Consider the following 63,750-nt stretch of genomic DNA (forward strand, 5'->3'; position numbering starts at 1 on the left):
TAAAAATAATTTTCATGTTTTTAATTCTTTTTTATTGTCTTATGTTTACATCTGTTCAACTGACATGGTATTCAGGAATGCTAAAGGAAATCAAAACACCAATTGAATACCATAGCCATTCAGAAGCACAGAATACTGCACTGCACTCTAAACAAAATGGACATGTTTATAATATTCATAATTAATACATATTAGGCTTCATTAACATGAATAAAAGTGCCAAGTGAGTGACTGATATTGATTATTAGATATTTCACATTTGTTTTTCACTTTTCAGTAAAAAGTCAACTGCTGATGGCTACAAATGTCTTACATATTCTTCAAACTCACATTAGAAGCATTTAACAATAAACATCATTATAATAGTAGTTTATGCCAATTGGTTCAGACAAAAACTCTGTGTGTGTTAGTGTGCATGTTTTAGATTGAATCTGGATTGAATAATTTCACTATCCCTATCAACTGTAATTTTCAGGCATTGTCCATTGTCCTAAAATAGTCAATACATTATTAAAGGTGTGAAGAGATTTCGTGCAACGAAATCTTGCAATATTAAAATGTGATGATAATTCTCTTTTAGGTGAAAAGCTGTCTCATTATATCAGCGTGACAGAGTGTTGGAGTTAAATTAGGATTAAATTTAAATTATAAATTGCAACAGAGCCTAAGCATCTGACAAATGTTTTATAGAGCACTTGCTCAGCACTGGTGCTGCCTATTCATGTAGTACACTTCACTAAAATTTCAAAAGCGAAAGTAAAACTCGCATTCAAAAATGTTTTAACCTGTTAGCCAGCACTCAATTTTGGGGATTTACACCTAGCTAACTTTAAAAAATAACAGTTCCTGACTCCAGTAAGCTACAAACATGAATTAGGTATCATTGGAAAGAAGACACTTTGAGCTTTACATCGATAAAAGGAGAAGTTACAAGTTAAAAAATTCTAAAAAGTTATACATTATGAAGTCATGAGAAAAAAAAAGTATTGTTTTCAATATTAGTTTTCCATATACAACCACAGGAAAACATTAATGTAATGTCTTACAAAAATATGACTTGAAAGCCAAGTATTTCATGAGTATATAATTTAAAATTGATGAAGATTGCATGCAAAATGAGATGTCTGTAAAAAGTTTTCGATGTCCTTCTCTAGCTCACCATCAGAGGTGCTTTCTCAAAAATGACCTTCCCAAGCTAAAACATTAACAGTTTCTGAATAATTTGATCTACATTCACAGTTCATATATCTTTAGAAATAAGACAATCTGGGCTTTATTATCCATCATCTAATGTTTATAATGCTCAAAATGAAAAAAGTTATAGATGCTTAAGTAAAGTAAAAAAAAAATTGAACCGCACTAAACATTTTATTATTTCATAAACACATATGTGAAATCAGTCCTGGACAGGGCCGGAGTGGGACTCCTTTTTACCCCTGGAGTTTCCTCAGACCGGCCCACCTCAGTTCAAGACTGACTATATTAAAATAACGACATTACAAATTCAGTTTCTAATGACACCATCACATCCTTTTCAAGGACACAGCTGCTTTAGAACTTCAAATGTTTTTCATAAATATAAGAACATTAAAGGGTAGCTAAATCACCAACACTATTATTTAAAACATCACAATGTCCTTTTTTTCTGCAATATCTGAATATAGATTCTGTGCAAACTTCTTTAGAGATATCCAGTCCTTTGTAATGGTGGTCACACAAAAAAATATATATATATGTACACCTATATAAGTAACCCAAACAGTATTATATGTCTTAACTCTAAAAATGAGAAGCAAAAAAAACCACTCATGTAAGATTCGAACCCTGGTCGGCGGCGTCATAACGCAACATGCTGACCACTGGACCACTGTTATGAATTAGTGTCGATCCAGTGCGTGTGGAACAAAGAATAAAACAAGTATTGCACTGTTTTAAATTCTTACATTCTTTTAACCATACTTTCCATTGATGGCTTAATCTTTTTCTCCCCTTTTTAGATTTCTGATCAAGTTATGTCAGATTTATTAATGTAGTGAATCATCTGATTTTCAGTGAGCAGGCATAATATCCTTTAATTCAGGGCTTAATTTGTGCCGGAACACGCCAGATCCGGTACCCCTGAAATCTGATCCGGCACCTCATTTTACTGATCCCCTTCCTCAACCGTCTTCCTCCCCGTCCGCTGTTCACTTTCACAATCTGGGCTCTGGGCTCAATCTGGTCACTTCCGCGACTCCCCAACCCTCTTCACTTTCGTCCACGACAACCAATAACGTTATATTTGCTCACGGGGCTGCGAGAAAATAAATAAAAAGAGCGGAGCTGCGGTAAAACATTTAATGAAAAGAGTGAGGCTATGGTAAAATAAATAAATAAATGAAAAAAGTGTGACTGCTGAAAGTGCAAGCAGCTAGGGACACCGGCCCTCGTGGACAAAAAAAAAGGACCTGTCCTCCCGATTAGCCAATCCGGGCCCAGTCCTGGAGCAACAAAGAAAAGTAATAGGTCAAAAGCCACACATCTCCTGAGTATATGTTTGTTGTATATGTATTGTTGTATATGTTCTCCCTCTCCTTGTTTGTGGAGAAGCAGTCTGATGACCACACGTACTGAAGGTTTCACATATCACTCATTAATTGTAAAATAATAAGCAGAAACATATAGTTTGAATGATTTATTTGAGCACAAGAAGTACATTGTGTGAAATAAGTCCAGTGCATATGCAACAAAAAAGTCTTACAAGAGTTGTTGGAAGTGCCCACCCCCCCCCCCCCCCCCCCCCCCCCCCCCCCCCCCCCCCGAGTAGCAAACGCGATTTACTCTGATGCCCATATATACATACTGTATGTTAATTTATACTACACATATTGGTAGTTGCTCACTGATGCATGCAAATTAGTGTAATATCTTAAACTATCAAACCTCTATGTGACCATGACCACATCGTAGTTCTAGATCATGCTCGAATTTGTTTTCTTTTTTGTACTTGAGATTAGTAAGAGAGTACTTTGAGTACTGTTGTTTTTTGCTAGATGAAAAAGCTCATATAATTCATAGTTCTAAGATCCGAAGAGTCTCGTGAAATTATACAGGAGAAAAACTGCAAACTTTGTATGAATCTCTTGCTGCCGTAGAGGTTTGTTCCATTTGAGCATACAGTAAAGGCACTGCGTGGGATATTCTGTCATGATTCCAGTTCAAATGAAATGTTTTTAATTCAGTGGGTATAAAGCTGTGAAAAGTGACGACTGCATGTGAAATTAGCCTTTACACTTTTTACACAAGTTTTGTCTGATGACACTGCAAACAGTGCACCGCAAATCTTTTTTTTAAGATTTATTTTTGTCATTTTTACCTTAATTATGATGTTACAATAGATATATTGACAGGACGTCAAGTGTGAGAGAAAGCGGGGGTGGGATTGGAAAAGGTTAACGAGCCGGGACTTGAACTCGGGACAACCACAGCACTGTTGTGCTATATGTCGCAGAGGGTAGTGCTGTCGCCTCACAGCAAGAAAGTCGCTGGGTCGCTGGTTCGAGCCTCGGCTCAGTTGGCATTTCTGTGTGGAGTTTGCATGTTCTCCCTGCGTTCGTGTAGGTTTCTTCTGGGTGCTCCCGTTTCCCCCACAGTCCAAAGACATGTGGTACAGGCTAAATTGTCTGTAGTGTATGTGTGAATGAGTGTGTGTGGATGTTTCCCAGAGATGGGTTGCGGCTGAAAGGGCATCCGCTGTGTAAAAACGTGCTGGATAAGTTGGCGGTTAATTACGCTTTGGCGACCCCGAATTAATAAAGGGACTAAGCCAAGAAGAAAATGAATGAATAAAATAAATATACAAATTCATAAATAAATATATATATAATTAATAGTGCGGTCAGGTAAATAATTAAATAAATTACATGAATGTTGGGCATAAGAAATGCTAAAGTGAAAGTTTATTTTTCCCCCCTTTGAAACATTTATTCATTCTTGAATGTAGTTGCGTAATTTACTTTTCCTCAGGTCAACATGCTAATGAGTGGGTGTCTGTCAATCTTCAGAAGGCAGTCTTTATCCCATCATCGGTTAGAAAAATTTGCATTCAATTTTTTTGACTGGCTTCTCATGATCGACAGACACCCTCTCATTAGCATGTTGACCTGAGAAAAACAAAGGAAATATGCAACTACATTCAAGAATGAATAAACGTTTAAAAGGAGAACCCCCCCCCCCCCCCCAATTTCTGTTTAATGGAGAGAAGATTTTTTTCAGCATATTTCTAAACATAATAGATTTAATAACTCATTTCTAATAACTGATTAATTGTATATTTGCCATGATGACAGTAAATAATATTTTACTAGATATATTCAAGACACTTCTATACAGCTTAAAGTGACATTTAAAGGCTTAACTAGGTTAATTAGGTTAACTAGGCAGGTTAGGGTAATTAGGGAAGTTATTGTATGGCTTGTTCTGTAGACTATCGAAAAAATATATAGCTTAAAGGGGCTAATAATACTGACCTTAAAATGGTTTTTAAAAAATTAAAAACTGCTTTTATTCCAGCCGAAATAAAATAAATAATACTTTCTCCTGAAGAAAAAATATTATCAGACATACTGTGAAAATTTCCTTTCTCTGTTAAACATAATTTGGGAAATATTTAAAAAAGAAAAAAAATTCAAAGGGGCTAGAAATTCTGACTTCAACTGTACATTCATTTATTTATTTATTTATTTATTTATTTATTTATTTATTTATTTATTTATTTATTTATTTATGCCCTAATTTGTGGATTTATCTTCTCATTTTTATATTTATATATTTATATTATGGATGCATATTTATTTACTTATTGTTTTTGCAGGTTTCGTCCTCCATACACATCACTATTATGTGAAAAAATAACATTTACATTTAGCCATTTAGCAGACGCTTTTGTCCAAGGTGGCTTACAATTGAGGAGGCATTCAGCAATTCAACAAGTAGAGGCAATACACACAAGAAGTGCTAATTATATAAAGGAACTGTTTGTGCTCAGAGAAATCAGGTGGATTGGTCATGGAAATTCAGCGTTTTAACCAGTGAATATCAGGGAAAAATTACGGAATTTGATTTCTGGCTGATGTGGTTAAAAATGAAGTAACTTTCACTTGTCATAGCATGTATATACGGTTTGTCTTTGATGGTTTGAAGTGCGTCTTTTATTTTTGCTTGTACAGTAAGTTGCTTTGAATAATAGTGTCTGCTAAATGAGTAAATGTAAATGTCAAGGGCTGTGTCCAGTTAGACTACATTAAATCCAAGGTCCTGAATTATCTGAGTCCTGAAGCAGAATTAGTGTCGATCCACTCCTGTACAACATCTATTTGCCAAATCAGTCTTTGTCAATCAGTAGACATCCTTCTGTGCAGGTGAAGAGACTCCCGCGGGGCAGCACCAGGGTGCCAGAGCACAGCTTCACCCTGCAGATCCCCTCTCACCCCCAGCTGAGCTCCAGCCAGGGGCTTCCTCCCCACCTGGACACATCCACCCGCTCCTCTGCCTCTTTGCCAGGTAGGACTTCTGCACCCCCCTTAAAGGAAGAAATGCCAGTGAATGTCATGGCCCACCACAAACTCCCACACAGAGGCAGAATGGCAGCTGCCAGTTAGAATCTAGTGGGGCATTCATGCAGAGAAAATGAACCTTCTGTGTTCAGACTAAAGCACGTCCAATTTGTGCAGCACAATATGTGCAATTTAGGCCAAATTGTTTTCACTGTAAATGAAGCTCACTAACACTCAGCTTTACACATGATTGACAATTCTCACTGAACGCTATCATCATCATAATCCAGCACTGCATACGAGAATTGTACATATTTTCTCTAATCAAAACTCTCAGCCGGATCTTGGCTCACATGGCTTTGTAGAACCATGTGCAGCCAATGTAAAACGGATGGGGTAATAGTGAGATCTCTAATGGAGCTCGTTCACGTGTGTCCACCTCCATTAGCTTATTGAAATTTTCAGTGTGTTCATTGTTTGCCATTTAATCAGATAGCAGATTAGTCTGAAACGGAACACGTAGAGATTAAAGCTTTCAGACCGCACCGCATAGAGTAAGAGCTGCACACAGTATTGAATATCTTCACAGTCACCTTAGCAATGTTTCCATACATTTTTTTTGTTTGTTTTTTGCATTTTAGAATATATTGCATAAGGTCACTGGTTCGAGCCCCGGCTGCTATTTCTGTTGGTATTTCTATGTGGAGTTTGCATGTTCTCCCTGCGTTTCTGTGGGTTTTCTCCGATTTCCCCACATTACAAATGCGATACAGGTGAATTAAATACGCTAAATTGACCAGAGTGTATGTGTATGTGTAAATGCAAGAGTGTATGGGTGTTTCCCAGTGCTGGGTTGTGACTGGAAGGGCATCCGATGTGTTAAACATATGCTGGATAAGTTGGCGGTGCATTCCACTGTGGCGACCCCTGATTAATAAAGGGACTAAGCCGAAAATAAAATGAATGAATGAATATTGTATAAAAATGCTTAATCGCGAAAAGATGCATACAATTTAATAACACGCATATAAAAAACTCATAACCAAAACTCTAGTAGGATAAACTTTTTATTCTATAAGAAAATATATGCATAAATATGAAAAATTTTTAATCATGTAATCACATAAAACATCTTAAATATTGTTTAGGTGATTTTAAAATCCCTTAGACAAAATCCGTCATCAAAGTGGTTTGGTATTATTATGTTCCAGAACTATTTTGAGTTTCTGTGCGCCCAAAAAGGGTCTCACTCCACCAAAAGCCCCCATCGGTTCAATGCATTTTGTCTTTTCTTTTTTGTCTTTTAGTCATTTTCTTTATAAGAAAAAGTCTGACAGTGGCTTCTCCAAACAACATTCATTCATTCATTCATTCATTCATTATAGCTTAGTCCCTTTATTAATCTGGGGTCGCCACAGCGGAATGAACCGCCAACTTATCCAGCACACGTTTTAAGCAGTGGATGCCCTTCCAGCATCTCTGGGAAACATCCATACACACCCATTCACACTCATACACTACGGACAATTTAGCCTACCCAATTCACCTGTACTGCATGTCTTTTGACTGTGGGGAAACCGGAGCACCCGGAGAAAACCCATGCAAACGCAGGGAGAACATGCAAACTCCACACAGAAATGCCAAATGACCAAGCCAAGGCTCGAACCAGTGACCTTCTTGCTGTGAGGCAAAAGCACTACCTACTGCGCCACTGCGTCGCCACACAGCAAATTCCTTTTTTTTTATTTGCCACCAGTTTATCAAGAAGTAACAGGTTTTTATTGGAAATTACGCTTTATTCGCAGATGTTTTGTGCGACAGTCAAATTTTGTGCATAAGTCACATCTGTGGTTGGACATATAGTGAAGGAAACAAGTGAAACCACTTACATAGTTTTCTTAGAATTCTGTTACTTTCTTATTTTATTATAATTCAGTTAACCAACACACAAGAAAGCTTTTTTATTATGTTAAAATGTAACTAGCATGCATGTCACTATACAAAGTGTATAAATCGAGTTCAATCAATCACCTATTTCCTCTACGATGTAATTGACCTGATGATGCTGTTACAGCGCAATGCCATGTAATGATCATGACATCTGAGAACTATTTCAGAAACATTTTTTGTTGTGCTTAAATTAATGATCTAAATGGATTTATATGTATTTTATATTCTAGGTAAGGCATAAGACTAAAAAATGTTCATCCAATTAAAATTTGTTAGGGCCATAGTTCTGATAAGTATAGCCCAAACTGTCTGTCAACAAATGTAGATTTGTAAATCTGCACACCTGTTCACGCAGATCCGCCATTTGCGCGTGCACGCGAAACACGTTCATCTGCACACAGTGATAAAAACAAATGCCGTATCAAAACTTTTTAAAATCCTAAATCAATATTAGAGTTACTTTTGCACGTTGGAGGAAGGATGACACCATGACTGAAGTATTTGTTTTAGATAGGTAATGTTATGTTTTAAAACTATTTTAGTCACGCAATGCTTAAGTAGATTTTGTTGTTTTATGAATGGGTTATATGCACAGAAGTGTTGTTCAGCCACTGAAATCTTCCAGCTAAAGATTGATGTGACTTTTTTCCAATTTCATAAGGGGCCTTTTACAGCATCAATAATGTAGATTTTTATTTAGTTCAACAACAAAACATCAGTAAAAAGCACTATTCCACCTAGCCTGCTTTACTGAGGTGAAGTTGGTTTTATATTCACATTGGTTCATTTTTGAACAATGACAGCCTGTCACGCGCTTCCTATATTGTTTACCATGCTATTTTGAATACTCTGTCTGAAATAGCTTGGAAGTGTGGATTAGTAATAAGTGTAATTCCTGCATGCCACCGGCCAACCACTAAGCATGCAGCAGTCGGCTAGTCGCTATAGGACAAAGCATGCGAGAGAGTGATACTAGCTATCCTTGCATGCATATTATGAAATATGAATATGAAATATTGCACATTATGACAAGTTTTGCTTGCTACACAACTGAAAACATGCTACATATAATACAATTTTTTGATCGGAATTATAGGTTAATAAAGTACTATGAAGTTTTCTAACTGGCGAATGACATGATCTAGTGGATTGTCTACTGACATCTTTAATGTGCGCGTTCATGATTTCAGGAGGCATGGCTTTGGACGGCAGGGGAGGGACTGTGTTTCAAAGATATTATGCTAATGAATAACATTTAGAAATCACCTACTGCTCCTTTAAGAGAGTGTTTGCAAGGCATTTTATTAAATAGTGTGTCCCCAAATACAGTTGTTGTTGGTAGCACCATGCTTAACCAGTTTTTCTGCTACACACAACACCATCATTGACATAGCAACATTCTCAGGACACCTTAGCCACCATGAACTCACCAGCAAGGACCACTTCTGAAAAAAAAACTATATATATATTTTTTAATGTAATTTATGCTCTAAAATATGGCGGCATGGTGGTTAAATGGTTAGCACTGTCGAGTTCTAGCTGGGCCAGTTAGGCTTCCTCCAGGTGCTCCGGTTTCCCCTCACAGTCCAAAGACATGCACTTATAGGTGAATTGGGTAAACTAAAGTGTATGAGTGCGTGTGTGAGTGAGAGAGTGTATGGGTGTTTTCCAGTACTGGGTTGCAGCTGGAAGGACATCCGCTGCATAAAACATATGCCAGAATAGTTGGTGGTTCATTCTGCTGTGTCAACCTCTGAGCCTAGGTAAAATGAATGAATGAATGTTCTAAATAGCGAGCACTGCCATTGCATAAGGATAAGTTCGGACCGGAACATGGCACATAAGCAGCTTCCTTTCGCTCAAGCCCATGTGTAGAGCAGTTTTAACTTCATTAAGCATGTCTCTCCTGGGCACACCTTCCTGTCTCCAAGCATTCTGCTTTCACTCGGCACACAGAACATCTTGACGCCACTGGACCAACCCAGCACAACCTCATTTGTTATTGATCTTGCACAAAGACCATTGTTCTGTTCTAAATCTTTTTTTTTCCCCGTCTTTTTCTTTTTTGGCAGTACTCATCTTTATTTAACAGAGCAGAGCTAGAAAAAAGTTTCTGGGGTGCTCAGCTTTAAACATCACATAGGCTTTTTAATTACAAATGAGTTGTGACAGGTCTGCTGGGTAGCAACCTGTCCCATTTTAAGCGTGATGCTAGCTGACAGCTCGGCGCTGTTCTCAGAGCGCCGCAACATGTGGAAGAAATTGGTCTTTTACATTTCACAGCTTGTCACTTCCTCTCTGCTGTGAACTTTGACCTCCCACTGTGCTCCTAACACCCCACATGGGAAGTGTCCCCATGCTACGGCACTCTGGGAGAGTTGTGTTCCACTTACTATATATGCTAAAAAAGGGAGGAAGAAAAGAATACGGTGTAAAAGAAGCAGGTTCTCAGACAAGCAGAGGTAAACTCGATCTGACTCAAATAAGTGATCAAAAGGTGTCCTTCACCGGACATCACAGCATCAGAGCGCTGAGCAGAGATGACGTTAGCATAAGGATCAGTTCAGGTTGCATTACTGCTACACACTCTTATGATATTCAGATGGAAGCTTCCCATCAAGCGAAACAGGCGGATTGGACTGACAACCTCTCATTACTCTGAAATCAAAATCAAATTCGGTGAGGAAAACCTGCAACAAAAGAGAACACCAGACTTTGGCTTCATCGTTGTCCAATATTTTTAATAGTATTGTGATTATAACTTAAAATACTTTTAAAATGGCCTGACTGTAGTATGATTAGTTTAAATTTCCTTCACGTTTTTAGAATTTAAATTTAATTAGTTTGTTTGTTACTTGGTAAATAATTTTTTTTTAGCTGCAGTCTAGCCTACATCTTCCTGTTGCATGCGAGAGAGGTCAAGTGTACGCATGAGAGACCTAATGCGCGCAAGGTAGACTAAATGTGCGCGTGAGAGAGACCGAGAGACTTTTAACGCTACTATTATTAATTACTATTACTAATACTACAATGTTTGTTGTTTCAAGAACATCAGACTTTGGCTTCATTGTTGTCCAATATTATTAGTTGTATTGTTAGTATTATCATGGATCTTTTATGCTGTATTAGTAGTGTCACCAAAACCAAATCAAGTGATTGGTTAGAACTTCAAAATACTTTAGAAAAGCCTGACTGTAGTATGTGTGGGAAAGTTTCCTTCATGCTTTTTAGAATTTCAAGTATAGATGTGAAACTGATGCTTGTTCACAAGAATTCATAAGGGAGAACACAATGCTTTTGCACACAAAGGTTTCGGTTTTGGTTGACAAGCAGCGTTGGGCAATAACGCGTTGCTAGTAATTTGTTACTGTAACTGCATTACTTTTGACAGTAACTAATACTGTAACACATTACTTTTAAAATACATTAACTAAGTTATCTTTACAATATGATGCGTTTGTCCGTTACTTGGTGAATTAATTAATTTTGGCTGTAGTGTAGCCTACATCTTCTTGTTTACTTCGGCAACGCATTGTGCGATTGATGGATGCCTACCAACCACTGTAAAGAAGAGGCGTTTTGTATCCACCTGACTGGATAAAAGTCAAGCAAAAGCAGAAAGACAAAATGAGCATGAGGTACAGTACACCAAGTGTGGACACAAGAGAGACCGAGTGTACACGAGATAGACCGGGTGCACGCGAGAGAGGTCAAGTGTACGCATGAGAGTCCTAATGCACTCAAGGTAGACTAAATGTGTGCGTGAGAGAGACCGAGAGACTTTTAACGTTACTATTATTAATTACTATTACTAATACTACAATGTTTGTTGTTTCAAGAACATCAGACTTTGGCTTCATTGTTATCCAATATTATTAATAGTATTGTTAGTATTATCATGGATCTTTTATGCTGTATTATTAGTGTCACCAAAACCAAATCAAGTGATGTGGTTAGAACTTCGAAATACTTTAGAAATAGCCTGACTGTAGTATGTTTGGGAAAGTTTCCTTCATGTTTTTTTAGATTTTCAAGTATAGATGTGAAACTGATGCTTGCTCACAAGAATTCATAAGGGAGAACACAATGCTTTTGCCCACAAAGGTTTTCGGTTTTGGTTGACGAGCAGCGTTAGGCAATAACGCGTTGCTAGTAATTTGTTACTGTAACAGCATTACTTTTGACAGTAACTAATACTGTAACACATTACTTTTAAAATATATTAACTCGGTTATCTTTACAGTATGATGCGTTTGTCCGTTACTTGGTGAATTAATTAATTTTGGCTGTAGTGTAGCCTACATCTTCTTGTTTACTTCGGCAACGCATTGTGCGATTGATGGATGCCAACCAACCACTGTAAAGAAGAGGCGTTTTGTATCCACCTGACTGGATAAAAGCCAAGCAAAAGCAGAAAGACAAAATGAGCATGAGGTACAGTACACTAAGTGTGGACACAAGAGAGACCGAGTGTACACGAGATAGACCGGGTGCACGCGAGAGAGGTCAAGTGTACGCATGAGAGTCCTAATGTGCGCAAGGTAGACTAAATGTGTTCGTGAGAGAGACCGAGAGACTTTTAATGCTACTATTATTAATTACTATTATTAATACTACAATGTTTGTTGTTTTAAGAACATCAGACTTTGGCTTCATTGTTGTCCAATATTATTAGTTGTATTGTTAGTATTATCATGGATCTTTTATGCTGTATTATTAGTGTCACCAAAACCAAATCAAGTGATGTGGTTAGAACTTCAAAATACTTTAGAAATTGCCTGACTGTAGAATGGTTGGGAAAGTTTCCTTCATGCTTTTTAGAATTTCAAGTATAGATGTGAAACTGATGCTTGTTCACAAGAATTCATAAGGGAGAACACAATGCTTTTGCACACAAAGGTTTTCGGTTTTGGTTGACAAGCAGCGTTGGGCAATAACGCAGTACTAGTAATTTGTTACTGTAACAGCATTACTTTTGACAGTAACTAATACTGTAACACATTACTTTAAAAATATATTAACTCCGTTATGATTACAATGTGATGCGTTTGTTTGTTAGTTTGTAAATTTATTAATTTTGGCTGCAGTCTAGCCTACATCTTCCTGTTTACTTCGGCAACGCATTGTGGGATTGGTCGATGTCAACCAACCAGAGAGACTGAGAAATTATTAACGTTACTGTTATTTATTACTATTAGTAATACTAATATTTTTGTAGTTTCAATTAAATAAGCACACATTTATTATCTGTATAACAAAATTGATTATTTAGTGACACATTTTTGTTATATTTCAGAACACGTTATTTAAAATGTATAGTGTTGTATTGCTCAGAAAAATGCTGTGATTTATTTTTTATTGTTTTACACATTTTAAAGCTGTTATACAACAGCAGATTTAGCACTTTGAATATACACAGCTTTTCATAAGTTGATAAGTTTAATTTGTGGTTAGTTTAAAAAACTGTTCATAGATTTAATTTTTGAGCAGCTGTTATGTTTTTGTTTTGTTAAAAATGCATACAATTTATGGTTGTCTATAACAGCAGTTTTTTTGGTGGTGAGTTTTACTAAATGTATTCTGAATGATAATTCCGTTTACCTTCATTGATTTATTTCATAAAATTGTGTTTGTTGTGTATTGTTACTAGTTTTCATACTCAAGCCGTGAAGGAACACGTTTAAGGGTTGATTACAACAACTTTTATGATGCTGAAGCAACTTTAGTTTTTGCTTTTTTCTGAATATATTATTCAGCTGGTTTATCACCTTGTGATATTTTTTATTTATTTTTGTGCTGCTGGTCTGACTAACATAAATTAGTGTTTAAAGATTACTTTTTGTTTAAGTCTGTCTTGTGTTTTAGTTGTGAGAATGCAAATTATTTAAACTGTCAAGTTAATCAACAGTATTTTCAATGCAGCACTGAGTGACGTTATAAGGGCATTAATGAGAGCATTAAAAATGTTCTTTGAAAAAATAACTCAAAAATGACAGTAATGCATTACTTTTTGGTGTAAGTAATCGATGAAGTAGTTGAATTACTTTTTGATTTGAACTAGTAACTGTAACTTGTTGCTATTTTTCAGTAACTAGCACAACACTGTTGACAAGTACTTATGCATATCTATAGACTAAACAAATACACATGTGCATCAAATCAATGTCTTTTTTTGTATTTTAAATGGAGACTCTTTTTAAAAACTAGCACTTTGAAACATGTTTTCAAAAATTCACTAATGTTGCCTAATGAAAGAGCAAGCATGCAAATTTTAATGTATCCTTAGTTTCAAAGAACCTTCCCCAACAATGCTTTTTAAAATGGTGTCCTTATGTCTTGAGACACTTATGATGATAATTATAACAATGAAATCAATTATAAGTCAAATAATAAACACAACAGTATTGTCGTTGCATCCGGCATGTTTTTCTTCAAAAATCCAGCAAGGACACGGACACATTCCTTGTCATCCTTGGGTATTTTTGCAATGCTTAGACATGTCAAATAGCAGCAGTGACAGCTAATATTATTTCCCTCATTTAAAATTATGAAGAATACTATGTTCATTGCAACATATGACGTAGCTGCAGGCGTTATGAGTTAACTGACCTTTCACATTAAGTGAACGATCCGGTTACACTAGGTTTGTTTGAATTCAAATGACTAATTAAATTAGGTCTTTCTGCTCTGATCACCCTTAGTGGATCTGTAACCGCATGCAATGGGTTGTGCTTTGGAAGCTGTATTTGATTGCATCCTGCCCCTTAAGTAAATGCATCATAGTACGTTTGGCCCTTCAGCACGATGACAATTTCCAATATATATATTTTTATTTTTCTGAGAGTGTTTCTGGAACATAGCCATGCTCTTTTATGTCACTGTCCCTCAGGGGCCAGTCCTGGTCACAGTGGATAACCCTAATACAGGATCATTCTCACTAAATCACACTGCATTCTTACTCCAATTAATTTACAACTTTCGTCTTTAAATGGATGAATTAACCTTGCTTACATCAGACTCAGTTTTTTGAGAAAATGTAGCCCCATGTGGTGAGTGTGATGAAGTTGGACAGACATTCCCAAAGGCTGCTTAGCTTATTTGAATTAAAACGAACTACTCTGAAGTGACAAGCCTTGCATAATGCAGATTTTTCAAACATGATATCATTGCAATTGTGTAGTTTTGAATAGTTGGGAAAGCTGACATGGATTCTAATGGTAATGCATTCAGTGTAATATAATATAATATAATATAATATAATATAATATAATATAATATAATATAATATAATATAATATAATATAATATAATATAATATAATATAATATAATATAATATAATATAATGAAATACAATACAATATAAAATAATATAATAAAAAAATTATATAATATATAATATAATATAATATAATATAATATGATATGATATGATATAATATGATATAATATGATATAATATAATATAATATAATATAATATAATATAATATAATATAATATAATATAATATAATATAATATAATATAATATAATATATATAATGAGCATTTTGTAAGCTTTTAAACTCATCTCATCTTTACAAATAATAAATCATCCACAAGCCCCTCCTTCTTAGTGCAGTAATTTCATACAGCTTTCAACAATATAATTGTTGATAATTTACTTTAAAATGTGCTCTAATACATTCCTATCGCTGTTTCTATTACATTGGATAATTACAAGAATCATGGATTATGCTCACGGGTAATCAATAATTCACTGACCTTTGATTTTCGGCAACTCTGGAACTGACACCAGGGCAATTAGAAACCTAGGTGAGCGCACAGGTCCCCGTTGGTCACCCAACCCTTCAGGCCCGGTTTCTACTCTCTTTGCGTTCATGGAAAGCAGAGGATAACAAGCTTCTCTTGTTCACCCTGGGAGAATGTGGGTTGTGGCTGCAGCACTCCAAGTTCATGGACATAGCCTACAGCGGTCAACGCTGCGCTAATTCAGACCCGACACCATCTGAGCATCAGGCTGGAGGAAGGATAATTAAAGGCAAAGTTGCAAAGTTGTGTTGGCTGGCCCATTAAAACATGCATGATAGTGGCGTAAAGGCAGGCAGAATGCTCTGCTGACAGGGATTACAGTCTCTGGACACAGAACAGAGGTGGAGGCCAGGCTTTTGCTCCACTTTGCTGCAGGCCATAGATCGGAACAAGCAAAAGCTTCGAAAAAAGAAAAAACCGTGGACTGCACATGGCGTAGACAGGGGTCTTCGGTTTATTTAAGGCTAATGTCTTTATTATTGTGTCAGTATCTTTTTTTTTTGTTTAATTCCTGTGTTGAATATCTAAAATATCATCGCTGAATCACAACACACTTTTGTTTGATTGCAAATTGTTGCACTTTGTGCAAAATGTTCTGTGATATACCAACACAATCTCACGGCAATTCGTAACTTTTTGATTTAGTGGCTAATTCATATGAATTCGGACGATCTAATTTGTACAATTTAGTACGATTTGCTCATCACCCAATGACGGTTGGGGTTAGGGGTGGTGTTAGGTGCCACGCCTCCTTTTTAAAATTGTACATTTTCGTACGACTGAACTCGTACGAATTCGTACCAATTAGCCACTAAACTGACAAAACGTAAAATACTTACGTTTCCTCGTGAGATCAGGCTGGATATACAGTTGAAGTCAGAATTTTTAGCCTTCTTGAATTAATGGCCACCCTGTATATTATTTCCTGAATTTTTGTTTAACAGGAAGATTTTTTCAACACATTTCTAAACACAATAGTTTTAATAACTCATATCTAATAACTGATTTATTTTATCTTTGCCATGATGACAGTACATGATATTTTACTATATATTAGCATTCAGCATACAGTGACACTTAAAGGTTTAACTAGGTTAATTAGGCAAAGTAGGGTAATTAGGCAAGTCACTGTATTTCATTGGTTTGTTCTGTAGACAATCGAAAAAATTTATTTGGCTTGAGGGGGCTAATAATATCAACCTTAAAATAGTTTTATAAAAATTAATTACTGCTTTTATTCTAGCCTAAACAAAACAAATAAGACTTTCTCCAGAAGAAAAAATATGATAGAAAATACTGTTAAAAATGTCTTGCTCTGTTAAACATTATATAGGAAATATTTAAAAAAGAAAAAATCACAGGAGGGCTAATAACTTTGACGGCAACTGTATTTGCCGTACAAGCTAAATGTTTTATGGTGCGAAAGTGTTGTGTTAGCCTTTTGATTGAACCTTGGGAATGCAACATCATTGTCAAAGATAATGCATCACTGCTGTCCGGACTCTTTAATGAGCAACATGTTGGAACAAAAATAATAATATAGTGCAGAAAGTTTAAACATTGAACAGAAAATAGAGTTTTTACTCCCTTGGTACGTTGGAGCAACCATGTGAAAAAATGATTACAAAATCATTATGAACCAAACACACCGATGTTGAAATGCAGACATTGGGGTCGGTCTCATAACATGAAGGTTTTGAATGAACTTTTGTTTTTAAATATAACTCCATATGGTTTCATGGGCCATTAACTCTGTATCTTCCATGAGAGAAAAAAAAAAAAAAGACTGACACATCTTCTTTAGAAGACACTTTTTAAAAGCTTTTCAAGCTTCAGCAGCAGAAAACGCCTGTGATTTATTTCGATTTCATATGGCATTTCTGAAAAGAGAGCACGTCAGAGGTAAGCCACGTAATTGAACATGATTATGCATTCATTACAATAAAATAAGCACACATATTTGTGTTAAGATAGGGCAGATTACCTGTAGGCACCTCAAATGTTTACTAGAAAAACTTAAATATGTAATTAAAGCCTATATCGGTGATGAGATTAAATGTAATATCGGTGTGAAAAAAACGCACTCAGGACACACCAGCCCCTCAACGCTTCTCCTATTAAAGCCTCTTTGAATCTTCTGAAGCCTTCCTAATATGTTTCCTATATTTAAAAGTTATTATTACTGATATATTTAATCCTGCAGCAAGAGAAAAATTATATCATCTGGGAAGTTTCCATATTTATTATATAGATGTGACTGGCTGAGGCGAAGAGAAAAACGCAATGAAAAAAAGTTTCTCATGGTAAAATTTTTACATGTATCAAGCTAAGGTTTACTTAATTGGATGCTCCAGGCAATGCAGGAACCCTCTTTTTAAATTCTGTGAATGTTAATATGCTAAATAATGCAAAGCTCCTGCACTTCAAGCATGAGACACACATCTGGCAGCTTACCATTTAAATTACAGACGGAGAGCGAGAGAAAACACTTCAAAAGTAATTTTCCAAAGGAAGGAAGAATGGCAAAATGTATTACAACTAAATTTAATTTTTTCTGAGATTTTTCATCATGTCTAATTGTGTGCATTAGAGCAGTGAAAAAAGAGGAGAGGTTGGGCTCAGAGATGCTGATGATGTGTTTGAGGCAGCAGAAGAAATGAATATATGTGAAGAGAAAGTTTCTTCACTTTTTTATTTAGCTATACGATTCATTTATGTTGTTGTAAGTCTTTGTATGCTTCCTGTTACTATCAGATGTGCAGATCTGCTTTAAATACATTCTATCATTGTGTTTTTGCTGTATAAAGAGCTGAATTTGTAAAATGAGTGCCTTTTAATTGTATTACTGTCTTGCATTTAAGGTGGCTTCATTTTGTATTTGCTATTTTGAATTACAGATAATAAAATCTTCATTCAGTTTAAACATAGAAATAAACAAAAAGGTGTTTTTTTGTGTTTTCTATTTGCAGAAAAGAGCCCAATTGGAGCTGCGTCAGCCTCAGAGCCCAAGGAACAGACAAATCTTACCATCGCTGAGAAAACTAAGGCCGAAATTCATAGCAAGGTAACTTTGTGACTGAGGCAAGATTCTAACCTTGTGCATGGGCCATCTCATTTCTTCTCAGAGGCATCCCCTCATTCAAACTCTGGACACATACTCCACAATTATAACTTAAAAGAGAGAGAAAAACAGGAAGAAAATCAATAATTTGTATTTTCAATAATAATTTTGACCTGTATTGTCAGTGAAAATTGTTGTCTTTTTGGTAGAGTACAGTATACTGTGCAAGATGAACATTTTCCATATACGTGGAATTTCATGACACACATACAGTTGACGTCAGAATTATTAACCCCCCCCCCCCTTTGATTTCTTTTTTTCTTTTTTAACTATTTCCCAAATGATGTTTAACAGAGCAAGGAAATTCTCACAGTATGTCCGATAATATTTTTTCGTCTGGAGAAAGTCTTATTTATTTCATTTTGGCTAGAATAAAAGCAGTTTTTTATTTTTTTTTTTACATTTTTAGGTCAAAATTATTAGCCCTTTTAAGCAATTTTTTTTTAGACTGTCTACAGAACAAACCATCGTTATACAATAGCTTGCCTAATTACCCTAACCTGCCGAGTTAACCTAATTAACCTAGTTAAGCCTTTAAATGTCACTTCAAGCTGTAGAGAAGTGTCTTGAAAAATATCTAGTAAAATATAGTTTACTGTCATCATGGCAAAGATAAAATAACTCGGTTATAAAAATGAGTTATTAAAACTATTATGTTTAGAAATGTGTTGAAAAAAATATTCTCTCCATTAAACAAAAATTGGGGGGAAAATAAACAGGGGGGCTAATAAATCTGACTTCAACTGTACATTACTAATTTTATACATCTTTTTATTTTTTAAATGAAAAAGTACATTTAAAATGCAAAAATTTATATAAACAGTAATAACAGTAGTATAATTCATTGTTATTAAGTTTTATTGGGGATTCACATATGCACATTTTTATCATAGGCAATTTTAATTTATTTATAAAATTTTTTAATGTACTTATTTAGTCATGCCTTATCTAGCCTAAAGCACTAAGTGAACCAGGACCACACTGGTGCCCCTTCAAAAAAATAAAAATACAAAATGTTGCATGACGCCACTGCTACTCCTCCCTCTTGCTTCCCTATTCCCTTTATTATCTGAGATTTGTCAAAATACATTTCACACTAACAGGTTTTGATGTGCTCGACAAGCCAAAACAGCTCAGATTCTGTGAAATCAGCAGTGCCAACCCGGCGCTCTCTCTCTCTAACCGCTCCCAACACGCCTTTTCCTGCACTCCACAGGACTTAAGCTAAATGAATCAAAGCTGCGGCGTTACCTGCCACACTTTGAAGTGGTAATTGCAGAATGACTTCTCTGTCCTGAACTGGTGCTGCTGTCTTATGTTGCACAGCAGTGCATTGTGCGTTCTCTCATGCCACTTTTTGTCTTTGTACCATTATTGTTGTCATGGATTGCCAGGAACATTCAAACTTGCTACAGTTTATTATGTCATTATCTAAATAAAAAACATATCTTCCAGAAATTATGGGTTTGATTCTCAGGAAAAGCAAATGGGCTATTCTACATAGCCATGCCATTGCCATTGTCTTAGAATTTTTGCTTACATTTTATGTTCTTAATTATTATTTTGTGTCTTCGGGATATGCAAAATAATAATAATAATAATAATAATAATAATAATAATAATAATAATAATAATAATAAAATAATAATAATAATAATAATAATAATAATAATAATAATAATAATAATAATAGTAACAACAACAATAATAATAATAATAATAATAATAATATAATAATAATAAATAATAATAGTAACAATAATAATAATAATAATAATAATAATAATAATAACAATCATAATTATAATAATAATAATAAAATTATGATAATAATAATAATAATAATGATAATAATAATAATAATAATAATAATAATAATAATAATAATAATAATAATAATAATAATAATAATAATAAAATATAGACATAAATTTAGAATATTCTGAAATAACAGACAGGTAGACCCTCATTTAGCAAAATTAATTACCCTGATTTAACAAAGCACATGTTACATACGTGGGTTATTCAAGTGGGTTTCCTCCGGGTGCTCCGGTTTCCCTCACAAGTCCAAAGACGTGCACTATAGGTGAATTGGGTAAGCTAAATTGTCCGTAGTGTATGTGTGTGAATGGACCCCAGATTAATAAAGGGACTAAGCCGAAAAGAAAATAATATGGCTCAGTGGTTAGCACTATTGCCTCACAGCAAGAAGGTTGCTGGTTCAAGTACCGGCTGGGCCAGTTGGCATTTCTGTGTGGAGTTTGCATGTTCTCCCAGTGTTGATGTAGGTTTCCTCCACAGTCCAAAGACATGTGCTATAGGTGAAACTAAATTGGCCATAGTGTACAGTATGTGTGTGAATGAGTGTGTATGGGTGTGTGTTTCCCAGTCCTGGGTTGCAGCTGGAAGGGCATCCGCTGTGTAAAAACATATACTGGATAAGTTGATGGTTCATTCCGCTGTGGTTACCCCTGATGAATAAAGGGACTAAGCTGAAGGAAAATGAATGAATGAATTAATGAATGAAGGAATGTAGAAATGTTCAGTGTAGATAAATAATAATAAAGTATTACACTAGCTTTAAGAGAAGAACTCTATTTGTTGCCATTTCATATTTCACTAATAGTCTTTGAATGTGTTGATTTGATTCAATTCCATGTAGTGGAATTCTTGACTGTAGGGCAGCTCTTCAAAAGTGACACATAATGGCATCTAAATGATATGAAGTATCTTCCAAGTCTGCACACTACACAAAGCTCTGTTCTGTAAAAGTCTCCTTGATATCAATCAACACACTCAATCGTCGAAATCGTCATCTGTTATCACCTTATCACTGAATAATTCTACACACCATTTACTACAGGTATACAAGCACCCACGACCACCTTTCAATCTTTTTCTGGCTTCTGTCTAGGAAAGAACCCTCCTTACCTGTGTCTCACCTTCAAGCTAGTCAGTAAGCTTGTATGTACTTTCCAGCAATATCTGGGGTTTGCTTTTCTGTGAATTTCCTCCTGCATATTTTGTGTTCTTCCTTTAAAGACCTCTCATTTGCCCATGCCAGTACTCTACAAATCAACATACCTTAAGTCAGTAATCTATATCCTGGGAAACTTAACTGTTTTCAGTTGTGTGGGGTTCTCCAGTCTAGTCCAGTCTCTGAATTCCTTCAGAGTTCACCTGTAAACAACATCACCATGTCTGGTTTCCTGTCAAGTCTGTTCTATTAAATTATCCATGCTACAGTTAACATGTCTGAAATGAACTTGTGTCCCAAAAGAATACCAGATCAAATAATAAACTACTGCACTTTAGCCCATGAGCTTGATCCAGATTCAGCTTCAGGACTTTTATCTGTTCCATAATTTTGACAATAAATACACTGTGTACAGAGTAAACTCCAACACATAAAGCCATTCCAGAGTCCATTCCAGTCCCAGAGTTCACAAGCCCGTGAGTTTGTGTAGAGTCTCCTCCAGACCTGCAGCTCGGTCCAGTCTTGCTTTCCTAAGAATATTGGAGACTGTTTCAAGTTCTCTCATCTCAGCCACAGTGGGTATTCCAAGCTCCCTCATCCGGAGCATCAAATAGTTTCTTCTCTTTGCTCCTTGCAGCTTTGAAAGCTGCACCTTGCTCTTTCAATCTGATTACAGTAAATTTCACCACTTTTCAGTCCATCCAAAGTCCTATACCAGAGCCCATTTTAACACAAAAATCTGCTCAAGACCAATCTAAAGTCTGCTCAAGCCCACAAACCTTGTCAAGTGTCTACTTCAGCCCATAAGCCCACTCCAGAGTCCTGTCCATCCCATAATCATGCTCCAGATTCTGATTCAGCTCATGAGCAGGCTCGTGAGTATGGGCATGAACATTACAATCCATGAGCCTCTTCTAGAACCAACAGCCCAGTCCAGCTCATGAGCTTGCCCCAGAGCCTGCTCAGTCCCCTTAGCACAGATTTTGGCCTAGAACCTGCTCCATTTCTGGGGCTTTTCACAGAGCCTATTACAAACCATGACTTTAATTAGAGTTTGCTCCAGCCTCAGAGCCTTTCCCAACTGGGTTTCCCTAAGAAATATTGTTTCAGGTTCCACGTCTTTTGCCTTTGGCCCGTCTCTGCCCCTCTTTTGCAACCATGGAATTAGCCACTGATGCTGCACTTTACAGTTTCATTGGTCATTGTAGTTACATTAACACTTTCCTGCTGCTTCAATCCTCTCCATACAACCTTCCAATTTATCTCCTTTCTGATCGTGTTATGCCATCAAGCTAGTACTCTGGGTTTTAAAGTGTTTTCAACTGCTGGTTCTTTAGTAGCTATCAAAATATACTCTCAGTGGCTTATACTATGCTAGTACTCATGAAGCGCTCTATATTATTTGTTCTCTAGATGCTTTCAGCATTGCAGACTCTTATTATGCTCCTAGGCAGGCAGCTCTGCTGATTATTTCCCATTCCATCGGCTATGGCATGTTCCCTCCTCCAACTAGCTCCTCCCAGACAATTCACCGCTCATTGTTTCCTCTTAAAACTTAGAAACCACCTGTGCGCAGTGGTGGCTGCTTTACCAGCCAGATTCCATATTTGTTTGATGATCAGTTGCTAACGACATCATGTCAAATCATCTTAATTTCTATGGTGCTTTTTAGAATGTGTACTGTGTCAAAGTCGGTTAAAATGAACCGGAAAAAAGGATAAAAACTTTAGAAAAATAGTTTAGATAATAGGTCTTAGACTCAATTCCTGGAGGGCCGCAGCTCTGCCCATTTTTGCTCCAACCCTAGTCAAACTCAGCTAATCCAACTAATCAAGGTGTTCAAGACTACTAGTGTCAAGTGACACCTTGATTAGTTCGAGCACTTTGATTGAATCAACTGTGTTTGATAAGGGTTGGAGTAAAACTGGCCTCCAGGAATCAAGTTTGAGACCTATGATTTAGATTATGGAGCATATTCAGCATTTCAGGCAGACAGCAGAATAGTGGTAGAATGCATGGTAGAGTAGTGTGGGAGCTAAGCCATACAGGGCTTTTTAATGAATGAATAGGATTTTATAGGAATTTAAAATGTATGCAATATTTTACAGTGAGCCAATGCGATGCTGACAGAACTAGACTAATATGATGATATTTTTGAGTTTTAGTAAGCGCTCTAGCTGCTGCCTTTTGAACAGGCTGAAGTTTGGTTTGGTTAGTTAAGCCTGGTGGTGGAGCCTTAACACTTAACACTGTACCTTGGTGGAGCTGCTCTTGACTGGATCAGCATTCAACAGTGACATTTGTATCAAACTGAACTAAATTAAATTGAAAGTAACTTCAACAGTGACATTTATACTAAACTGAACTGAATCAGGTTTCAATTAACTAGAACTACACCAGCATTCTACCACTACTCTCCTGCCTGCCTGATTTGCTGGAATGTTCCACAATCTGAAATGTTGTTATGGCCTTTTTCTCTCTTTTCTTCCCTCTTTTCTATCCATTTTTGGCACAAAATATTCATTGTAAAAAAGCAATGTATTGATGTGAAATTTACTAAATAAATTTAATTGAATTAAAAAGTATCTTGAGGCAACATTGATAAAAAAGCTTTACTCTTAAATAAAAGAGATACTACAGTGGTGTGAAAAAGTGTTTGCCCACTTACTAATTTGCTGTTTGTCACACTTTAATGTTTCAGATCATCAAACTAATCTAAATATTAGTCAAAGATAACACAAGTAAACACATCATGCAGTTTGTAAATGAGGATGTTTATCCATGATTGGATTCTAAAACTACACAGCCCTGTGTGAAAAAGTGTTTGTGCCCCTGTAAAAACATAACTCTAGTTTATCACACCTGAGCTCAATTTCTCTAGTCACACCCAGGCCTGATTACTGCCACAACTGCTCGCAATCAAGAAATTATTTATATAGGACCTGCCTAACAAATTAAAGTAGACCAAATGATTTCTAAACCTTTGGGACTGCAGTGAATAACAGTGAGGGCCATTATCTACAAATGGCAAAAACATGCAACAGTGGAGAAACTTCCTGTAGCGACAACTCATTCAAGAGATCACAAAAGACCCCACAACAACATCCAAAGAACTGCAGGCCTCAGTTAAGGTGTGTTTATGATTCACCATAACAAAGAAACTGAGCAAATATGGTTTGCAAAACGGAGTTACAAGAAAACTATTGCTGAGCAAAAATAACGTAAAGTTTGTGTCAGTTTTGCCAGAGCACAGCTTGATGGTCATCAAGACTTTTAGGAAAATACTGTCGAAAAAGTCGACTTTTTTTCTTTTAGTAAAGTCGACTGAAGTTGAACTTTTTGGAATGTGTGTGTCCCATTATGTGTGGCGTAGCATTGCATTTCAGAAAAAAGAACATCATACCAACAGTAAAATGTGGTGGTGGTAGTTTGATGGTCTGCGGCTGTTATGCTGCTTCCGGACCTGGAAGGCTTGCTGTGATTAATGGCACATGAATTCTGCTGTGTACCAAAATATCCTATAGGAGAATGTCCGGCCGTCTTTTAGTGACCTCAAGCTGAAGCGAATTTGGATTCTGCAGCAAGACAATTATCTAAAGCACACCAAAAATGAAGACTTTGGAGTGGCCTAGTCAAAGCCCTGATGTAAATCCAATTAAGATTATATGGCATGACCTTAGCCTTGACCTTTTTTTTGTTGGCTCGTTCTCGAAAATCCTTCAATGTGGCTGAATTACAACAATTCTGCAAAGATGAGTGGGCCAAAATTCCTCCACTGCGCTGTAACAGACTTATAGCAAGTTATTGACAATACTTGATTGCAGTTATTGCTGCCAAGGGTAGCCTAAACAACGTTATTAGCTGTAAACACGTTTTGAATTTTGTTTTCCCTTATTAATAAAAACCTTAATTTCTATACTGCATGATGTGTTTACATGTGTTATCGTTGACTAATATTTACATTTGATTAATGATATGAAACATTTAAGTGCGTTAAACATGCATAAAATTACAAATCAGTCAGGGGCAAACACCTTTTCACACCACTGTATGTGTTGGAAGCACATTCATGATGCCTTTTGTTGCATTTAATTATATTATTTTTTAATAGAGTTAATGTGAGTAGTCTTACTCGTCTATTCTAGGTGTGCTGTTTTAAACTGCATATAGTTGAATGTTTTTGTGCTTTGTTTAACTTTATTTTCATTTCACCCCACCTCTGTCTTTGCCAGAACTTTGATTAGATGTTTTGTTGTAATGTCATTTGCTTCCAGTGCTGATTGTTTTGTATGTGTGCTTGAGAGCTGATGTCAGGGTGAAGTGTACCGCTGTCATTGTATTCCCAAGATAAATCACTGCAACTGTTTCCTGCTCTGATTACAAATGACGTGCACATGTGTCTCTCCGATCAGAGCGGCAGGCAGAAGAAGATAATCGAGAAAAACAGTGAGCCGCTCAAACCTCTCCCTAAAGATCAGCTGGACCAGTTCACCTTCTCTGTGCGGTGAGTGTCATTTTTCAAGGCCAAGTTACTGTCTATGGCTATGTATGGAATACTAGCATACTGTGCACGTGGAACAGATGTTACATTATGTGTTTAATTCAGTACAAGCATAGTTTATATTTTAGAAAAGTTTATATTTTGTTGCATGACACACACACCCTAACATTTTAAACGTATAACATGTTATACTGAGATTATGTATAAATCACACTACCTAATTTTCTAATATTTTTGGAAATATGGTTATTGTTGAGTTGAAACCGTGCAATATCGCAGCGTTTTCTTCTGTGCATGTATTACCACACATCAAACTGCATGATTTATTTGAGGCTCAATATGAATGTCACTGTCCAAAATATGAATGGCGCTTTATTGTCAGACACAATGTGTGTTTTTTATTGAAAGGATCAAGGTAAGACTAACATCGGCAAGACATAAAACCTTGCGCGGTGGATAATTGCTTTTTCTCTGGTGATGCAAAGTGCACAAGAAGGCCTACGAATGAGTGTTTTCTCCATTTTATTGTGGCTCACAGCATTTGATATTAATGAGAAAACAGGAGTGAAAACACACCAACACAAACAGCAGCGGCGAACAAATCTTATAAACGGCCTCGTCAAATTGCATTTCACAAAACACTTACCTAAATTTCACTGCACGTGCCTGCGATGAAAGCCACTCGCCTAAATCCACAGAGGGAAAAATTGAGGTGTGTTTTTATTTTGATTTTGCCCGAATTATTACCAGCACTGTACATTTCTCTGAGAAGAAAGAACGAGCGACTCGTTTTATAGGATTTAAAGCTGCCTACCTCTGCTCATTTCTGAAAATTGGTAATTTGTTGCCGCTGGACTAGTATTAAACAAGATCAGAAGCTTTGCTGCTGTAAGTATGAGAGGAAATCAAATGAAACTCAGGCCACACATCAGAGAAGAGAGGGAATGGAGCACAACTACTAACCCAAAGCGCGATAAAGGACTTCAAAACATAATGCCAAGCATCGACAGGCGCAGTTTAGCCCTGGCCTCTTTCATGTAAGCAGTCTGCAGTATAGTTCAATTGACTGTCTCTTTGTTTATTCCTATCGTTTTGAAATGCAAATGACATTTTATAAAATTCTTGTGCTCTTCTGACTTAAAGGAAAACTCTGGTCCAACTTTATGTTAGGTGGCTTTAATTGCTTTGTTCTAAAATCACAGTAAACATAAAATAATAATAAAATAAAAAAATAATAATACTTATAATAAGCAGTGTATATATTGTGCTCTAGTTTTACTGCACACACATTATAGAGTAACTGTAGAAAGTGTAGAAATGTAATACAGTTGAAATCACATGCAGACATTTTAAATACATTTAAAGTACAAAAACAAATGTATGGATGTACAGTTGAAGTCAGAATTATTAGCCCCTCTTTGATTTTTATTTCCCAAATATTTCCCAAATGATGTTTAACAGAGCAAGGAAATTTTCACAGTATTTCTGATAATATTTTTTCTTCTGGAGAAAGTCTTAATTGTTTTATTTCGGCTGAAATAAAAAGAGTTTTTAATTTTTTTATAACCATTTTGAGGTCAATATTATTAGCCCCTTTAAGCTATATATTTTTTGATGGTCTACAGAACAAACCATCGTTATACAATAACTTACCTAATTACCCTAACCTGCCTAGTCAACCTAATTAACCTAGTTGAGCCTTTAAATGTCTTTTTCAGCTTTAGAAGTGTCTTGAAAAATATCTAGTAAAACATTATTTACTGTCATCATGGCAAAGATAAAATAAATCAGTTATTAGAGATGAGTTATTAAAACTATTATGTTTAGAAATGTGTTGAAAAAATCTCTCCGTTAAACAGAAATTGGGGAAAAAAATTAACATGGGGCTAATAATTCTGACTTCAAGTGTGTGTGTGTGTGTGCCTGTGTGTGTATAAATTTAAATGTTATTATATAGCATGTACACTGAAAAAAGAACTGTTAAGATTTATTTTTAAAAATTTTCGTAACAATTTGCACAAACAAATTTCTAATACTTTTTATTATCTTATATCCGGCACAATTTACTTGTCAATACCATGTAAAATGTACTTAATGTTTAATTGATTGTCTTTAATTTTTAATCTATATTTATTGAAATGAATGTAATAATGTAAAGTTCTTATTTTATCGCTTTTATCAATTTAAATAAATCGTATTCGTTAAGAATTAGTACATTTGGTGTAATTTAGTTTAATTAAGACACACATTTCTTGAAATGTGCTATTTCACTTTTTTTAAGCAAATTGCACCAAGATCAAATTTACTTTAAAAAATGCTTACTGATCTCAGAGCTAGTGTTAGCACAGCTAGTGAAGCATCGAATATTAATGCTGATAATAAAATGCCAAAACCCAAAGCATGAGTGCTACTCTTCTGCAAGGTGGTAACCTCAAAAAAAAAAAAAAACTTACTCAAAACTCTTCATAATCTTTAAACTAATGAAGATTAAACTCCTAAACATCTTTTAAACACCTACTATTGTTTTTATTTTCAAAATATGATCCTCTTAATTCAGTCTCTTGCAAAGCATAGTGGGACCTACACCTCCTTTACGACATATTTGTTATTAAAATGTAAACTCAATTACTAATGATGAGGAAATATTTAAATATTACAAGAAAATGAATTTTAATATTTACCTCTTTCCACTCATTCATTTATTACATGAAGTAAATGTGTAAATATTAAATATTTACTTAATTATAGTTATCCTTGACACTTAGTATTACAATTTAAAAAGTATTAGAGTAAATTTATTAAATTTTACTTCAACAAAAATATATTTCTTTCAGTGTAGTAGACACTCACTTACCTTTCTTCAGCTTGTTCCCCATTTTGTAATTATTTTTTCTCTGTTTTGAGCTTTTTTGCTGCCCAAAATTGTCCAAAATTTCCTTTTACTTTGAATTCTAGAATGCGATAAATCTTTGATCACGGATGAATCGATTTCAAGAGTTTCATTATGACATCAAAACTAAATTTGGAGAATCTTCTACGCATGGCAGATCTGTGACAACCTCGACCCCCCTATCATATCACATTGTCTTCATGCAAGGTTTTAATGTGATGTGTGAATGAGTGAAGCATATTACTGCCATCTAGAGAATCAGCAGAGATTTTGATGTTGCGTTTGATTTTTCTTTTTTTTTTTTTTGGCTGTGAAATGAGTAGGGCTCAGTGAGAGGTGTTGACAGTTCACAGCCAAGAGTTTATTGATAACTGCTGTCCCATTTGTTTGCATGGAAAATCCGTATGGAGTTGATGCTTTGCCCTATTGTGTGACCTCTGAAAGTACAATGTGTGCCAACTAAACAAACTTCGAACAAACAGCTATAATAAGTAGAGTAAGTAAACTGTACGTGATGATATTTGAGAATTTCTCACAAAGCCAGTAAACAAAATCAATATTTATGTTTCTAGCTTTAAGAAACATTTTACCAGAAACGTACATTATCTGTGCTTGAAATAAAAACATAAATACAGTGAATTAGTATTTCATGCCAAAAAAAAATCTGAAATGGACTGATGGTTGATTTCTGTGAGTTGTTCTGTAAAGCAGCATGTCATTTATTTGGTTGTCAGATTTTCTTTCTTCATTAAAAACATTTTACAAATTTACAAACCCTGTCATTGTCCTTATCCTCTGCCCAATTGATCTTACAGCTTTAATAGTTTTTGTTATGTTAAAAACTGTTATTTAGAAAGAAAAAACCTTCAGAAATAGCAATTTTAAGTTGTTATCATTCACATCAATTGATTAAAAACTAAAAATTATGAATAAGTTCTAAAAATAAACACTATTTTACAATTTTTCCCATGTTTCTGTCACATTCGCATTAGATTTAACTTAAAATGTATGCAATACACAAGGCAATAATTCAGAGGAAGTGCTATCATTTGACGGAGGAGAAGCTGACAGTGATCAAGGATGCGTTCTGTAATTGAATTGAATGATTTTATGCTTGTTTTTGTATGCTTGTTTTGAGGACGACAAGCTTAAAGGTCAGGCCCTGTCACATTTTTATAAATGAAAATATGTTTCTGGTAGAATGTCCCTTAAATGTAAAATTATTATTGAGTTATTAGCTTGTTGATTAGGATATTTGGGAGAGATATGTGCTGCTGTGCAATGACACATGAAGAGTTTCATTTGACAGATTTCAAGTAGATATTAATACATTAAGTAATTAACCTGATTGTCATCTCTGAAACTACATAAAAAGATACAGATGAAGTCAGAATTATTAACCCTCCTGAATTATTAGGCCCCTGTATATTCTTTTCTACAATTTCTGTTTAACGATTTTTTCAACACATTACTAAACATAATAAACATATTTTTTTAATCTTTGCCATGATGACAGTACATAATATTTTTGGAATGTGATGGTGATGCTTAACAGTAGAGTGAGGATCCTTATGCAGGTCTCTATTTAACAGGATGGTCAGGCAAGCAGTGGTCAATACAGGAACAAACAGATGTGTATGGGCAATCCAGAGTCGTAGTCAAAATATCAGGCGGATGGTCAGAAAGCAGGCAGCGTGCAATGTAAACAAACAAAACAAAGCAAAGCAAGGTCTAACACGGAAAGCAAGGCAAAGGAAAATGCGTCGTAATTTTCACATTTAGGATACAAGACTCAGCAACAGCTGTGTGTTAGTGTGCTGCATTTATAGTGCATGAATCAGTCAGTAAGCAGTTTCAGTTGTGAGTGTCTAATCAGTGGAGACTTGGGACGGGTGTGTGTGTTGCATGATTGGATCTGTAGTCCATAAAATGGCAGATTTGTAGTTTGTGTGAATGTGACTGTTTTCCAGCGATCTATGGTGGTTAGATCGCTGGTGATCATGGCAATTTTACTGGATATTTTTCAGTATTCAGCTTGCAGTCCAATTTAAAGACTTTAACTAGGTTAATTGGGCAAGTTATAGGTAATTAGGCAAGTCAATGCAAAATGATTTACAATCATAAAAATATATTGCTTAAGGGGGCTAATAATATTGACCTTAAAATGGCTTTAAACATTTAAAAACTGCTTTTATTCTAGCCGAAATAAAACAAATATGATTTTCTCCAGCAGAAAAAATATATATTGGAAATACTGTGAAAAATTCCTTGCCCTGTTAAACATTTGTGAAATATTTGAAAGAGAGGGCTAATAATTTTGACTTCAGCTGCACATACCTTATAGTTTAAAGCAAACAATAGAAATGTAAACTAGAAGTACCACAAGCTGGATTTAATAAGTACATTCATTTGAGAAAATAAAAAGAAAGTGTAACTTACTTTATTAGTTCATATAGCTTTATTTTGATGCACACACTAACATTAAGACAGTGTAAGTCATAACTGCCTCAGCTCTAAAACAGCTCAGACAGACAATAATGCATGTCTTAAGGCTTGTAATCAGTGAACTGGGGATGCTGGGTAATGCTCAGAGAGCTGTTTATCTGAATGGGCTGAGCTCTTGTTCTTTCGCTTTGAGTTTTATTATCCTCCTCATTTGATCCTCTCCCAGATTTACATATCAAACACCTCTGCCAGTTCAATAACCTTAAAGCACACATAACAATTTCAAAGAACTAACAAAATGCAGCAAAGTGCAAGTAATGGTAAATGTGCTCATTGGGGGGGTTTAGAATAAAATAAGTTTTGATGTCGGAAAACAGTTCAACTTATTTGATCAGTGGACTCCTTTCTTTCTTTCTTTCTTTCTTTCTTTCTTTCTTTCTTTCTTTCTTTCTTTCTTTCTTTCTTTCTTTCTTTCTTTCTTTCTTTCTTTCTTTCTTTCTTTTTCTTTCTTTCTTTCTTTCTTTTTCTTTCTTTCTTTTTTCTTTCTTTTTTTCTTTATTTCTTTCTTTCTTTCTTTCTTTCTTTCTTTCTTTCTTTCTTTCTTTCTTTCTTTCTTTCTTCCTTTCTTTCTTTCTTTCTTTCTTTCTTTCTTTATTTCGGGACATGCAGATGAGAAAATAAATGGGATCTAAATTCAAATCAAAATTAAATAATCTTTCATCAGTACATAAAAATTGTATGTACTGTACACATGCTGTAAAATAAAGTACTAGCTAAATTTTGTGCACTTTTTATTTTTGTACCTAATGCAGAATTGCTTTATTAGCTTGTAACATCTGTGATAACAGAGCTATTTTTTGTTTAGTACTCCAACCTCATTGATGTTCAGTTAACAGTTATAAGTATCAACGGTTAAAACATGATGATTTATATTTGATGCTGGATAGTACACTCTCAGAAATAAACAAAATCTGTCACTGGGGCGGTACCTTTTCCTAAGATACAGTTTTGTTCCTAACAGGTACTTAAAGGTAAATATTAATTCCTAAAAGGTACAAAAGTGAACCCTAAAATTACAAATGTGTACCCTAAATGTACTAATGTCTACGTGTATGGTACAAAACTGTACCCTTTAAAAAGATACGAAAAAATAATAATAATAATAATAATAATAATTATTATTATTATTATTATTATTATTATTATTATTATTATTATTATTATTATTATTATTATTATTATTATTATTAATAATAATAATAATAATACATATTGTTATTATTATTATTATTATTATTATTATTATTAATAATAATAATACATATTGTTATTATTATTATTATTATTATTATTATTATTATTATTATTATTATTACCTGTAAAAAGTTAAACATACTCAGAAATAAAGGTACAACAATTAATAATTTATTAATTTCTTTTTCAGATACATTGGTACTTAACTTTTTCTTAATAATAAGAAATGTTTCATCATATTACATTTTATTAAATTACATTACATTTAATATAAATATAATAAAATAGATATCAGTCATTTTAAATTGTAATAATTTTTTAAATAAGCCACACATATGGTGTAATGTTGGTAAGGAGACGGGAACTGCCTACAGTGAGGCAGCTTTTGTTAATGGCTTACTTATGCTGTGACAGGAGTTGGGTTCAGTTTTTTTTTTTTTTTTTGTCTAGGATGTTTCCTCTGAATGTTGCCTTGAGATGTAGTTCTGCGGTTTCTTTGCAAACCTTTTTTGTTAAAGATTCATATCTTAGTGAGAAGGACAGTGAATGTTTCTATCTGCAAGTGTGTATTTAACAGGAATGATTTTCATGCATGCACGTGTTTGTTAATTACTGTGTATTTATGTTGCACTGATGTCATCCTGTCAACTAAATATTTTTTCCCTTTGTTCTCGTTTTGGGGAAACCTGTTTTAATCAAACTCAGTCTCACACAACAATTATATCTAATTAGCCCAATTATCAAGACTCTAATTACACTGAAATATACCCCCCAAATCTCATATCAATTATATCTGTGACTTTTCCTGTCCTAAAAAGAGGAAGATGAGGGGTCTGTGTTTCCTCCTGAGAATGAGCAATGCTTACCAAATTTGTTCCCATCTCCTTTAACAAAAGTCCTTTCCATCATTTCACAAATTGATTCCTTCTCCATTTGTTCCAATTTTTTCCCTGCATCTTTACTTTGTCTGTGAGCTTCTTTGTCATTGGCTTTTATTTGTTCAATATTACATATATTGCATTTAAAATGTCATGTCAACTGATACATTATTTGTGAGCTTATATTTTTTTGAAGTTGCAGTTTAGTTAATTTACAATATATTAACTACAGATGTAATGTTGAATTCCAATAGTTTTATTTCAGTTATAACGTTTTAATCAAGCACTTTGTGTGTTTTAATTTAGTAGTCATCACATAAAAATAAGTGTATATTAGCAAGGCAGAATTGTATTAAAACAATGTATTTTCTAGTAACTTAATGAAGTATACTTTTAATATAACATTAATAAAAGTGCATATTAAAAATATGAACTTTATTCTGTTAAAAGGATAGTTCACTCAAAAATCTAAATTTACCCACTATTTACTCACCTTCAAGTGGTTCCAAACCTTTGAGCTTCATTTTCTGTTGAACACAGAATAAGATACTTTGAAGAAATCTGAAAAGCTGGAAACATTCACTCACCATGGTTACAGGTTTCCAACATTTATCATAATATATTATTTTGTGTCGAAGAAAGGAAAGGAAGTCATAAAGGTTTGAAACAAGTAATGGATGAGTAAATTAAATGTTTTTCATTTTGGATGAACTGTCCCTTTAACGTAGGAAAGTAGTAGGAAAACAAATGCCAAGAAAGTCAATAGTTACAGGTTTACAACATTTATCAAAATATATTCTTTTGTATTTAAGAAAAGAAAGAAATTCATAAGAGTTTGAAACAAGTAATGGATGAGTAAATTATATGTTTTTTGTTTTGGGTGAACCGTCCCTTTAATGTCCATGTGAGCCAGAAGTTACTGGAGACATTAATTTTATGATGATGATGAATTTCCAGCTGAAATGGAATATTGAAATGTATTTTTTGCGCTCCGATTCATGTTTCACTTGAAGCAAACTAACGGTTCAGGGGCCGTGGCTAAACATACCTCGCCCAAGCTGTCACACTGACATGATCAGTGGACAAAATATTTTGATTATACTGCATTGCCAAAGCAAACATTTTTATTTATTTATTTATTTTATTTTATTTTTTTTTGTGACGTGCTCGAATTAATTGTTTACTTTAACACTAAAAATCTACACTGAAAAAAGTGTTGCATGCAAAACTGTTGCAAACTATTTATTTGTGTTGAATTTAAACAAACAAATTAAATTGAATAATATTCAACTTCATGTGTTTGTTTAAATTCAGCCCAAATAAATTGTTTACAACCACTTAACGTAAAAAAATTGAGTAAATCCAAGGAATCATATTTGAATAATTGTTTTCAGTGTACCTCAGAAAATAAACTATAAAAATTCAGTTTCATGTGGACGTTAAGAAACATTAATGAAGGTCTACTCTCTTTCTGTACACTTACACGTTGCTTTATTTTTAATAATAATATTATATTGCCACTACAGTTTCATACAGTTTTATTCGGATAGTTCACCCAAAAATGCAAATGTACTCCCTATTCACTCAACCTCAAGCGGTTCCAAACATTTACGAATATTTTTTTTTTTTCTGTTGAACACAAAAGAAGATATTTTGAAGAAATCTGAAAAGCTGTAATTATTTACTTTTATAGTAGGAAAACAAATGCCATGGAAGTCAATGGTTACAGGTTTACACCATTTATCAAAATATATTATTTTGTATTTGAGAAAACAAAGAAATTCATAAAGGTTTAAAACAAGTAATGGATGAGTAAATTATATGTTTTTTTTATTTTGAGTGAAATATCCCTTTAATGTCTATGTGAACCAGAAATTACTGGAGACATTTACTTTATGATGATGGTAATGAATTTCCAACTGAATAGAATATTGATATGTAAATTAACAGTTCAGGGGTGTGGCTAAGCATACCTCGCCCAAGCTGACACACTAACATTCTCAATGGACAAAACTGTATTTTGATTGTGAATATACTGTATTGCCAAAGCAAAGTTTTTTATTATTGTTATGTTTTCTTCAGTACATTAACATGCAGTGTTGGGGAAAGTTACTTTTGAAAGTAATGCATTACAATATTGAGTTGCTCCTGAAAAAAGTAATTGTCGCATTACTTAGTTACTTTTATGGAAAGCAATGCATTGTTACTTTTGGGTTACTTTTGAGTTACTTTTTGAAACCTGCCTGAGGCCTGATCTCTTTCAGAATTTGCAGGGTATTTTTCCTTTTTTTTTTTTTTTTACTAGAGGAGCTCTGCATTTAACGACACACGTATAACCTGCATCTTCATTATACCATTATACCTATATCTTCAATCATACCTAAAAAAACTCTAATAAAAAAAAAAGAATATTGTTAGCTTCTGAGAATTTCCTGATGCTATACGTGCTATATAGAGATTAATGAAAGTTGAAAGCAATGTATTTGCTACTTCTTGTATTTTTGTCCAATTAGTTCAGTAAAATCACTAACTTTGAGACAATCCCCTTTCCTTCCATGTGTTCAAAATAATGAGAAAACTTCCATCACAGAAATGTAAAGCTCTGCCATTTTGGTTTCTGTCTGTTCCCGCGGAGAGCTCATTTACTGACTGTGATTTAATGCTATTACACTAATTTTAATAAAGTAAATTATATTTTAAAAGAAAACTAATTAATCTAATACTAATCTAATCAAATAATTCCAGTTACTAATAAGTAACTGGAATTACATTTTTAAAAGTAACTTAAATATTATTACTTAATTTTTTGAAGTAAAGCGTTAATTTACTCGTTACTTAGAAATGTAATATTATTACATAACTCGCGTTACTTATAATGCATTACCCCCAAAACTCTTAATGTGCACGGAATAATTGTTTGCCTTAACACTGTATCATAGAAAAATAAACATTGTAAATTCAGTTTCATGCGGACTTCAAGAAACATTTATGAAAGTCTACTCTCTCTCTCTCTGCACACTTATAAGTTCTTTTATTTTTCATGTCAATATTACATTGCCTCTACAGTTTTATACTAAATCGGATAGTTCATCCAAAATGCAAATGTACATGTACTCACTATTCACTCAACCTCAAGTTGTTCCCAACATTTATACACTTCATTTTCTGTTGAAAAGAAGTCCATAGTCGGAAAATAAGTACTATAAAAGTTACAGGTTTTTAACAGATTTTAAAAAAATATCTTGTTTTGTGTTCAACAGAAACAAGAAAGTCAAATACACTGTAAAAAAATCCTGGGTTCCACACAACGATTTGTGTTGGGACAACATGAAGGAATTAGGTAAACTTTTTTAGTTTATACAAATTTTATCCTCAAAAAACCCTCAAGAGTTTTGTTGTTTCAGCTCATATTAAATAAGTAGTATAATAATAGTAACTGATTTGTGACACTTGAAGGATTGAAGGAGTAAATGATTGCAGAATTTTTGGGTGAACTATGAAAAAGTACATTAAAATGTACATTGAGTTCAAGTCATGTATCCTCCGGAGACCCAATTTTTTTTAACTTTTTTTTTTTTTTTGTATTTCTGTGATTTCCTACATTCTTTGGGTTAAAAAAAAACAATTTTGAGTTTTTACATTTTATTTTTAATTTTACAGCATATCCACTGTAGTGGACCACAGGATCATTTTAGTTCGAAACACCCGCCAAACTCAGACAACAAAACTGTACAGGATATGGCTGTAAAGGGATATTAATCCAATATTAATGTAACAAAAACTAAACAAAAAGCCATTCTCCCTCAACTAACTTATAAAGAATCCTCTCTACTTCATTTCTGCCTCCTACAACATGCAGTCAGTAATTACATTAAGATAGTCGTGGTGTTCACTATAGTAGACATTTAAAAAAGGCTGATATTTTGAAACACAAACAATATAACAGCTTTGAAAGCTAAATGTATTGTTCCTGACACTGTAATAAACAAATATATATAATAATAATAGTAAAAAAACATTTAAAAAGCTAAATTTTACAAACCTCTCTCCTTCCCATAAAATGTGCTTGTTTGTATGCCGGCCATTTTGGATGCAATGTAAGAAGTGGTTCATAGCATGCCAGCCAATCAAATGACATATCACTAGAAAGCCCAGGATGTCCTCTGAACAGTACAACAGGACTTGACAGAGTAGCTTAAAAAAATTCAAAGAAAATTCATGAAATACAATGTCCACTACAGAGGAAACAAGTCAATGGATGGGGTCTCAGGAGGATATAAAATTACCTAATATAAAATTTGACTACTTTTATATTAAATGGAAGACGTATTTCATTTTAAAACACTAATCTATCAAATAGTCATGGTTTTCTATTCGTTAGCTGTTTGCTGGGGGTCCATATTATGGAACTAAAATAGATTGCGAATGACATTTCACAATTTTTGAGTTTGAAGAACATTTGACTTTAACTCAATGTGGAATTTAAGCTAGTAGAATACTGTTTTACAAATATCAACCCAAAGCTTTCTTTAATTTAGTGTGATTAATTGTAGATCTAATAAAGGGACTAAGCCTAAAAGAAAATGAATGAATGAATTGTAGATCTCAGTAATTATCTTAGGGCTGTTCCTCGTGAACGCCGAGTTAGCCGTGTATAAGTAGAGCATGCCCGCAGTTTCACATCCCACGTTCCTCTGTCTTCAAGTCACAGGTCAATACATTCTGATGTAATACTGTGGGTAGTTTTGTCTGGAGGTGTGTGAAGTCACCTCAGGGGCTGATGGGCCCTTTCCTGTGCTGAGAGGCTCCTGGGAACCATCAAAACCCCACAAACGCACGCTAGACTTCCGTGACCAGGTTTGTATAGATGCCCTCTGACTTCACGAAAATCAGAACTGTCAAATCTGACAAGATGTTGGCCTGAGAACGGCTGACCGGCCGTGGTATAGTGGGCGGCTGAATTATGGTGTGTTTGTGTATTTTCCCATAGTCCTAGTTTCAAGTGCACTTCAGAGAATGAGGTGTCCTGCTGAATGGAAGGCCATGGACAGAAAGTTGAGCTGTTACTTCCAACAACATGTTCTAAATGTCCCGGGAGATTGCTGAACTAATAAATAACTGGAAAACTCAGATTAATATATAATTGTTTTCCGTAAAATTGAATGCAAAAATAAACCGATGTAAATCAATGCGAGGCATGTTTGCACTGCCGAACCTTGAAAAAGAGGGACATTTTGGTGTACGTGTATTTATTGGCTGTATAAATAAGCATACAGTTTTAAAGTAGTATGTTTTGCCTGTGTAAATAAATGAATATGCCTGGCCCTATGAAGCAGCTTTTTTAAATTTAATCATAGTTTGGATTGTCTATGATGCAAAGTGTGACAGACCCGTCAGTTCTGTTACAGGCCAGTTTTAGTTTCCTGTGTTCAGGGTTATGGCAGTAAATCTGCTGTTTACATATGCATATAAAGATATATAAATAATGACGTCTAATGTGAAGATAACACATTTCTAATAGTTTTTTGTCTTGATTTTATATGTCTATCTACTTTTTTTATTATGGTTTATTTGTGAGTTAAGGGGCTAATTTGTTCGTTTGTTTGTTCATTCGTTCATTTTGGGTATATTTTGAGATATTTACATATGATAGGCATATAGATTATTGTATCTAACCAGCTGTAATACGGTATCTTTACACTTTTCTTTACATGAAGAAACCTAAAAGAAAAAGAAATTGTTCACCATACCGTAAACATATATCTCAATGGTAAAATACCATAAAAATGCTACAGTAAAATTATGTAACCCGGGTTAACACCTTCTATACTGTATATTAAGAAATAAAATAAAAATAAGAAAATTATTTTATGGTTTGTACCATATTTTTAACTATTTTTTCTGTAGTTTAAAAATAAAATAAATAAAAAACAATTTCACTTGTGTTTTTGCTGGACTCAAGCAGTCCACATATGCAATGCTCTACCGTATGAGGTTCCAAGCAAGTAAATGTATTACCCTCCCCATCTGCCCCCACCCCATAAATAAATATTTGTTGTTAAGATTCAACTAAAATCAGCCTCCTTAAAATAGTGACTTGTGAAGCTACAATAGCACCAATTATTAAGGCTAGACCTAGTACCATTGATGCATGGCAATGTTTTTCTTCCAGCATTTTGGACTATATAAAGAAATGACCATGTAAAGGTTTTTTCTTTTTCTCTCCACGTAAATCTTTCAAATTGAAATTGTTGATATGTCTGTTGCTCCCCCTCCCCTGTTTGTTTGTTTGTTTGTTTGTTTGTTTGTTTGTTTGAATGTCTTTTTCGTTTTGTTAATCTAAAGTCAATAAAACGTTGATCAAAAAAAAAAAGCTTCAACTAAAATCTGCATTAAAATAAATATAAATGCATCCAGTTTGTTCAAAAGTTCCACTTTTACTATTTTTTCTCTTATCAGATGGGCTATTATATGAATCAAATGGCAATTTATTTCAGTTATTCATTAGATGATCTAAACCTATTGGTAATGTACATTTTAAACATATACTGCTTGCCATACATTTTCAAATCTGATTAAAAGAATAAAGCTATTAAAGATCTTTTAATCTTATTTTGGGTGACATGGTGGCTCAGTGGTTAGCACTGTTGCCTCACAGCAAGAAGGTCGCTGGTTCGAGTCTCAGCTGGGCCAGTTGCATTTCTGTGTGGAGTTTGCATGTTCTCCCCGTGTTAGTGTGGGTTTCCTCCGGGTGCTCCAGTTTCCCCCACAGTTAAAATGAACTGTAATTAACAATTTAATAAAATAAAATTAAATAAAATTAACAATTTGTTAAATAATAAAAATAACAATTTGTTAAAACGAAATTGGCCGTAGTGTATGAGTGTGTATTTACAGTATGTTGCCCAGTATACTGGGTGGAGGCTGGAAGGGCATCCGCTGTGTAAAACATATGCTGGATAAGTTAGTGGTACATTCCACTGTGGTGACCCCTGATTAATAAAGGGACTAAGCTGAAAGAAAATGAAAAAGTTTAAAAAAAAGTTTATTTTAGTTATATTCAGTAAAAATAAACACCAATGGCAGTTTTAGTGTGACCAAGCATCCAAGTACATTTTGTGGCCCAGGATGTGAAAATGTCTTGTTGCTGAAATTCAAGTTTTTCTTAGCCATGGTGGGTTTATTATAGAAAAGCATTTGCAAAGACAACAATCTTTACAGATTTAATAATTGAATAGCATTTTTTTTAAGGTTTCATCCCCCTCCTGCCCCTACCCCCCCCCCTCTTTTTTAGATGTAAAATTACATCTATAAACCAATATTATAGTTTTGTACCAGTATGTAAATATTGTCATGTTAACCTTTAGCTACTGTAAGTGATAAACTACAACTGACATCTAATTTAGTATATAATTAGGATGTGTTTGAAAATACAGTATAATGAAGTAAACGTTTGCCTGTGTTTTGTTAGGATGATTTGTAAGCTGTGCATAATTTATTGGTCACGTTTATTGTTTTCCTTATGTGTGGTTCATTACCTAGTTGCTTGCAAAATAGTCTAATTTCATTTTAAAAGAACTGGCAGAAAATGTGCTAGTTCTGGCCACGCTGTATTTAGTTTTTTCCAAATATCAGTGGTGCAGAGATTGAGTTCGCATTAACTGATGATTCATTTCCTGCTAAAATCCACCAGAGCTGTGCTATGAAGCACTGAACTTGTGCCATGAAAGTAAGAAACTTTACGCCAAGCTTTTGCTGAGTAACCTGCTGAAAAGCACTCTCAGTGGATTCAGGTGCATTCACAGACTTCAAGTTTCCACTGCGTTTATTAGACTTGGTGGGTCTGGGCACTACCAAGTGAGATTCCCTACCGATAAACACAACCGGCCTATAAACATACACATGTTGCGCTGGCCTGGATTCAGCTTCCTCATATACATGGGGTGTGGAAGAGCACTGGGATGCAAGATCCAGAACACTGGAGGGGTTAATCAATCTGTGAAACCTTCATATACTCCATGTTTCTGTTTTTATAGAGACTCAAGCGCTTCTCTCATATGTAGGCGCTTCAGTGCCTCAAAAAAGGAGCGGTTAGCTATTAGTCAAACAAGATCCGCTAATTAAGTGGAACACATTTTTTCCCCCCTGTATTCGATTAGGTTAAAGTACCCCAGTGCCCATCTCCCCTCTGCTCTCAGCTGCAAATAATTCTGATAATTTGGCAGTGGCAAAATTCCTATTCTAATTATGAGCCGTATTCTAATTCTGCGGCAGTAATTCTCTTTTACTACAGCCCGAATCTCCTCTTGCTGCCTTTTTCTCAATGAAACACATTTATGTGCGTCTCACCCTGCCAGAAACAGGGAAATGGGCTTTCTTATAAAATCTCGAGATGTGAAGATAATGGAAAAACAAGGCAAGATATAAATCTGTGTAGTATTGTAAAATATTTGTGGAAAACAGGATGCAAGGGGCCAAAGAGAATGATTTCCAAACTGCGCTGAAATGATCTGTGGGTTTGCGGGAAGAGAGACCGTTGTGTTAAATGGCATCCGGGGACTGGTGGTTTAAACAGCACAATGATTATTGATTATTAAGCCATTTATTATGCGCTGGGGGGCATTTGAAGATTTAAATTTGGTTACATTACATCCTGTTTTTGACACGAAAGCATCAAATTACTGTGACCTGGACAGATGTGATATAGCTATTACAACCTGCATTATGGACCCTTTCCACAAGACTGTTATGATGCGTTTAACAATCATCAGCATCTTAAAACCTTGAACATTTTTAATATTGAACATTTTTAAAATTTATATGTATTTATGCATGTATTATGGGGCGCACGGTGGTACAGTGGGTAGTGCTGTCGCCTCATAGCTAGAAGGTCGCTGATTCGAGCCTCGGCTGGGTCAGTTGGCATTTCTGTGTGGAGTTTGCATGTTCTCCCCGTGTTGATGTGGGTTTCCTCTGGGTACTCCGGTTTCCACCACAGTCCAAAGACATGCGCTATAGGAATTGGGTAAGCTAAATTGTCCGCAGTGTATGTGTGTGAATGAGAGTGTATGGGTGTTTCACAGTAATGGGTTGCAGCTGGATGGGCATCTGCTGCGTAAAACATATGCTGGATAAGTTGGCGGTTCATTCCGCTGTGGCGACTCCTGATAAATAAAGGAACTTATCCGAAAACAAAATGAATGAATGAATGAATGAATGTGTGTATTATATCATCTTTGCATTAAATTACAAAGCAAATTACCGCTTGTGGAAGGCATTTTAAATCTATCATTTGGGCAGGATGGTAAATTTAATGTTGTTCTCTCTTCTGGCTGCTGTTATCACTTTTTTTTTCTTTTTCTGAAAGTCTTGATAAGACCAGAGTTTTTTTCTTGTATTATTTCAGCAAATAAGACTGTGAAAAAATATTTGTTGTACTCTCCAATTCACTGTGCTCTAAGTTTACACAAATATGACAACTTCCGCTACCGAGAAACCCAGAAATGTAAAAAAGGGCCAAAGATTATGTGCAAAAATGGAAAAAATATTGCATGAAGCACGTGCAAATAGAGCCCCATTTCTATCCAATGAGTCAAAGAGAACAAGTTGTCACTTACTTATAAACTGGTGCCAAATATCAAAAAGAAAAATGCTATTTGCTGTGGTAGGAGAAGCAACTGTGGGCTTATATATATATATATATATATATATATATATATATATATATATATATATATATATATATATATATATATATATATATATATATATATATATATATATATATATATATGAGCCCGGTTTCCCACATGGTTTTATTCCTTCACTTTTGTCAATTGGTGAAGTTATGTTCCTCGCCACTGTCACCACTTGCTTGCTTGGTTTGGGACTTGGTTTGTGGAGCTGCTCATCGATGGATTTGCTCTTCAGTGTTTGGATTTTCAGCAGTGAAATTTAAACCACACTGAACTGAACTTCAACTCTGAAAACTGGACTGACACATTTCCAATTTACTACAACTTCTATGTTAAGCAGCTTTGACACAATCTACATTGTAAAAGCGCTATAGTAATAAAGATGAATTGAATTGAATTGAAAAATATAATGGGTGTCACAGTGGTGTAGTGGGTAGCAAGATTGCCTCACAGCAAGAAGGTCGCTGATTCGAGCCCCAGCTGGGTCAGTTGGCATTTCTGTGTGGAGTTTGCATGTTCTCCCCGTGTTCACGTGGGTTTCCTCCGGGTGGTCCAGTTTCCCCCAGAGTCCAAAGACATGCGCTATTGGTAAACTGGGTAAGATAAATTGGCCGTAGTGTATGTGTGTGAATAGGAGTGTATGGGTGTTTCCCAGTGATGGGTTGCAGCTGGAAGGGCATCTGCTGCGGAGAACTTATGCTGGATAAGTTTGCGGTTCATTCCGCTTTGGCAACCCCAGATTAATAATGGGACTAATCCGAAAAGAAAATGAATGAATGAATGAAAAAATATAATAAATTACCTGTGTCTGATAAAATGAAATGCTGTGAATGTGCAGGGGATTTTGGAGGCACAATACTGTATTTTGGGAGTCCAGAAACTTAACCTCTTAAGGCCCAAGGTGTTTTTTACGTGCATTTTTTAAATTATCTTTGCTATTTGGGCTTATTGGAACCTAATTAGAATAAAACCTAAGTATCATCTTTTGATATGATGAACTTTTAGAGAAAAATGATGTCCATGTATGTGGACTCATGGTCCGAGTTTACATAAAACACTTTTTCCTGACTGTTTTTTAATGCATATATAACATATCAATTTTTTTTAAACATGTTTTGACTATCAGAAAGTAAAAACAACATTTTTTGCCCATGTTGGACAGTTAAAAAATAGTGTTTGGGACATTTAATATGCTATCATATGCAAAACAGTTGCAGGATGACACTGTATGTCTGTAACAAAATATAACACATTCAAAGTATTTTAAATAGCCACTTAAGAGCTAAAATGTGCTGTCCACGTATGTGGCCACTCAAGCCCTAGGAGGTTAAGACAATACTGGGACTGGCAGGTAATAATACTAGACCACTTTGATGATGAACTTTTAGGATTTTAGAATGACCAAAACAACTTTTAGATGTTGAGCAATGTAGTCGGTCCACTGGTTTGTTCATTAATGCTGTCCCAATACACCAATTTATCATCACATGATCTGTTAAAAAAAGTCACATGACTTTTTTGATTTGCATAATGAAATTTATGTGGTACATTAGTGGATGAAAAGTGGATATTACTCAGTTGTGCACAGATTTGGTGACACTTTACAATAAGGTTTCATTGATCTATTTACTAACATGATCTAATAATGAGCAATACCTATACAGCATTTATTAATCATGGTTAAATATTTACTGATGCATTGTTAACATTAGTTGAATTAGCATGAACTAACAATGAACAACTGTATTTTCATTAACTAACATGAACATAAACTGTAATACATGTATTGGTAACACTTTATTTTGATGGTCCAATTGACTGTCTGCTTAATATCTGTTGATACTGCTCCTTCAACGGACATTTAACTGACTATAAGAAACTTTGTAAGTACATGTCAACTTACACTAACCCTAACCCCAACCCTAACCCCAACCTAACAGTCTACTTATAATCTAATGAGAATTAGTTGGCATGTAGATGCAATGTAACTTAATTCAACAAACGGACCATCAAAATAAAGTGTGACCCATGTATTGTTTGTCCATGTTAATAAATGCATTAGCTAACATTAATACAACCATACTGTAAAGCAATACCTATGTTTTTAAGTGAAAAATATGTGCATACTCGCATATTTTTTTGGCAAAATTCCAAAATGCGCATAAACATACTGTATGTGGATGGAAACATAGCTAGTGGCTGAATGTCACGACATGACAACCACATGAACAGTTATAATTTGGGATTTTGCATATAATACGACTTGGTTCTAATTGGTTGCATGTATTTTGTAGATGTGGGATTTTGAACTGTGCATAGAGATGTGAAGTGGAATGTTCTGCACATGTCTGTAGTTCTCTTCTCTGTGATAACTGTTAGCTTTCAGAATAAAGCCGTGCTGTCTCTCTTCTCATGCGCATTGCTTCAGATCGACAAGACATCAAAGCTGTGCTTCTCATTGCTGTCTGTAAGTGAATGTTATCCACTTGGGATCAGTTGTGTAAAATTCAGCCTTTTGTGCAAAGGGTTGTTAATGTATACACTCTGACTATACCAAATCTTACATTATGCTGTCAATCACAATGCACCTCTATTTTCAACTGTTCATATGTTCTGGTAGAAATGCTTGCTCAAATCCACTGGAATAAAGTTCAGCCGGGGTAAAACAAAGAGGCTCAGACATTTTTTTTTTTGTATTAATACTTTAATTAGAGAACAGAATGACACAGAGCAAAGTAGCATGGCTCCAAGTTATCATGCTAAAAAAGTGTATTGACTGAGGCTTATGTGCTATAAAAGAGGTTTATTTATTTATTTATTTATCCAGCAGTTTTTGCTGAATAATCTGTTCATTAACACTTTAAGTGGCAGGCGGCATTTCTAAATGGGGGCAAGGGGTCATTGAAGGACACAGAACCAGTCAGGGGTCCCATGTGAAATCTGGAGAAAAAAATACCACAGTATTTATATTTTGCACAATTTCTAATTGAAAAGATCACCAGTGATTTAATCCTTTCAAATTGCTGGAGAACTGCACATCTGTCACTGAACTAGACTACACGTACCATCATGCACCTCACACACACACACACCAGTTCCTGATTCCCTCTGATTACATACACACAGCTGGTAACTCATCATGGACTGATTATCTGGACTTTATATTCACCTTTATATTATCTCTCTCTCTCTCTCTCTCTCTCTCTCTCTCTCTCTCTCTCTCTCTCTCTCTCTCTCACACACACACACACACACACACACACACACACACACACACACACACACACACACTTTGCTGAATCTTGTGATTGTAACACCATGAAGTGTTTTCTTGTTTTGCCCTGCCTTGTCTAGCTGTGTTTTGACCCAGTGCCTTGTTTTATTGTTTCCGTTGTTTTCGCCGCCTGTCCTGACCATTCGCCTGCTTTTCTGACTACGCTTCAGGATTACCCCAGGATACTGTTTGTACCCGTTAGACCATTACCTGTCTGACCATTCTCTGTTTATTAAACTGCTTGTGGATCCTCAACTTCGTTGTCCAGCGCCCCTTCCGTTACTCTTATGACTGATGCATTATTAGATAAGGAGGTTATACATTGTGTTTTCAAATCAAATAACAAGCAATAAAAATATTATTCATATTAATTATTCATGGTCGTAATATTCATATTAATATGAACTTTTAACATTATTCTGCTGAGATCTGTAGAAATATTTTCCTACATTTTCAAGCCATGCATCCATAAAGGTTGCTATTTTATTTTATTTTATTTTATTTTATTTTATTTTATTTATTTTATTATTTTATTTTATTTTATTTTATTTTATTTTATTTTATTTTATTTTATTTTATTTTATTTTATTTTTTACTTCAAAGTTAAACATGTATGTGGCAGTTTTCATTACACTAGTTTTTATATCTATATTGTACCTATATATACCTATACCTATATCTATTGTGGTGGGTGATGCAAAATGTTACTAATGCTCTGTCACATTTGTAACTGAAATGACATTAAAAAATGCTAAAACTAACCAGGGATGTTAACACAAGAAAGCATGAGGTAAAACATTAGTTTTTTTTTGTCACGTCAACCCTGAAAAGAAACTTCAAACTGAAAATAAAAAAAAAGTGACCAAATATTCCAGCATATGCTTTACGCAGTGGATGCCCTTCCAGCTGAAACCCAGTACTGGGAAACACCCATACACTCTCACATTCACACACACACTGCGGTCAATTTAGTTAATCAAATTGACCTATAGCGCATGTCTTTGGACTGTGGGGGAAACCGGAGCACCAGGAGGAAACCAACATGAAAACGGGCACATGCAAACTCAACGCAGAAACAGCAACTGGCCCAGCTTGGACACAAACCTGAGGTGACAGTGCTAACCACTGAGCCACCGTGCCGCCAACTATAATTCAACCAAACAATAAATGTGAATTCACTCACATTCAAAGCACAGACAATGCAGGTTGCATTACAAATGCAATTAGAGGTTTGTTCAAATTACCCTTACGGAGAACAATCGTAATAGTAAAAAGTCTAAATGTAACAGCATAAGATAAATGTAATACATTAGGTTCTTCTGTGCCACATTTAAAGCAGGCACACTCATGCCACACTTTCTTTAAAACAAACCTCAAGAGACGGAGCTATAGCAATAAAAATCAGTTTTGTGGCAATAACAGATTTCAAATTGCATTAGACGTTTTCTCTTGAAAAGCCACTCAGTGCAGGCGGCTAAAAATATATCTGTTCATATATCATTGATACGTTCATTAGAGAGGCGATGCAAGTCAGGATTTATTTGCCATGGTAGCATAATGCAGCTTGACAGAGAAGCGTCCCTGACACATTAACTCTGTCTAGGTTGTTGTAGATGTACAGAAAGACATTTGGGGTTGTGTGGATGTTATGTTTGCTTTGTTAAATGTTATCTCTAGTCATTTGTGATTGCTTAAATTTGGCAAACATACTTAGGTATGATCATTCTCAATCATAAACAATAGTTCAATTCAAGTTTACTTGTATAGCGCTTTTTTGTCTCAAAGCAGCTTCTCAAAAGGTGTACATTATTGCATAACAATCAAATTCAGAAAAGTTAAGGTTATTAGTTAGCATAACTTTGTTTATTTTTAATTAGTAACTAATAGCTTTTTGCAGCTAAAGTAATTATGTATAAATGTATTTAATGTGCAGTTATATACTGGTAGTGTATAGGTTAAAATACATGATGTGTATAGTATATAGTGTACAATATTTGATGGTTTGTGTGTGTGTGTGAGTTTACTTAAACATTTAGGGAGAGTAAGATTTTAATTTACACTATTAAGGGTAAATACTGTAACAAAGAACAATGCTTGTACAGTTTAACATTTATTGTGCCATATTGTTACGTGTAAAAAAAGAAAAAAAAAAGTTTAAACTATTTTTACTATATTACTAACTGGCCACTTTATTAGGTACAACTTACTAGTACCGAATTAGACCCCCTTTTGCCTTCAGAACTTCCTTAATCGTTCGTGGCATAGATTCAAGAAGGTACTTGAAATATTCCCCAGAGAATTTGGTCCATATTGACATGATAGCATCATACAGTTGCTGCAGATTTGTCGGCTGCACATCCATGATGTGAACCTCATGTTCCACCACATTCCAAATGTGCTCTATTGGTTTGAGATCTGGTGATAATGGAGGCCATTTGAGTACAGTGAACTCATTGTCATGTTCAAGAAACCAGTCTGAGATGATTCTTTATGACATGGTGCATTATCCTGCTGGAAGTAGCCATGGAGATGGGTGTACAGTGGTTATAAAGGGATGGACATGGTCAGCAGCAATACTCAGGTAGGCTGTGGCGTTGACCCGATGCTCAGTTGGTACTAATAGGCCCAAAGTGTGGCAAGAAAATATCCCCCACTCCATTACACCACAACCAACCTGAACTGCTGAAACAAGGCAGGATGGATTGATGCTTTCATGTTGCAGATGCCAAATTCTGACCCTACCATCCGAATGTTGAATGCAGAAATGGAGACTCGTCAGACCAGTCAACGTTTTTCCAATCTTCTATTGTCCAATTTTGGTGAACCTGTGCGAATTGTAGCCTCAGTTTCCTGTTCTTAGCTGACAGGAGTAACACCCTGTGTGGTCTTCTCCTGCTGTAGCCCATCCGCCTCAGTGTTTAACCTGTTGTGCATTCAGAAATGCTCTTCCGCATAACTCGGTTGTATCGAGTGGTTATTTGAGGTTCTGTTGCCTTTCTGTCAGCTCGAACCAGTCTGGCCATACTCATCTGAGCACTGGCATCAACAATGAATCTTACCCACATAACTGCTGCTCACTAGATATTTTCTTTTTTTGAGACCATTCTCTGTAAACCCTAGAGATGGTTGTACGTTAAAATCCCAGTAGATCAGCAGTTTCTGAAATACTCAGATTAGCCCCTCTGGCACCAACAACCATGCCACGTTCAGAGTCACTTAAATCACCCTTCCCCATTCTGATGCTCGGTTTGAACTGCAGCAGATCGTCTTGACTATGTATACATGCCTAAATGCATTAAGTTGCTGCCATGTGATTGGCTAATTAGAAATTTTCGTTAACAAGTAATTGTACAGGTGTACCTAATACAGTGTTTGGTAAGTGTATATAACTATATGAATGGAGATTTCTTGAGCATGAGAGACTAAAACATACATCTTACCACCACTTGTCTACAAAATGTGTTATGGTGACTAACATTGATGTAGTTTGGTAAATTTTTATCATAAATTTCATAGGAATGTACACTCTCTCTCTCTCTCTCTCTCTCTCTCTCTCTCTCTTTCTCTCTCTCTCTCTCTCTCTCTCTCTCTCTCTCTCTCTCTCTCTCTCTATATATATATATAATATATATATATATATATATATATATATATATATATATATATATATATATATATATATGGCTATTAAACTGTGTACCCAAATATTTGTCATTCCCAGATCTGGCCGGCACAAGTCTTCCTCTGTATGTTGTGGGACAGCCAAGAGAACGCGCCTGGCTGTGCGGCTTCTCCCGTCACTGCTCGGCTTGTCCTGCCATCCACGTCCTCGTCTGTCTCAGATTAGTTTGAGCATTTTCTTCTTTAGTTTAATGTGGTTTCCCCGCTTGTACCTGCACTACTGGAGCCAGTGGATCTTCCTGCAGACGCAACAAATACCCATCAACAGGTGACCCTCCACACAAAACACTCACTTCCAAACACAGTGTCAAGCTCATCATTATTCCAAACACACAAGTACATGCAGAATTATTCCAGGAGAGGGTACGCTGACCTTTACAAATGCCTGCTTACAATAATTCACTGGAAACACACACACACACACACACAAATATGCATGCAGGTGATTCATACACTGTTGTCATATGCTGTGTGTGCATTTATATGCATGCATACAAGCACACACTGCCACAATATAGTACTTGTTTAAACTTTACAGTCTCATGAGGAGAAAGTCAGTTGATTTTACCATGTGGTGGTACAGGCCTACGTTTTCTTATTTGGAAAGAATTTATCTCCCCTTATTGTGTGGACAGCATTTCATCACAACCCCTGTGTGATACCACAGTTTGGTTTTGTTTTGCATGTGGTGTTAATTTAATTTATCATCCAGGAGTCATTCAGTGAATATGCTTATGCATCAAGCTGTGTTGTTGCCAAACACGTCTAATCATTAAATGCTGGAAAACGACTGACAGAAGATGAGAGGAATGTAGAGAAGGACAGACGAGGGAGAAACAAGTGGAAAACACCGAGCTGGGGTCATAGGCTCATGACATGTTCCACATGTCTGTCCGTTTGTCCGCTGCAAGCGTTTCTCTACAGGGCTGGTGACCACAGTAGCGGTCAGAGATCAGCTGCAAACTGACAGCACACACACACACACACTCGCACGCCCCGCAGTCATTAGCGTCTCTCTCTCACTCTACCCCACGCACATTTCATTACCCCCAGCATTCTCACAAATACCACCCCCCTCACTCCTACACACACAAATACACTCCAAAATCAGCACACAACCTTGTACTGCCAAATGAGTCCCACCCGTCTATACAACAACATGTGTTCTGTGGATTTTATTGCACCGCAAGCATGTGGAAAAACTCTTCATTACCAACACCGGCCCTGTTGTAAACGCTGAAGTGAATTGTGTTAGGTGGCTGGGTCTGTTGACGTAATTTACAGAAAAGCATCTGAAAATTAACTTAAAGTGTGTGTTTTATGTTTGTCGATATAATCAAATATGTAGCTGTATCACATATATTCTAGAAGCAGATCAAATCAAACTGATTCTCAAATGCAGTGGAGTCAAGTTAAATCTTGAGGCAAATCAAACTGATTCTCAAGTCAAGTCAAATCTCAAACTGAGTTTAGATTGACAAACTGAATTTAAATTGATAGATTGACTATCAGTCTAAGATATGATCTTATGGGCCCAATTTAATAATAACTTTTGCCAGTACAAACCCTCTTTTTGCCAAACTACTGTCAGAATTTACTAAAGATACATGGCAAAACATTAGTACAGAAAAGCTCTAGCTGCAGTGAGTTTTACAGCTGATCTTATTACATTTGTATTTACATTATATGGACAGTATTTAATTTAAGTCATGCTACGCAATTTATTCAGGTTTGCAGTAGGGTTGGGCGATTCCGGCCAATTTAGCATCGTACAATGTCTAATGTGAAACATCGAGATGGACGATGGCATCATCGTCGTAGGCGGTGTCGAATGAATTATAAATGAATAATTAACTCTAATTAATTATTTGTAGCCTACTGTTCCAACTACCTGACCCGCATGGTCATCACTTTTTCCACGGGACTCTGGCATGAATAAGCAGAGTGATCTGTGCCGTTATAATGGCGTTGACAAACTTGGTTGGTAAAAAAGTGCACAACCAACAGGACCCAACCAACAGCATCTGAGGTTTTCGCTAAAATGACAAAGTACAAGAGTGAAAGCGAAAGATTGAAGCAGTGTACTGATGCTGTGACATGTTACCTGATAGATTCAATAGACTGAAGAGTTATTAGACAGACACAAGATTAATTAAATATCACGTTTAACAACTATACTGAGACACAATCCAGCGGTATATTCTTGATAAACTGTCTGATGTGCACTGCTCTCTGACTGCTGAAACTCAGACGCTGCAGCGCATGACAGTGTTTGTGTGTGTGGTCACGTGATGTGCGTTTTCAGCTAAAGGAGGGCTTTTCAGAAATGCTGATGAAACGCCAGTGTGGATGTAGATCGTTTTCGTTCTTAAATGCTATTTTAAAACTAAGATGTATTAGTGTAAACGGAGCTGTTTGTATTTTTCTCGAGCGGGTTGCTGCTGCGACGGAGGCGGGGTGGAGGATCGCGATGCCGGCTGAGCATCGTGATGGCTATCGACCATTGGCGATGGAGGATGGCATCGTCTATCGACCCAACCCTAGTTTGCAGTAAACATTTTGCCCATATGCAGTTGTTGATGGTAGAAGTAGAAGTAGAAGTAGTGGTGGTGGTAGTAGTTGTAGTAGCAGTAGTAGTAGTTTTACATGTTATGTTTAACCCCGCATCATTTGCCCTATGTATTTAAGTGTCTGTATTGCATTAGTTCTTGGTCTGGTCTATATTTTGTAATAGCAGCTTTGCAGCATAAGCTTCTGGATTTTTGTTTATCTTCCATGTTGGATTCTTGAATATTCTTGATTGAAGACATGATAAATTATATTATATTATATTATATTATATTATATTATATTATATTATATTATATTATATTATATTATATTATATTATATTATATTATATTATATTATATTATATTATATTTATCCTGAGTCTATCTAAACACATGAGTGTTGCAGAAGATCATTAAAAGTGTTAATGAATTGTAAGTGAGTAATGCACATTTATATAGCACATTTATTGTGTATTCCCATACAACCAAAGCACTTTTCAATCATATAAGGGAGTCTCTCCATACCACCAGTATGTGCAGTGTGCAGATCCCACCTGGATGATGCAATGTGATCTACAATTGATTTTTAGATGAAAAATAACTGGTGAACTCCTCCAAATCAACAACATTTTAGATTCTACACCCACCAAAGTATTAAAACAGCTGTTCCAGCAGGTTGTAAAACCTGTTCATAATACCATAAATTTATCATTACTATTGAATATGTGCCTGAATAATTTAAATTTGGTGTCATCAAGCCTCTAATAAAACAAAAAAACTGTTTTATCTTAAGGAATTAGTAAATTATAGACCAATTTCAAATCTGGCTTTTCTATACTAGAAATATGTCATGGATGTGCTGTAGGAAAGACCATGAAATGACAGAGAGACAAAGTTCAATGCTGCTTTATTAAAGTCTTAAAGGTGTACTACTAAGAAAATCTGAATATACCTAGGCATAGTTGAATAATAAGAGTTCAGCACATGGATATTGCCATGCCATGCGTCTTAGACACTTGTTTCCTCATGTGCATGTAAATTCCTGGTGTATCAGCCATAGCTCGTCAGAATGCAAAATGCAGGATATACAGATTAAAAAGGTATTCAGCTCTACCCCAAAAAAGCATAATGTATGTTTATTTGTAGCTTTTGCAATTTTATTGCAATTTTATTATAAAATTAGCTGGGTTTGTTTGTAATTTGTGGTAATAAACACATGTAGACTGAGTATTGAGTATTGTGTTTAATGCATGGTCTTATCTCTTATGCTTCTACTGTGGATTCTCCGCAGTGAATGAATAACAATATACTTTATTAAATGTCATCAATTTTTTCCAAAGGTTGATATTACTTCTTGGCTGCGTTTACATGTGCATTATAGTTTCAAAATACCACACAACACATCTGTTTGCTGAGCTAATCCATCCACCTTACAGCTGATTCTAAAGCATGGCTATTGCACAGGTGTGCCTTAGGTGGGCCACAATAAAATTCCTCTCTAATACGCTTTATCATACAGCACAATGCCATATGTTGCATGTTCTGAGGGAGTGTGCCATTGGTATGCTGATTGCAGGAATGTTGAGGAGAGTTTTTTTTATGTCTGTTGATTATCTTGACTATAATCTGTCTCCAAAAAGATATGAGAGATTTTCGTGTAATACACCAGCCCAAGACCTGCACATCCAGCATCTTCACCTCCAAGATCGTGTGTGTGACTAGCCACCTGCAGAGCTGCTGCAACAATCGCTTTCCATAATCAAATAATTTCTGCACATGCTGTCATTAATGATTTCAGGGAATCTGCTTGCTTGATATCCTTATCGGGGTCTCAAACTGACTGCAGTTTGTAGTCGAAACCAACTTGAATGGGCATGTACTTGTGTTCAATGCCATCTTGAACTTTGAATGGTGTCATGTTGGTGAGCGGTTTGCTGATGTCAGTGAATCAAGTTGCCCATGGAGATGGTGGGGTTATTGTAAGGGCAGATGTATGTTATGGACAATGATCACAGCTGCATGATATTGACGGTTTTTGCACAGAAGCACCACAATGATATACTGAGACTTATTGTTGTGGCATTAATCCACAAACATCCCCTCATGTTGCAGGATGATAATGCATGGTTCCATGTTGCAAGGATCTGTGCATAATTCCTGGAAGCTTAAAACACCTAAGTTCATGCATTGCCAACATGGCCACTGGACATTTCACTCATTAAGCATGTTTGGGATGCTCTGGAACAGAGTATATGACAGTGTGTTCCTGTTCCTGCCAATATCCAGCAACTTCACACAGTTATTGAATAGGAGTGGACCAACATTTCCCAGGCCAAAATCAACAACCTGATTTACTCTATGCGAAATGCGAAGGGAGTGTGTTGAATTCTGTAAGCCAAAGGGTGGTCACATCAGATACTGACTGGTTTTCTGGTATTCCTGTTCATCCTTGTAAAAGGGTTTTGCCATCTATTAACCTTTGACATCAGTCTTGGGTGCTGTTGAAGAACAGATCTAAATTTCCCATCTTCCCATCTGTGAAAAATTTAACCATCCCCAATCTAGAACTCTTCCCCACAGTACAACCAACCGTTACTCCATGACATGGAGCTCCCAGCCATTCCCACTATAGACAGTGAGCCAGAGCCTACCACGACAGATGAGCCGTCAGCTTACAGGAGTGACAGAATTGAAAATCACTTCAGACCCAGAGCCTTAGACAACATCTGACCATCGATTGGAGAAAAACTCTGCTGATACTTTTGCTGCTGGGGGTGAGCTGCCCCTGGACTCAAGTATAACTAAAGACAATTGGTTTATGGAATTACCTCACCTTCTGCAGTCCAGCCCACCCGAAACTCTCTAGTCAACTGTCCGTCTTCTGCATTTCCTAAATCTCAGGAATTAACTGAATCTTAAGAGCCAACTGAATCTCCCAATTCAACCAAATCTCCTGAATAACCTGGGTCAACCGAACCTCCTGAATGCCATGAGTCAATTGAATCTCAAGAACTGTTTGAACCCCGAGGACTGTTTTAATCTCCTTTTGTCTGTATCCCCTGAACAGCTTGAGTCTACTGAACAGTCTGATTCTCCTGAACACAGAATTGTCAGTGTCCCCATCCAACCTCTGTTGGTGGATCTCCTACTTCTGCCTCCTGCCTCCAAGCTGTGGACTCCTGTGGACCCTTACACCCATTGTCTGCACTTTTGCTCCATGCTCCCTTATCTTCACCTTGGCCTGTCAGCCAATCAGCTTCATCAAGGTCCCTCAACCCTCTGTCGCTTCTTTGGTCAGTTGTTGTCTTGTCTTCTCCTCACGACTCCACCTCTAAACATCATACTTCTGTCTCTCTGACTCCATTTGGATTTTCTTTTCATTGGACTTCTAAGCTCCACCTTGGTCCTTACTCGGTCCAGCTACACGGAGGTCTTCCAGATCCCTGCCTCTACCTTGGTAATTTTAGCCTTCAGCTTTGCTTTGGCCCTATGGATCCACTTGCTCCTCACTCCTTTGCTTTCTTCCTTGTCTTTTCCTCATTTGGTTCTCTTGTGGTATGATGTTGGAGGGGGATTGGGGTTTAGTAATGTCACTTGTCTGCCCTGTCTTGTGCCCTTTTATTCTGTTTTCTTTTTCTTTTTTTTATGGCATCATTTAGCCCCACACCTGTTTCTATTTTGTAATAATTTGCTTCATTTCCCTGCATTTCATTAGTTCTGATCGAAGTAAATAATTTAATGTAATGTAATACCATCCATGTCTTTAAAGGCATGTTTATGGAAAACCAGGTTTCCGCAATGTGCAACAGTTGCTGAAAAAGCATTTTCAAATGCTATTACATGCTTTTATTGGTTGTTTTTTGATATCAATATATACAATAACAACAAAGAGTATGTATTAAAAGTGTAAAAATAAATAAATAAAAATGTAAAAAGTAAATTAAATTGCACTAAATATTGCTTTATTGTATGCTATTGTTCAACTGATGCAATCTCGTTACCTTGACAGTTCAGCTCAATTGTATAGTCTCTTTATCAAAATGTGGTGTGGATGACCTTTTTTACATATATTTTATAAAACATGGACTATGGAATAGAATAGTATAGAATGCTAATATACTTGATTTTTTCCCCTCTTGTTTCTGTTCTTCTGAACTGATGGCTACAACCCTGCTTATAGGTTCTTCTTGTTTGTAACCTAATTTTTTTTATTTTTTTGGTTTATGCACTGTTAGATTAATTTTCACAAAACATTCCATCCTATCAATGCTTTTAAAGTATATGATTGTGCTATCATGCAAATTCCCCTGCTAGTAAACATGAAACAGCCTTGGAGGTTTTTTTGGAAAGATGCAGTTCATGCAGTTTCAATGTAGTGTAGAAGAGCCAGAGTGGTGAGTGTGAACAGCCGAAGTCGGCCCAATAAGTGAAATGATCAGTGTAAGTATTTTCAGGTAACAAGTAGAGAGATGGAAGATTAGGAAAGACATGCAACTTTGTGTAAAACACTGCAGCTCATTGCAGGTTCTTATAATTTCAATATATTTGTATTATTGTTTGATTTTCAGTTTGATTTTTGCTTCTTTATAACTTGCATTATGGTTGTAGAATGGATTAATTTTTGCATCTGTGGTTCCATAAAGAACATATACCACAGCTTGCTCTAGTTAAATTTTGCAGCTTTAATACAGTATGTAGATTTATCATTAATTTTTATTTGATTGTCTTGCATTACGGACTCAATCAGTTTTCCATCATATCTCGTTGGGGGCAGATTTTGGTTGGGAGCACACACAGTGGATCTGGTCTATCAGGGTTCGCTGTTGTCTACCCTGGAGGAGGTTCTGCTGGTGCTGCTGGGCCCCCTGACCTTGAATGCAGCTACGCTACTGCTGCTCCTGATCAGATGGGGCTGTCAGCTAGTGTTTGGCTCATCGCCCTCCTTCCTGTCAAAGTTTATCATGGCTGCGGCAGTGTGGACAGTGCTGGACCCTCTGGCGGTCTTCGCTGTAGATGCCATCCTGGGGGTAAGTCACTTAAAATAACGTGGACACTTCTGCACTGTAAATAGAAGTTTCACATTATCTTACAAAGTCATTTTACAAGTAAAATTGAATGTAAGCATTAGGACCAGATAGTCAGACTATAGAGATTATTTATTACTTGTTTATTTATTTTTTTACTTTTGAAGTATTTAAATTAAATTAAAGTACTTGAATATATAAAATAAAGATTTAAATACTAAGTAAAAGCTAAAAACTAGGGTGTCCCCCTGATGATATAATGTGTAATATTAATATTTACTTAAACCTAAATATTTAAATGAGATTATAATAAACTACAGAAATATATTTTAAATTACATAAATATATATATATATATTTTTTTTTCGATATTTGTGTGTTTATATAGATATTTATATAGACACACAAAGTTGAAGTTAGAATTAAAATAGTCCCCCTGAATTATTAGCCCTGCTGTTTATTTTTTTCCCCAATTTCTGTTTAACGGAGAGAAGATTTTTTCAACACATTTCTAAACATAATAGTTTTAATAACTCATTTCTAATAACTGATTTATTTTATCTTTGCCATGATGACAGTAAATAATATTTGACTAGATATTTTTCAAGTTACTTCTATACAGCTTAAAGTGACATTTAAAAGCTTAATTAGGTTAATTAGGCAACTCATTGTATAATGATGGTTTGTCCTGTAGACATTCGAAAAAAAAATAGCTTAAAGGGGCTAATATTTTTTACCTTAAAATGGATTTAAAAGAATTAAAAACTGTTTTATTTCAGCTAGAATAAAAGCAAATAAGACTTTCTCCAGTATCCAGAAAAAAAAAAATATTATCAGACATACTGTGAACATTTTCTTGCTCTGTTAAACATCAATTGGGAAATATTTAAAGAAGAAAAAAAAAATAAAATCAAAGGGGGGCTAGTAATTCTGACTTCAACTTTTTATATATATATATATATATATATATATATATATATATATATATATATATATATATATATATATATATATAAATAGATCTGTAATGTTTCAAATCATGTCCATTTAAAATCACAGATAACAGTCATTTTCCAGCAGTACCAGAATGCATTTGATTGTGTTTTTTCTTATTGAATTTTATTATAATTTTTTTTTTATTATCGACGTTTTATAGAATTTACTGATTAAAATCCATCCATCAGCATTGTTGGTATCCACCAAGAATTTTATGCAAACGGATTGAAAAGAAAACCTCAAACAGATTGAAAAGAAACCTTTTAAAACTGTGGTGAATATACTAGAGGAGAGTGCAGTGCACCTCTGATTACTGAGGGCTCTAAAGAATATTGACTATATCTCTTGCATTTACTAGAATTTTTGGTTAAAGTTGCTCAATTCGAAGTGCCCGATTTTTTTTTTTTCTTCTCTCAGCTGGCACATTATGTGTTTGTATTTTAACTCTTTTGTAAATTGTTTGTTTATTTGTTTTTTCTTTTGATTCAGCGTTTGTTTTACAGTGCAGATGAACCATTAGCAGATGCTGCCAAGCTCTACTGGCATTTTTTTCGGACGGAGCAATCAGGCACAGCAGGCATCATCATAACACTATTCCTCTATGGCGTCCACTGTATCCTGTCCTTCACCTTTATTTATGTATACTTCCTCAGGTACAACACCTTAAACACACAATCAAACACAAAATCAAAGTTTTCCTGGAGTTGTTCCAGTGGAAAATGCTTTGCTTCATTAGTAAAATACTCTCATGCTACTACCAATAGTTTTGTTTTAACATTTAACATTAGCACCGACATTTGCAGCTCCTTGATTATGGAACCCTCATTTCCTTTAAAAGCATTTCAGAATTGAGAATTCTTCAGTAAAGAAATATAAGATTTAAGTTAAACCAACTACAATAGCTGTGTGCATACAACTAAATCTAAACCTGACTACAGGATTATGGACATTGCAGTTCTGGAAATTAACATTGATGAATCACTTGTAGGACTGGGATCCTGGATGAGCCCAAAATTATGTTAAATGAGACAGAACGCACACATTTATGATGCTAAGTCAGTGGTTTATTGATAATAAAATTTAAGTGAGAATGACAAATATGCCTGATGATATGAACACGATAAGTGGTTGCAAAGAAAACAGAGGCCTTATTCACCTCATACATTTTATAAGAGGAACTCATCTGACCTTGACTAGGCATTTTTCATTTTCCATTTTTAATTGTACAATAGGGAGAGAGAAATCACAAAGCTGCTAGCAGGGCAGCCAAGCAAGTGAGGAGAGGATATATTACATTACATTGCATTGCGTTTAATCATTTGGCAGACATTTTTTTATCCTAAGCACTTTACAAATGAGAACAATAGAAATAATTTTAAAAATAAATATATAAAAAACACTGAAACAGAAGACATTGTCTTGAATGTGGAAAAGATGGATGGAAGAAGGATGAAACTGTGTTTTGGCTCATGCAGTGTTCTGCATCCAATCAAAAGAATGATTTCTATCTCTAGAACTAAACATTGCACTAAGAAACAAAATGTAGTTCTCTGTTTTGAGTTTATGTGTGACCTTCCTGGTGGAAGTGTCAAAAGTGTCACAACACTGCAGTCCACACAATTCAGAATCTGAGATTATGGCTGTGTATTTTTGGACAGGGAACCCCTGAGGGACATCCAGCCAATGAAGTCCTGTCCACCAGCACATAAGCATCATAAACAGGCCCTATCAAGATCTTTCTGCTCATTACTGTCATCTGACAGCCAAGTGTTGATGTAATGCAATATGATTTAATACTCTCATGAAATTAAGGAATGAATAATCAGAGAAATGACATGAAGATAAGATCAAATCACCTTCAGATGGTTAATATGCAGACATAATGAACATTGGGATCTCTGATTATATCGCCAGACAGCAACTTGTGATGTGTTTTAGATGTCTTGTAATGATTGCACACAATAAAATGAGTAAAATTTAGATTGTTATTATTTTTATTTCTTTATATTATTCCGCTATAGTATAATGCACAACATCACTTTAACAAACATTTTAAAAACAATATTTAGGTAAGACATATGAATTAGTCTGAATTATTAGCCCCCTGTATACTTTTTTTCCACTAATTTCTGTTTAACGGAAACACGTTAATAAACATAGTAGTTTTAATAACTCATCTCTAATAATTGATTTATTTTATCTTTGCTATGATGACAGTAAATAATATTTGACTGGATATTTTTCAAGATACTAGTATTCAGTGCAAGTGCAATTTAAAGGCTTTATTAATTAGGTTAACTAGGCAAGTTAGGGTAACACCATAGGTGCAAGAAGGTTGCTGGTTCGAGCCCTGGCTGGATCAGTTGGCATTTCTGCGTGGAGTTTGCATGTTCTACCCCGTGTTCGAGTGGGTTTCCTCCAGGTGCTCTGGTTTTTCCCCACAGGTCAAAGACATTTAGTTTAAGGTAAATTTGCCATAAAGTATGTGTGTGAAAGAGTGAGTATGGGTGTTTCCCAGTGTTGGGTTGCGGCTGGAAAGGCATCCTCTGCATAAAAAAACATACGCTGAATAAGTTGGCAGTTCATTCCGCTGTGGCAACCCCAGAATAATAAAGGGACCAAGCTGAAAGAAAATGAATGAATTAATGAATTCTAAAAAAAAACTTTTGACCTGTAGTGTGAATATATATATACAGTCAGAGTTATTAGCCCATCTAAATTATTAGCCCCCTGTTTTATTCCCCATTTTCTGTTTAACAGAGATTTTTTTTTCAACACATTTTCAAACGTAATAGTTTTAATAACTCATTTCTAATAACTCATTTCTTTTATCTTTGCCATGATGACAGTAAATAATATTTGCCTAGATATTTTTCAAGACACTTCTATACAGCTTAAAGTGACATTTAAAGGCTTTTAATTAGGTTAACTAGGTAAGTTAGGGTAATTGGGCAAATCCTTGTCTTTTGATGATTTGTTCTGCAGACAATCGGAAAAAAAAGCCTTAAAGGGGCTAATAATTTTGACCTTAAAATGTTTATTAAAATATTTTAAAACTGCTTTTATTCTCACCAAAATAAAACAAATAAGACTTTCTCCAGAAGAAAAAAATATTATCGGACATACTGTGAAAATGTCCTTGCTCTGTTAAACATTATTTGGGAAATATTTAAAAAAGAAAAAAAGGGGTGCTAATAATTCTGACTTCAGCTGTATATCACCCTGATCTCATGAGAAAACAAATATATTTTACCTTTTGTCAGTTTAGTTGCTAATTCATACGAATTGGCTGGAACGAGTTCAGTCATACAAAAATGTATGATTTTAAAAAGGAGGCTTGCCACCCAACCCCGCCCCTAAACGCAACCATCATTGGGTGATGAGCAAATCTTACTAAATTGTACAAATTAGATCATATGAATTCATACGGATTAGCCACTAAATCAAAAAAGTTACGGATTGCCATGAGATTTTGTTTATTATATATATATATATATATATATATATATATATATATATATATATATATATATATATATATATATATATATATATATATATATATATATTAGTATTTATATCAATTTTAATGTTTCAGAATTAGCTCTATAATGTCACACACTGCAGCTTTAAGGGCCTAAAATAAAACAACGGACCCAAAATTATTGCAGCCTTACTCTAAAGTCTAAAGTCTAAGCCTAAAAGAGAAAATGCTTTCATCTTACTTCTCAGTGGCTGGGTTTATAGTCCACACTGGATGGGACAACATTTAGTGTCAGCCATATAGAAGGGTAATGTCTCATGCCTGTGTAAGACTTTGGCAGGGTTGGCGCGTATAACATGGGTTAATGTGGAAGAGTTGCTGTGCTGTGTGAATGTAGGCCAGCAGTCTGATTGTAGGCTTGCACATTTTTATGGGTTATCTGCTTCTATTCACTGTGTGGAGAGAAGCACTGACACAGTGCCTGACCTATTTCTAAAATAAGGCCTTAGGCTATACGTATAGGTAGAATGAACTGTTATCTGTTTTTAATTACATTTTAGCAAGCCACGATTCACACATGAAAAGGCAGGCTTTGCATTTTATCATTCTGTTGGTCTGAAAATATATAAACAAATCAGACATTTGATGTGGGACTATTGTGAACATTTTATTCGGAAAGAGCTTTGTTGTGTGCTGTTGCAAAGCGCAAGTTCCGTAGAAATCACAATATACTGCTAGTCATTCTCATCTACACACCCTATTGGCCTCTCTGTAAACCCTGTTTCTGTTTTCCATTGTTCTATATGCTATTGGACTATAAATTAGGACAGACTTTATAAAATGACAGACACAGGACATTGTATCCGAGCAGTTCTAAGTATCCAGATAGCTCAAGTATCCAGATTTCGGTAGGGTGACCCAGAACAGCAGATGTGATTTTGTGGGACAGTGCAGGACATGTGGGAGAGAGATGCATCTGCTATTTTTAAACTATTCAAATTTTGATTTACATAGCATGCTTTAAATAGCCAGTAATGGTGTTGTTGGGAACTGGTGCTAAACTTTCTTAAGTTTGAGTGAGACCATGTAATTTACCCCATGGAAATTGTTCAGTCTACCACCAGCCACTTTATAAGGTACACCTTACTAGTACCAGGTTGGACCCATTTTCGCCTTCAGAACTGCCTTAATTCTTCATGTCATAGATTCATCAAGGTACTGAAAATATTCCTCACAGATTTTGGTCCATATTGAAATGAGAGCATCACGCAGTTGCTGCAGATTTGTTGGCTGCACATCCATGATGCGAATCTCCAATTCCACCACATCCCAGAGGTGCTCTATAGGATTAAGATTGACTGTGGAGGCCATTTGAGTACAGTGAACTCATTGTCATGTTCAAAAAACCAATCTGAGATGATTCACGCTTTGACATGGCGCATGGAAGTAGCCATCAGAAGATGGGTAAACAGTGGTCATAAAGGAATGGACATGGTCAGCAACAATATTCAGGTAGGCTGTGGCGTTGACAATTGGTACTAATGGGCCCAAAGTGTGCCAAGAAAATACCCCCCACACCAATACGCCACCACCACATGCCTGAACTGTTGATGCAAGGCAGAATGGATCCATGCTTTCATGTTGTTGATGCCAAATTCTGACCCTACCATCAGAATGTCGCA

General features: G+C 35.4%; 1 protein-coding gene across 1 annotated transcript; it reads left to right on the top strand.

The window, feature by feature from the left end:
- The first annotated feature begins 17,167 nt into the window (after positions 1 to 17,167).
- ofcc1 (orofacial cleft 1 candidate 1) lies at positions 17,168 to 59,436 on the top strand. The gene is made up of 6 exons (XM_056450403.1): positions 17,168 to 17,198; positions 18,266 to 18,360; positions 25,807 to 25,898; positions 50,053 to 50,280; positions 57,339 to 57,591; positions 59,074 to 59,436. The coding sequence occupies exons 1-6, from the start codon at positions 17,168 to 17,170 to the stop codon at positions 59,434 to 59,436; spliced, it is 1,062 nt and encodes a 353-aa protein (XP_056306378.1).
- The last annotated feature ends 4,314 nt before the right edge of the window (positions 59,437 to 63,750 follow it).

The sequence above is a fragment of the Danio aesculapii genome, chromosome 24 (assembly GCF_903798145.1).
Source record: "Danio aesculapii chromosome 24, fDanAes4.1, whole genome shotgun sequence".
In the NCBI taxonomy this organism is placed as follows: Eukaryota; Metazoa; Chordata; class Actinopteri; order Cypriniformes; family Danionidae; genus Danio; species Danio aesculapii.

Coding starts and splice junctions, on each gene's coding strand:
- ofcc1 (XM_056450403.1), top strand. CDS start 17,168: ATGGCATTTCTGAAAAGAGAGCACGTCAGAG. Junction 18,361..25,806: donor AGGCCGAAATTCATAGCAAG/GTAACTTTGTGA, acceptor CTCTCCGATCAG/AGCGGCAGGCAGAAGAAGAT. Junction 25,899..50,052: donor CAGTTCACCTTCTCTGTGCG/GTGAGTGTCATT, acceptor TGTCATTCCCAG/ATCTGGCCGGCACAAGTCTT.